Source organism: Papio anubis, chromosome 3 (genome assembly GCF_008728515.1).
Source record: "Papio anubis isolate 15944 chromosome 3, Panubis1.0, whole genome shotgun sequence".
Taxonomy (NCBI): domain Eukaryota; kingdom Metazoa; phylum Chordata; class Mammalia; order Primates; family Cercopithecidae; genus Papio; species Papio anubis.
Genome location: NC_044978.1, coordinates 103608080 through 103680168, shown reverse-complemented (window position 1 = coordinate 103680168; position 72089 = coordinate 103608080). Strand labels below are relative to the sequence as shown.

General features: G+C 33.2%; 1 long non-coding RNA gene across 1 annotated transcript; it reads left to right on the top strand.

The window, feature by feature from the left end:
- Nucleotides 1-17838: 17838 nt before the first annotated feature.
- On the top strand, nucleotides 17839-52054 carry LOC103884437. The gene is made up of 3 exons (XR_002522106.1): nucleotides 17839-18679; nucleotides 21853-22015; nucleotides 51060-52054. It is a non-coding gene; the product is annotated as an uncharacterized LOC103884437 (long non-coding RNA).
- The last annotated feature ends 20035 nt before the right edge of the window (nucleotides 52055-72089 follow it).

Here is a 72089-nt window from a genome sequence, read left to right as displayed (position 1 = left end):
AACTCCCATTTATGAAACCAAAAGATCTCATAAGACTTAATCACTACCATGAGAACAGTATGGAGAAAACCACCTTCATGATTCAATTATCTTCACCTTTCCCCATCCTTGACACATGAGGATTATTACAATTCAAGGGGCGATTTGGGTGGGGACTAATTACTATATCATAGAAAAGTCTAGGACTCCTGAGTAATGTAAGAAGATCATATCAAATTCTAAAGAAATTAAATCCGAGTAACAGTTCCTACTATACCTAATGAATAAAAAATAAATTAAGATAATAAAATACATTAGGACTGCAATAAAGTTTCTGTTTGGCTCAATTCATTAATCTAAATTATTGACATGTAACAGGAAAACACTGCAAAAACTTACTACAGACTTTCTATAATGATATTATTGAAAATGTTCCTTAAAAATGCTTTTTAAATCCAGACATTCAATTTGATTTTCTATTCATTCAATCTTTTTATGAATGAGGATGTAGCCCATATTTATTTATAGATTCATTCATTGAACGAACAATTATGTGTCAGATGTGGTACTAGGTAATGGGAGTGCAGCCATAGTGAAAAGAAAGAAAGCACTCTGACTTCATGGACCTTATTTTCATCTTATTTGATTATTTTATATATGTCAGAAATTACTTTAGTCAATTAATTTATAATATACTCAAGTAGCTCTTATAATCTCATAAATTTTAATTTACATATATTTGCCCAATATGATCATAAAAATGAAAACTGATTAAGCATTCCATTTTTAGCATATTAATTTTTTTCTGAATTAATGGGTAAGCATAACATTTTTTCCTATTTATGTAAGAAAGATGTAATAACTGAGTGTTGGTCAAGTTGTTGGATTATATAGAAAATAATTCATAGCATATGTAAATCATACCAACTAGTGCCAAGTACATAATTATCATTAAATTGTATGATAATAAAGGTCATTTCTATGTTTTATGTTTCCAGCATTTCAAATTTGTAAACTCTAGTTCTTTATAATGTTATGTAACAGCAAGACTAAAGACACAAAATAAACAACTGAAATTACCATAGAAGTATATTATGTCAGCATCATTCACTTATATTTTTGTATTAATGAATAGTTTAAAATCACAATGCTCATTCAAAAAGCTCACTAATCATTCAAATAATTTATGTCATCCCACTAAAATTGAATTAACTAATTTAAGAGTTATTGGGATAAAAAAGGGTTTACTCTTTTAAGAATATATATTTTTAAATAACTTAATTTCAAAGGAATTAATAAACAGCAAATACAACTAGAAATTTAACTGAATATTTTTAGCTGCATGTTTTCAAATAGTTTTCAACAAATAAAATAATGTTTTAGGAAAAGTGACAAAAATTCCAAAGACATAATTTTGTGGTTTAAGAAAGAGGAGCAAAAGAAATAAATTAATTAAGCCTACACACACACACACACACACATTCATAGCTAACAGAAGTTTTGCAAATCTATATACTACAGACAAGTTTTGCTAACCTTTATTGATTCTGTAAACTTTTGCACTCACACACATAAAATATTTTATTGTATAAAAATTAAGAGAGAAAACTTATAATCATGGTAGAAACTATAAAAATTGTTTAGAAAAATTCAACAGCCATTACTAATTATAAACATGTAAAGATAAATAAAAACAAAAAATTTTCTTAAATGTGATAAAAAGTATTTATGAAAAAGCAACAGAAAACCTTACTCTAATATACGGAAAACAAATATTTTTATTTTAAATCAGGAACACACAGGGATGTCTGCTATTAACATATGTTTCAACCATGTCCTTAAGAAAAAAAATATGATTTTTTTCTGACAATTTGATTTATAGAAAATTCAAAAAGTTCTAGATTAAAATGACAATAAAAAAATCTTATAAGGTAGTTGAACATAAGATAAATATACAAAACTAATGGATTTTTCCAATCATAACAATGAGCATCTCAAGACAGTTAAAAATTCACAATAGTACACTACTTCCAAAATATTCAAAAATACGTTTTATAAAAATGTATGACACTTATGAATCAGAAAATAAAATATTAGTAACAGAAATACACATAAACCTGAAACAGCTTCAAAAACAGTGCATTACATACATAAGTCGTGATACAAAGCAAGTCGCAAACATGTGGCTTATAGTATGCTTACAATTAGATAAAAGTAGAAAAGTAAGCTGGTGTGTATCTATATAGATGCTTGTACAAATACACACAAATAAGTGGAAAGATATAGCAGTATATGGCAGGATACATACAAACTTTGCCAAACTGACTACCTCATATTGTGAGAGGCAAGTGGTAATCATTAGGAAAATTATAGCTTTGCAAAATTTTAAGGGTATAATACATTACTGTTAACTATAGGGCCAAGGTATTACAGCAAATCTCTAGAATTTATGCATCTTAGATAACTGATACTTTATGCCCATTGATTAGCAATTTCTTATTTTCTTCTCTCCCTAGCCTCTGGTAACCACCATTCTACTCTCTGACTCTAAGTTTGACTATTTTATATACCTCATATAAGGAGACAAGCATGTTTTTCTGTTTTTGTTAAACCGTTCTTGCATTCCTATAAAGAAATACTTGAGATTAGGTCATTTATAAGTAAAGAGGTCTAATTGCCTTAAGGTCCTGTAGGCTGTACAGGAAGCATAGAGCTGGCATCTGCTTCTGGGGAGGAATCAGGAAGCTTTTAATCAGGATAGAAGATGAAGCAGGAACAGAGATGGGAGCCAGGCAGAGAGAGGTGCTACACACTTTTAACTAGCAAGATCTTGTGAGAATTCACTTTGGCAAGGACAGCACCAAGGAGATGGTGCTAAACCATTTATGAGAAATCCACTTCTATGATCCAGTCATCTCTCATGAGGCCCCATCTCGAATACTAGAGATTTACAATTCAATATGAGATTTGGATGGGGACAAATGCACAAATTATATCACTGTTGTAATTTGAAAAGAAAACTGGTAAGATTTACTTATTTAAGGTAAAATAATAGTTAATGAATCTTGCTGAGACTATAAACAGATATTTAACAAATCATATCTAAAGTAATATTATGATAATTTTTTAAAGGACATATCTTATCGTTAAGAAAAAGACATTGATAACTAAGGAAGACCTATGATTTCCTTTACGCTTTCCTCTATTTGAGCCCCGTGTCATGAGAGAAAAGCAAATTTTGAGAGAACGCATTTTCTGTTATCTCAAACTAATGAATGTATACATAGCTGGATAAAAGTAAATACCTGCCAAGGATGAGAAAGCAAGAGAGGGAGAATGCTTTTGCCAGTTTTGATTGTTTAAGAATTACTTGATGCTCTAAATTCTCCAAGTTAAAGTAAAAAGATAACTGCATAGATATCTTGAGATTAGACCCTACCGCTAAATTTAATTCTGACTGTAATTTTAACAAAGCACACTAATACTAATACAAGGTACAATGCATTGTGCATCTATTTCTACACACAATACTCATTTAATTGTAGAAAGAATCTTGCAAATTTGGTATAATTGTTTGCAATGACCAGTATATACAATAAGTAACACTGACAGCTTTTGGGATCAAATCAAGCACATACGTGGAAAATTACAAAGCTGGAATTTGAAGTTTTTTCCATCAATCTAATATTTGGTAATGTTTTGAAGTCCATGAAAGATTTGCTGAGACTATATAATTGCCAACACAGAACTAAGTTCTGTGTTTAGAATACAGAGAACTAATGATTTTTCTGCTGATAGCATTTATTCAAATTAACACAAAAGTTTCCTCATTACAAGGTCAAAGTTGGCATTTCTAAATGTCACAAACAAGCTTAGCAGAGGGTATTCATAATTGTTCTGAAAGATTTCATTATAGTCAGATGAGGTTCCCAAAAATGTAGATGTAAAACAATCACTGGATACCATAGAAAAAGGAAAAAAATCTTTAGAATAAATAAAAATTTTAAAATCAGGATAAAATGTTTAAAATTATATAATTTCTAACTATGTAATATTAAATACGTAATATATACAATAATGATGAATTAACAGAATAGAAATTACATAAAATTTACACGTGCATGTGTGTATATATACACATTATATATACATTATATACAATATATACATTATATATAATATGTATAAGATATACATTTTATATTTTATATATATATACATACACACACATTACCATTGTTAGGTTAGATGATTATTTCATTAATTGGAATTGTTTTCTCCAAAATTATAGATCCTACTTATTACATCATTTTTTAAAATTATTTGTGTTTAGTTTTATCTTTCAGCAATAAGAACTTATTTTCCTGCTCTGTTTAAAATGTGAGTAATTGATTTGGAATAAAAAAGTAATCTAAACAGATTCATCATACACATGTAAAAATATATTCACAAATATTGGCTCGTTGAGATATGCGTAAAATATATATATGTTGTATATATAACATACATATTATATATGTTAGATATGTGTAAAAAACATATATATATATATATTTCCAAAATAACATACGAGAATATAAAGGAATATCGAGACAGGTGGATCACGAAGTTAGGAGATCAAGACCATCCTGGCTAACACGGGGAAACTCCCATCTCTATTAAAAATACAAAAAAAATTAGCTGGGTGTGGTGGTGGGTGCCTGTAGTCCCATCTACTCAGGATGCTGAGGCAGGAGAATGGAGTGAACCCGGGAGGCGGAGCTTGCAATGAGTCGAGATCGCAAAATATCTAGAATGCATTCATCGTATTAAAATAATTCTATTCCTCATCTCTCTCTTTTTCTATGTACATACACACATACACTACATTCATGAATACTACTTGTAATCATACTACGAACTGAGGCAAAAGCATTTGGAACACCCAGAAGATTTACATAGGTCAGGTACATTTATGCTTTTAAATCATTACAGAACTAAACTAAATCATTAACTAAATCACATAAGTAAATCATTACAGAAAAAATTATCATATTTCAGATGTAATTTTTGCAGTAATGAGTAATCAATCTACAAGGTTTGCTGTAGCATTTGAGAATAAAATTTAATTATGAGCTGAATGAGAATCATACAATTTTTTTTTAAAAAAATGACTCACTAAAAATAGCATCAGTTTGATGATTTTTAAGGATTCTGCACTGGTTTTTGTCATAAGCTGTCAAATATATCTGAATGAGTGAAGAAGAATTCAGTGAAAACCTGACAAAATACAATTGCTTCAGGAAAAAAATTCCACTTTGTGAACATTTTTCATAAAATAAACAATCGCAATTTTGTGTGTGGGGTATACTTTAAATCTTCTGTCAAATTGATTAAGTGATTTAACCAAATAATTATAATCTTAAGATAAATATGAACCAAACCACTCCAAACTTACTTTTTCAATCTTACAATCTTCCAAACCCTTCTCCTCATACCATCTATAAATTCTATCTATTGATCTATCTATCTATCTATCTACCTATCTATGTATTATCTATGTACTATCTACCCATCCAAATGGATTTCCAATTGGTTTGAAGATTATTTGACATCTCAAAATTCAAGCTTAGAATGCACATGCCTTTTCTTTGCTTATATGGTAAACTTTGAATTTCCTTCATGTTCTTCAGATAATAATTATATGTTGTCATACTCACTTTTTCCTAATTATATAACATAAACTGGATTTATTTCATACTAAATTCATGGTCTATATTTAGAAGACAAGTTAACAAAAGTGAAGAAAACCTGAGTTTTCTTCCTAGACCTTAGACAATATATTATGACAAAAATTTACATTTCTTTTTAATTTTTTTCTCACTTTGTCTTTATATTTGTCCTTAGTATTATCTTACTTATCTTACTTTGCATTCCATCTAAAAGAATTAAGTCACAACTGTCATCCCTAATACTTTTCAAAAACTTCCATGTGTAATTTAGATTATCTTTGTCTTTTTTGCTTAAAAATGCTTATTGACGTTAAACTACAGTTCTGAGATTTTCTAGACTTAAGAATGATAAATGTCCAAGAAAACTTTTTCATTCATGAGCTGCAAAGATGATTGATCCTGTGTTTTAAAGGGTCTTACTGAGTTGGATATATAAAATGACTGGTCATATACTTGTAGAATTCCTGAATTCTAACATGAATAGAATATTATCATATGTGTCAAGATTAAAAAATATATATATCTTAAAAAAAGGAAATCAGGCTGTCACCTGAGTTCTCAAAGCAGCACTACAATCTTGAAGGTGAGGCAAGAACAATAATAGCTTATTTTAAAAAGAGAGGAAAACAGAAAAATCAACCCACTAAAGATTCACCAAGAAAATGAAAGAAAAGGAAGCAAAGATCGCAATATTAATGGCACATAAATTGAAATTTCTTTTCAAAATTGTGAAGAAATATAAAAAGTAACATCATTAAATAAAAAAAGCTCACTTTTGTGAGACAACAAATATCATAGCAACAAAACATGCAAAACAAAACTAAAAGAAATACCATGACAACCTGTTAAAGGTGTAGTTATGGAAAGAGTAAAATATCACTCTTTTGAAAGTGAATGAATTCCGCAGAGCAAATTTAAGTAAGAGTATTGAGAAACTGCATAATTATATACCTTCTTACCTATCTGCCTACTAATCTGTCATCTATTTTGCCACATTTATTTGGATGTCTGTGAGGAAATATCTACATACAATGTATTGGCACACACACCAAAAAACTCTAAAATGTCCAAAACATGGTTATTTTGCAGACTGTTTTCCCTGTTTCACATATAAATAGAAATGTGAAGAAAGCATAGCACAATTTGTAAATAAACACATTTCAGATAAAGTTTGTATGCTGATAGGAAAGAGATGTGATACTATAATATGTAGAAAGCAATACTATGGATACAAATCATACAAACAGGTATGAGATACAGTAGAAGCAGTTCTGAGAAGGAAGTTCATAGCAATTAATGCCTACATCAAAAGACCAAAGGTCTCAAATAAACAACCTAACATTACACATGAAGGAACAAGAAAAATAAAAATAATCTGAATTTGAAATAACTATAAGGAACAAAAAAGAACCCCACAAAGATCAGAGCAGAAATAAACACAACAGAGAAAAAAAATACAACAGATGAACAAAACAAAAAGCCTGTTTTTTTGAAAAGATAACATTGATAAACTTCTAGTTAAAAAAAAAAAAAAGAAAACTAAAATAATATCAGAGACACAAAAAGAGACATTACAATTGATACCACAAAAATAAAAAGGATAATAAGACACTACTAGGAAAAACTATCCTCTAACAAATTGGAAAACCTAGAAGAAATGGGTTAAATCGCAGACGCATGCAATTTACCAAGATTGAATCATAAAGAAGTGGAACACCTGAACAGACCAGTAGTAAGTAACTAGATCAAAGCAGTAATAAAAAGACTGATATCAAAAAAAGCCTAGAACCTTATGGCTTCACTGCTGAACTGTACTAAACATTTTAAAACAACTAATATCAATTATATCCAAGCTATTATAAGAATAGGAAGAGGAGGAAATACTTCCAAACTATTTCTATGAAGTTAGCATTACGCTGATACTAAAACCAGACAAAGACACAACAAACACAGAGAACCATAGGGCGATATCTCTGATTAACACAAAAGCAAAAATCCTCAGCACAATACTAGCAAATCAAATTCAACACACTTAAAAGATCGTTCACCATGATTAAGTGGAAATCCATCTCAGGGAAACAAAGAGAGTTCAGCATATGTAAATCAATAACTGATGCCTCACACTATCAGAATAAAGGACAAAAATCATTTTATTATTCCAACAGATGCTGAAAATAATTCAATAAAATTCAATATTCCTTCATGTAAAAGCTCTCAACAAACTGAGTACAGAAGAAACAAACTTCAACACAATAAAGGCTATATATGATCAACCCACAGCTAAAAGGTGAAAGCTTTTCTTCTAAGATCTGGAACAAGTCAAGAATGTCCACTTTTATCACTTTCATTCAACATAATACTGGAAATTCTACCTAGTTCTACCTAGAGTGATTAAACAAGAGAAAGAAATAAAGGACATCAAAACTGGAAAGAAAAAAAAATTCTCCCTATTTTCAGATGATATGAATATACATAAAATATATATATAATTATATATATTTTATGTATATAATTATATATATATTTTGGATATACACCCAGTAACAGTCCCAGAAGACTCCACCAAAAAGCTCTTAGAATAAATGAATTTAGTAAAGTTGCAGGTTAAAAAATTAACATACAAACATTAATAATATATCTATATGCCAATAACAGACTATCTGAAAGACAAATTAAGAAAGCAATTCTATTTATCATAGCTTCAAAATATAAATAAAAAATAAAGGACATCTAAACTGAAAGGAAGGAAGTCAAATTCTCCCTATTTTCAGAAGACATGAATATATATATAATATATAAAAATATGTAAATATATATATATATCCCTAAAGACTGTACCAAAAAGCTGTTAGAATAAATGAATTTAGTATAGTTGTGGTTAAAAAAATTAACACATAAACATTAGTAATATTTCTATATGCTAATAACAAACTATTTGAAAGACAAATTAGGAAAGTAATTCCATTTTGCATAGCTCCACAAAATAAATAAATAAAATGTCTTGGAAAATTTAATCAAGGAGACAAATCTCTACAATTGAAAACTATAAAACAATGATGAAAGAAATTGAAGAGGACACAAATAAATGAAAACATATCATATTCATAACTTGGAAGAATCAATATTGTCAAAATGCCCATACTATCCAAACTGATATATAGATTCAATGTAATCTCTATCAAAATACTCATGAAATCCTTTACAGAAATAGAAAAAGCATCCTTAAAATGTATAGGAAATGCAAAATATCCCAGATAACCAAAGTAATCTTGAGCAAAAAGAACAAAGCTGAAGGTATCACATTTCCTGATTTCAAAATATAGTACAAAGCTCTAGTAGGCAAAATAGGATAATACTGGCATAAAAACAGACGTATAGACAAACGGAACAAAATACAGAAGTCAGAAATAAATCCATGTTTTTACACCCAGTTGATTTTTGACAAAAACCTCAAAAACACACACTGGGGAAAAAGAAAATGTCTTCAATAAGTGGTGCTGAGATTACTGGATAACCACATGCAGAAGAAAAAAAAAAAAAAAACTATACCGTTATCTCTCAAGATATATAAAATCAACTCTAAACAAGGTAAAGATTTAAGTTTAAGACCTGAAACTATGAAACTACTAGAATAAAACACAGGATAAACACTCCATAAAATTGGACTGGGCAAATATTTGTTTGAATAAGATTTCAAAAGCATAGGCAACAAAACAAAACAAAACAAAACAAAAGCAAAGTCTTTTTAGGTTGATGAAATTGCATCAATTTGAGAAACTTCTGCACAGCAAGAGGAAAGAATCACTGAAGAGAAGAGACCACCTACGGAATAGGAGAAAGTATTTGCAAACTACACTACACTTCTGACCAGAGGTTCATATTCAGAATATATAAGGAATTCAAACAATTCAACAGCCAAAATTAAATAATCCAATTAAAAATGAGCAAAAGATCTGGTTAGACATTTTTTAAAAGACATACAGCAGATATGTGAAAAATGCTCAACATAACTAATTATCAGGGAAATGTAAATCAAAGCCATAATGAGAAATCACTTCACTGCAGTTAGAATAACTAATCAGAAAGACAAAAATTAACAAATGCTGGTGAAGATGTAGAAAAAAAGGAACTTTTACACACTGTTAATGTGAATGTAAATTAGTTCAGCCATTATGGAAAACAGGATGGTTGTTCCTCCAAAAAATAAAAATAGAACTACCATATGATCCCACAATCCTGTTACTGGGTGTATATCCAAAAGAAATGAAATCAGTATGTTGAAGAGACATCTGCACCCTCATTTTTATTTCAGCACTATTTACCATAGCCAAGATATGGAATCAATCTAAATGCCAATCTACAGGTGAATTGATAACAAACGTGGTATACATATACAATGGAATACTCTTTAGCCATAAAACGGAATGAAATCCCGTTATTAGCGGGGACATGAATGAACGTGTGGAACATTATGTTATGTTAAATAAACCAGTCACAGAAAGACAAACTGCATGATCTCACTCATACAAGGAATCTAAAACTGTTGATTTTATAGAAAAAAAGAGTAGAATAGAGACTGAGGGAATGTGGGAAGGAAACAAGGATACAGGTAGAGGTTGATCGATGGGTACAAAGTTACAGTTAGACTGAAAGAATAAGTCCTGGTATTCTGTTACACAGTAGTGTGACTGTAGCAATTAACAACGTAGCGTTTATTTTAAGATAGAAGATTTTGAATGTTTTCACTATAAAGAGATGATAAAATGTTTACAGAGATAGATAACTTATCAGTTACAAACAAAAAAGAAATGATTCATTGAAAAATATAAATTAATTAGAAATTGAATTCAAGAAGAAATATGTATCCTTATATGACTTTACTCTTTGACTTTAGGAAATTAGAAAAAAATCCACAAGAAAACAATAACTAGAAAAAAATGTAAAAAACTACTGCTATAGAAAGAAAACCCAAATTTGCAATTTTGAAAAGATACATGAAATCACTAATTATGCATACATTTTGAATAAGACAAAAACGAGACAGAAAAAATTTACAAAACAAGAAAAAATTAGAAACATAAACATAATGAAGTAATTATTACATATAACATCATGAAAAATTATTGAAAGTCTGGAGATAACAGATGCTTTCCTCAGTAAAATCTGAAATATGAGTTTGGCCAAAGAATTAGTAGAAAATGCAAGCAGTCCAATTACTAGAAGAGATTAGAGGATTATTTAAGACCTATCATTGTAAAGATTACCCAAACTAGAATGTTACATCTGAATTTCAGCACATTATAAAAAATATAATTTTAATTGTATTTAAACTGTGTTATACCAAATCAATACAAAAAATTTATTCAATCCATTTTAGTAAGCTAAAACAATGTTCATACTAAAAGTTTAGAATGATTAAAATGATATTCTTATCCGAAAAAAATATTCCACATAAAATACTAAGTAGATTAAGCAAAATCACAGGAGCCACAATAGTGGATCAAGGTCGCTTTATTTAAATTATGGAAAGCCAATTAAGTTTTAGAAAAATTATCAATACAATTCATTAAATCAACAACGTGAAGAAAATAATTGTTGTTAACAAGACATTTCTTTACATAGAAAGTGTACACTGTTTATAAATAAATGTAAGGAAAAAAAGGTTTTGCATTTTTTTCCTAATCTAGCAATAAATGCCAGGAAGTGAATTTAGATAAAATGGTACCTATACCATAGGGATCATTATAAAATAATTAAGAATAAATGAGATAAGAAGAATTTTAAATGGATAAAGAAAACTGTAAAATCTTATTAAATAAAACGAGGCAATATTAAATAGAAAGACATGCTGCCATTATAACTGGAATATACAATACCATTAAAAAATTCTCTCAAATGTGATACAATATTAACTTGAATTTAGAATCTCTATGAAAACTTTTTATTTTAGTCAAATAAATTACCTCAGGTTAATAAGGAAAAAAATAATGTTGTTCTTCACTTCTAGATTATGCCTATTACCTGCTTCTACCTGAAGAATTGCCAAAGTCACTTTAAACTCTAAAAAGAAAAGTGGACCGGGCGCGATGGCTCACACCTGTAATCCCAGCACTTTGGGAGGCTGAGGCGGGTGGATCACGAGGTCAGGAGTTCAAGACCAGCTTGGCCAAGATGGTGAAACCCCGTCTCTACTAAAAATACAAAAAAACTAGCCAGGCGTGGTGGCAGGAGCCTGTAATCCCCGCTACTCAGGAGGATGAGGCAGAGAATTGCTTGAACCTAGGAGCCGGAGGTTGCAGTGAGCCGAGATCACGCCACTGCACTCCATCCTGGGCCACAGAGTCAGACTCCATTCCCCACCCATCCAAAAAAAAAAAAAGAAGAGTGAAAAAGGGCATGTCACAATAACGAGATATGGAAGTATTACAAAGCTAGCATTCTAGAATTAGTATAGTGTTGTTATAGAAATTGATATGTAGATCAATGACAAATAATTAAAGAATAGATCTCAGCATAAGTATAGTGTTAAAATTTTAAAAGGGAAAAGTAAAAATGGAAAAAATGTCATTTAATAAATGGTGCTTGCACAAATAGCTATGCATGTGGAAGAAAGTAAAATACAATTTTTATTTTGTATCATGTGGAAAAATATTTTCCTGATGGTCTAAATATATATATGTAAACAAATAAGAGTTAACCTATTGCAAAAACATCTAGAAGAAGCTGTGTATAATTTAGGAGCAGGGGAGAAATTCTTAATCAAGTCTAGTAACTTAGTAACTTAGATGATCTCTATGTATGTATGTATGTATGTATGTATGTATATATCTATCCATCTATCTGTTTATCTTTACCTATCTATATTTCTATATCTATCATCTATCTAGCTATTATGTATCTAAAGAGAGGGATCATTTAGAAAGACAGAGAGAACCTATGTGTACACACACACATGCACACACGCACACACACATTAAAAACTATCAGAATTAAACGTATTCCAAAGCAAAAGGCCCCATAGATAACATCAATATACAGTCAATAGATTTTGGGGAAAAAAATAGCAATACACAAGATTAGTAAAGTATTTATAACATGTAGTGAGCTTTTACAAAATAATAAGAAAAAATCTAATACATATATGTAAATATTTTAGTAGCGGATTTTAAAAAAGATCAAATCCAAGTAACAAATCATGTTTAAAAACTGCCTACATTGACATTAGTCAATGAAACGTACCTCAGTTTAAAATAATTCCTTATCTTAAACTGTAAAGCAAAAAACGAAAACAAAAACCAAAAGCAGCAACAACAAAAAATCCACAGTAACAACCAACACACACACACACACACACACACACACACACCAAAAAATCTTTAGAATCTACTACTGTATTAAAAAGTGAGCAAAACCTAGTCCTACATTGCTGGTGAAAAGCAAATGAATACAGCAAATCTTCACAGACTAAAAAATCCCTATACATTTAAACCTAGTAATTCCACTCCTTGAAAATCTGTCCCCTACGCATTAAAATTAATAAAAAACAATTAGTAAGATGCATGTTTGGGAACTTTAGTGCAGTATTTGTTTTTATGATGACAACTAAACTAAACTAAATAACTGTCATGGTGGATCATATCATGGTCCTCCATACCATAAAATAGTGGCAGACATAAAAATACACTATCTTTGTACTCGTGGTTTTGCATGATTTTCTGAAATACCGTTGAGGGAAGATAAAAGAAGATACAGAAAGCAAACAAAAAATATATAGGTTTATTTGTATACATATGTCTCCAAATTACTTTAATTTGAATATGTAAGCATAATAAAAATATTAAAATATTTATAAAATATGTTGCCATTATAACTGGAATATACCACATCACAAAAAATTCTTTCAAATTTGATGCAATATTAATTTGAATTTATAATTTCTATGAAAATTTTTTATTTTAATTAAATACATTTACTCAAAGCTAATAAGGATAAAAGAATGTTTAAAAATTAACATGGACAGCTTGTGTTGGAGCCACAGTCAGATAAGGTTGGAGGGGAAAGGGAAGTAGAGGGAAAACCCAAACAAAATGACCAAAAAATGAAAATAATTGTCTTACTATAAAGTATATATAAATATATACTTTATATATAAATATAATAATATAAATATATAATTATATAAATAATTATGGTCCTCCATACCATAAAATAGTGGCAGACATAAAAATACTCTATCTTTGTACTTGTGGTTTTGCATGATTTTCAGAAATACCATTTAGGGAAGATAAAAGAAGATACAGAAAGCAAACAAAAAATACATAGGTTTATTTGTATACATATGTCTCCAAATTACTTAAATTTGAATGTGTAAGCATATAATTATATAAATAAAAATATAATTATATAAATATATACTTTATATATGTATACTTTATATACTTTATATATGTGCATAAATGTACACACATGAATGAAGTATGTAGATTATATACCCACATATATATCCATTATATACATATTATGGCTTTATTTTGAAAAATTATGGAAGTATGCCTATATATCATGAAATTATCAAAGAAACATTAAGCAAAAAAGAAAAATCTTTCTAGAAATAAAAAGCCTTTTTCTGGATTTTCAAATTTAATTAAAGCTGTTAAGAGAATACTCTTTCAGCTTCGAAAACATAGCCGTTATTTTGGTTTTATTATTTTTTATTTTATTACAAAAATGCATTTAATTAGCTAATAGAAAATCAAACTCCCAATCTCTCCTAGTTTGGACAAGGTGATTTCAACTTTTCAGCCTTCACACAGTTCTGCCTCCATAATTCCTAAAGAGCTTTAACTGCATTATTTATAAGTTGATACATAATACTGCACATATTGATGATTTGGCCAGAAAATCATTGCCTAGACTATGAAATAATTAGTTAATGCAGATCTGAAAGTTGTCCAAAAGACGTGCACAAATAAAACACATTCATTGGAAATAAAAAGCTTACTAAACACATGTATAAATTTATTTACAGTAAATAATGACTGCTTTAATGTGCCAGTAAAAATTGTCAAATGTTTAAAAAGTGTCTGGATTCAATCCAGAGCCAATAGTTACATTTTGTCACTTCTAAAGATGAATATTTGACTTGGATTATTAATTAGGTTACTGCATCTCCTTTCTTTTTACCATTATGATTGATATATTGGCTCCATTATTAATTCATTCACTGAAATTCAATTAAATATTCTGAGATGTACCTTTAAGGTTTTTTATTTAATGAGTGTAACAACTTTGGTAACCTTGAGCTATTTCATTTTTGTATAAGACAAATTCAAATTTTACATATATTATGCAGATGCAAACTGAAGGGCTTTGAGTTACTTTACAAATAGAAATACTAATGTATGACATGAGATGAATTAAAGATTATACTTAACATTTCATGGTATCATTTTTATGAAAATATCTTTGAATCTTGGATGCTATGATCTTTTTAGTGAATAGTTTTATAAATATAAGTAACAACTTTAAAATTATGTAAAAATTGTATTGCTTCCTTTAAGTTGATTAACATGCTTTCTAATTGAAAAGAGGTTCAGGTATTTTTATAAATACGGAGATTAGTCTCCTAAGATTCTTGTCAGTTATTCAACACATTCATTTCCGTTGATCCCGCCATGAATTTAAGATAGTTTTCTTTTTTTTTTTTTTTCAAAATAGAATTATATCTAGCCATATTTTTCAGCTGAAATTTATTGCTGGAATTGCTTCATATTCTTGGATATTTAATTTTAGTTTATGACTCTACATATTTTAAAATACATATAACTTTATACATGGTATGTAATCTAATATTAAAGAATATTTATGCAAATTAACCACAGATAATATTAACTGAAGTGAGAGAAGAATAGTTGGTCAGCAAAATGGAAATAACTATTTTACTACCTTGTAGGAACATTTAATGAATGAAGGAGACGGTAAAAATAAATCAAATATTTGAATTGGATTTACTTTAATTCAATGTGGACAGCAAGCTCTGGGATTGACTATAGTCCTTTCTGTATTGATTTCTAATTTATATTGTTTTAATATATCTCAAATAGGCCAACGATAGTTATATGCGTTAGACAGGTAGAATTTTAATGCTTAAAAACTCTGTGATGAGGCAAGCCTCTCTGACAAGTCATACTAATTTTCTTTCATCTGAGCTCTCTGGTTCTAAAGATAAAATCTGACAAAGAGTGTATGGAGAAGCTAGCTTTTCCCATCAGTTTTCAGGAAAGAAGAATAGTCTACATATCTCAAAAATGCCAGTATGTTCTCTCTGAGCCCAGAAGGTGAGAGAGAGAAAACATTGTGAACTAATGGGTTTGGGGCTTTCCTCATATGAGAAGTTTGGAGATGTTGGAAGGTAGAGGAAGGACATTTTAAATAACTGATTTAGACCGTTTTATTTTCAAAAGCGTCAGAAAATATTATTTGCCTACATTAAATATTGAAGTCCAGTGGAGGGTTGAAATACCTGCCTCCCTAACTCTCTCAAGTTACTTACTTCGCACTGCCATTAAGACGAGGCGATGGTTTTCAGATTTTCAGATTGGATTGTCACCTCTTTTAGCCTTTAAGAATTGATTCATTGTATTAGTCTATTCTCATGCTACTAAAAAAGATATACCCAAGACTGGGTAATTTATAAAGAAAAAGAGGTTTAATGGACTCACAGTCCCACATGGCTGGGGAGGCTTCACAATCATGGTGGAAGGTGAAGGAGGAGCAAAGTCACATCTTACATGGTGACAGGCAAGAGAGTGTGTGCAGGGGAACTGTCCTTTGTAAACCATCAGACCGCTTGAGACTTACTCACTACCACAAGAACAGCACGGGAAAAACCCTCCCAATGATTCAGCGACTTTTCACCAGGTCCCTCCCACACACATGGGGATCATAGGAACTACAATTCAATATGACATTTGGGTGTAGACACAGTCAAATCATACCATTCATGTTACTCAGAATTACAATATTCTGATTTTAAAATGAAAATGTAAATTACCACATTTATAACAAGGTCTGTACATTTCTAATACTTTAAATATTAGCTTAAATTTATTAGGACACTCCCTTCTCAACATTCAGATACTTGGAAAATAAGTTGCTATTAAAAGGTTGCTTAATGAATGAGAAATCAAGAAAAAGAAATCGGGTTGTTTTGCAAACCCTTCTGTGTGCCGAGTATAATGACTTCTTTTTATTCAAAAAATAATACATTAAATACCTTATGTTTTCAACAAATTAGAAAATTATTTCATTTATTTAAGGTTAGTTTACTGTGAGATGTTGTTTTGTCTACTTTGTTGCTATGCCTCAGTTTTTGTTTGCCAATTAATTATCATTGCTAGTTACCAAATACTCTAGGTACAAAATTTAGGTGTAACTTTGTTGAGATGATATACTAGCCTACTAGATTTATGCTTACACATACACATACACACACTTGGAAACACACATATATTATGCTTTTAATTTGGTCAACATTAGATTACCTCAAAGTTACATTGCTTATCAAAAGTTTAATCAGACATGTCAAAAAGTTCAGTTTAAAATAGTAACTGAGTCCACTGGGAAGGGATTTGAGTGAGTAAAAAAAAAAACTCCAAGAAAGAATGTACCCAATTTCAAGGCTGCCTCAAGTCCGAATACAAATAGACTTATTCATGATCCATGATCCATTCCTTGTGGACTTTCTAATTGACAATCAGAATGTCTACTGCAGAAGTAAAGTGGAAACCTAATTTCATATACTAATAATATTAATAACAGGCTGTGCACATTGGCTCATGCCTGTAATCCCAGCACTTTGGGAGGCCGAGGAGGGTGTATCACCTGAGCTCAGGAGTTCCAGCCCATCTTAACCAACATGGTGAAATCCTGTCTCTACTAAAAATGCAAAAATGACTTGAGCGTGGTGGTGTTTGCCTGTAATCCCAGCTATGTGGGAGGCAGGAGACTCACTTGAGCGCGGGAGGTAGAGGTTGCAGTGGGCAGAGATTGCACCATTGCACTCCAACCTGGCCAATAGAATGAAACTCCGTCTCAAAATAATAAGAATAATGATAATAATAATATTAATAACAACAGTTGCTATTATTTAGTATTTACTATCTAGTCTTATGAGTTTTTTATAGCATTATAAATAATTTTAACAGTAGACTTACAAAAGCAGATAATAATATTGCCATTTAAAGATCTAGGTGGTTATGTGGTTCTCAAGTTTGTTTTTCAGGTAAACATTGGGAGCAGTTTTTACATTTAAACCTGTCTGACTCCAAAGTCTGTAGAATTTTGTTTTAAACACAGCATATTTGAGAGGATTCTTAACTAAGAACATTATAAATACCAGAAAGTTTATGAAGAAAACTTAAAACTTCATGAAATAGATCACATGTATAAAGTTTCTGCAGGCAAGATACAGCTGTAATTCAGGGGCAGTATTAGTGTTGATAATGAAAGCATTTCCAGGATGGCATAGGGAGGCATTTTAGTAGTGTCCAAGGAGGAGCGGAATGGAGATATCCAGAAACTCCTAGCTGCTATCTGAGGAGATAGCATGTGGATTGTGCTGCCAGTTTACCAGGGACTTTCACCATTGTTTTGACTCAGTGCTGAGGTCAAAGTGACTCGGGTGCTGAAGGCTGTAGGATAGAAACCACACCATGACTTTCCAGTGAAGTTATTGCTGATGCTTCAGGAATTGGCAGTTTTGCTGAGAGCCAAGATAGATCTGAGTAAATAGCAAAAAACAATTGATTTCTAACACTCAAAAAGCAAATGCTTAACAGTTTACAGGCCAAAATCTCTGTGACCTGAAAAGTGATACTGTGGAAAGTGACAGCTTGAGAGAACGGAGAAGTCAACAACAGCTATAGAGGAGCAAAAGTTTCTGAGGCAGATCTGCAAGCTCCCTGGCTGACATCATCAATCATACTCATGTAAGTCTCTTACTCTCAGCTACAACTCTGGGCAGGGCAGTTGGCAGGTGGGGAGGAAAGTATTTTAGAAAGATGGAAATTAACTAAAAAGCACATTTAAAATGCAACAGAAAAATCTCAACCATAAAGAGATTGGTATATGGTTTATTGGCAAATTTAATTTTCCAGTAGGTAAATAATTTGTTAGCCATTATAGAAAAACTAAAGAGCTACATTTTCTTGGTTGATTCAAGTGTATAACTGCAATGTAACTCCATAGGTATTATTCAAATCAGAAAAAAATATTTAAAATATTACTCCTATTTGAGTCTACGCTGATATGGAAAAGTATAAGATGTGTGCTTCCTAACGAAAAGAATAAGTGAGGGGAAGAAAAGTTTATTTTTTCTTTTGCTATAGACTTTCCACTGGGTGCTTTATATATGCTTTTCATGTGTTAGAGCACTGCACTGTCCCTTCAACATTTTTTCTTTCCAATTTTGTGCTCACAAACACTTGTTAGGTTTTTGAAGAGGCCAAAACACTAAAGTTCAAATAAATTAAGAAATTTTATTACATTTGTATATTATTATCTGTAAGTAACTCTCACATACACACATGCAAAATATCTTTCATAAACATTGCTGTGTTCTCATTGTTTTATTAACTTCATTTTTAACTATTACATGTATTTGGATCAATAGAAATATTCTTGATTTTTTTAATAGTCCCACTTAATATCAGAATATAATACCAGAATGATGATCACCGTAATACTATTTATACTGCGTTGTAGTCTAGTTGTCTTTAAGAGGAATTGTGCTTTTTTTTTTTTCTTTTTTTTTTTTTTTCCTTTTTGTGGAGAGCGGGGTCTCACTATATTACCCAGGCAGGTCTCGAACTCCTGGGCTCAAGCTATCCTCCCGCCTCTGCCTCCCTGAGAGCTGGGATTACAGGCGTGAGCCACCGCGCCCGGCCGTCTAGTTGTCTTTAATAGGTTTCCAAAAATCCGATGAATGAGTTAAAAGCTATGAACACATTTTCACCTCATAGCGTTACCTCTTTTAAAAGTAACAGTTTCAAAAGATCTTTACTAACGTTGGTTATTTAGATTTTTCAAATGTGATTAACTTAGTAGGCAATGACATAGTACATGTCAGGTGTGTTTATTTTCTCTTATTAAATTATATTTTTGTTTATCTCCCTATTATAGGATTATTGAATTTTTAAGAAAATATGCTTGGACTGTTTATATGAGCAATATATTTTCTTTACATTGTATTAATTATTATACATAATATTTATTTTTGTGTATGTCTTTCCAAATACTTTCCCTATTACTTGCAATTTTAGTATTGCAAGATAAAATATTTACATAATTCAGACTGTGAATATTTTCTACATGATTATAATTTTTATCTGAGACTGTTATCTCTGTCTACACAATTAAGCACACATATTTTTATATTTAATATTTTATAGCTTATTCTTACATTATGGTCTATTCTTTAGATAAAGTTATAGTAATAGAAACACACAGACACACACACATATATATGCAGTGCATGGGAAGGCGTTTAATCACTTATTTCCAAAGTTGCTACACCTGTTCAAACACTCCATTGTGAGTTGTTACTGATAACAAATATTTTATGTTTTCTTAAGTTAAATTCCTAAATTAACAATGCATTTTTTGTGTGTTTTGTTCTGTTTATTCACGTCTTAATACTGCATTTTTATTTTGGTTAAACTTAATATTTAGTATATCAGAGAAATTTTCCAAAAATCATTCTTATTTGTTCAAACTAGATAGCTGTTCTACCTTCCTCTCAACATGAACTGTGGAAAGATTTTGGAGAATTTTAGGAATAAAATCCTCTGTGGTTTAGGTTAGAGAACACTGAATCCCAGTTAGCCATCTTCATATTATGTGGCCTTCTCATTCAAGGATATGATATATCTCTCCATTTATTCAAATATTCTTTTATATCACTTATAAACTTTTACAGCATGTTTATAGAGGTCATGTTTCTTGGTCATGTTCCTTGTTAAATTTATCCTGAGACACTTTATATTTCCTGTAGCCAACTGTTTTTTATCACTTGCTGTTGAGATTATCTCTGCTAGATGGCGTTCAGAACTGGCATTCCCCATCATTAGTCTTGTGGCCAGCCACACCATTGGATCAATTCTTACATTAACTAACTTCACTGGACTTGAGATCTCCATTTCTAAATATCGATCATTCTAGAAATTGTATTAGTTCATTGTCAGGCTGCTATAAAGATACTAGCTGAGACTGGGTAATTTAAACAAAAGAATTTTAATTAACTCACAGTTCTGCATGGCTAGAGGGGCCTCAGGAAACTTACAATCATGACAGAAGGTGAAAGAGAAGGAGGCAGCTTCTTCACAAGGTGGCAGAAGAGAGGAACAAAATCAAATCAAAACAAAACAAATCTAATGATCAGTAGACCATAAAAGAAAGATGATATAAAATACAGCCAAACTTATTTAAAAAGAAAAATGATTTTAATATTATTGTAGTTTTGAGAATCACGTTCTCAGCTGGATACTTCTCTTTGTGGAAACCAATCTAATGTGGCATTATTTTCGATCCCATCTCAATTTATGAAAATCCTGCACTTCAAGACACACCTTAAATATCTTCTCCATTAAGTCTTCTCTACTGAGCCTTCTCAAGATCTTTCACAAAACATCTTTAACTTTGCTTTGGTGATATTAATACATAGAGAATCTATACACAGTATTTTTTATTTTAGATATTTCTGATACGGTTTGGCTCTGTGTCCCCACCCAAATCTCATTTTAAATTGTATTCCCCATGTATTAAGAGAGAAACCTGGTGGAAGGTGATTGGATCATGGGAACAGTTTTCCCCATTCTGTTCTCAGAATAGCGAGTGAGTTCTCTCAAGACCTGGTTGTTTCATAAGTTTCTGCTACTTCCTCCTTCTCTCCCTCTCTCTTTCTCTCTCTCCTGCCACTTTGTGAAGAAGGCACCTTCTTGCCTTTTACCTTCCACCATGATGGTAAGTTTCCTGAGGCCTTTCCAGCCATGCAGAGCTGAGTTAATTAAAGCTCTTTGTTTAAATTATGCAGTCCTAGGAAGTATCTTTATAGCAATGTGAAAATGAACTAATACAATTTCTATATACAAATTTTCTTTTTTAGATGGCAAGATAATGGATCACTCAATAAATGAACAAACAGTTGAATGACTTTATTGTTAATAAAGAATATATTACCTTCATATAATATCACTGACCATACAGCAACTATCTTCTTGGCAGAGAATGCTACAAAGAGAGACACTTTACTACAGTAGAGGTTGTAGGTAAGTTCTATAAAACATCTTTTGAAGAAAATATTCATTATATAAATTTTCCTTTAAGGAAATATTCAAGTTGGGCTGGGCATGGTGGTTCATGCCTTTAATCTCAGCACTTTGGGAGTCCAAGGTGGGCAGATTACCTGAGGTCAGGAGTTCAAGACCAGCCTGACCAACATGGTGAAACCTTGTCTCTACTAAAAATACAAAAAAAAAGAAAAAAAAATAGCTGGATGTGGTGATGGGCACCTGTAATCCCAGCTACTCGGAAGGCTCAGGCCGGAGAATCACTTGAACCCAGGAAGTGGAGGTAACAGTGAACTGAGACAAGGTCACACCATTGCACTCTAGCCTGGGTGACAAGAGTGAGATTCCGTCTGAAAGAAAAAAAGAAAGAAAATACTCAACTTGTACTAGTTTAATAATAGCTACTACTGTTTGTATCACATATTTTTCTAAATATTTGCACATGATTATTTACTTAATGCTCATAACAAAAAAAAAGCTAGATCTTTTTTTTATTGCTCCAATTTTACAGACTTAGGGACTGAAAGACGTTTTCCATAATTTGTATAGCCACACAGCTTCTAAAAATCTAAACATGAATTAGAACACAGATATTCTAGTTCCACAATTTGTGTTTTTGAACACCAAGTTTTAATATATTGCTTCCAAATATCTTAATGCAACCACAAGATACTGTGTATTTCCCTATCTGCATAGTCTCATTTGTTATAAACTGAACTTTAAAATGTCAATTATATTGTTAACACTTCTTCAAACGTCTTCATCTGTTTTTTGCTAATAAATCTTCGACTTCTGAATCTGTGATATTAGTAGGATTTGTGTTTTTCTTCATCTCTGACTAGACTTTTTAATGTTTTTGGGAGACACTATTTCAAACAAAAATAAAAATCTCTAAATACACTACTGTATAGTATACTACAAGAAACTGCTCTGCACCCTTTTCCCCGATCCAAACAGTTTGCATTTTATTTCAAATGGTTTACTCTATCAACTCTCTGCTTTTATGTACTTTGATAGTAAATTATATATTTTGTTTATTTACACATAAATATTTCAGTGAACATTTCTTAAGAACAAAAACATCCTTTTTTTTTCATGACCAATGTAAAATTATCAAAATCAGGAAATTTATGACTGTTTATAATACTTTTTCTGATCTCCTATCTCTACTCAAATTTAATTATTTTCATTAAATATCCTTTGTGAGAAATAAATTTACAGCAACACTGATCTATGTTTTTGATCGACACTAGTCTAAGTAACAGAAAAAATATGAAACTGTACTAAGACATTGTATATTAACTCATAGCTTGTAGCAATAGCTCAAACTATTGACTAATTAGATGTAAGTGACATCCCTTTTCATATTCTTTCAAATTGTATTCTAAATTTTGTACAATTTATTCTACTAGGAACGTTGGCAAAAGTAACAAGGTATTAAAAATCAATCTGCTTATGAGCAATATTTTATTTTTGATAATAATTTTCCCCAGTAATATTTTTAGGTACTACTTACTAGGAGAAATGACATTATTTAAAAGAATTTTGAAACTATTTGTGAGTGATGCTTTATTTTTAATTTAAAGTTAATAATTCTAGCCAAATTACTTATTTTTCTTTGTCATAAGAAACCAATCTGGTAAGTACATATATAAAAATAAATCTGAAAAATATGTTTGGTTACAGAAGCAAATATATTATTTGTAATCAAAATTTGAAAAACATAATTAAACTAATTTTATGTAATTTTAATATAAATATTGCATTATATAAAATTATATATTAGATATGCTATTTATATTATAACATAATTATATAAATAAATATATATTATGATGTATTATATTACTTTATCTTGGAGGCTTCAATGAATCTGTTTGCCATAAAATAGTGTTTTCTATTTTTATCGTAATAACCTTTATATTCTACATCTTTCTATAGGCCCAAACACTGTTTGCTGAGCACAAATTTAACTTAGATGGCAAAGATCCTAGAGTTATTTCATGTATATAATTAATTGTCAGGCTAAGACCCAGGCAAAAAGGATTAAGGATTTAAAGTAGTTCAATTAGGTACATTTGTATTTGTAAATATTCATTGATATCAAATAAAATCAAGTATACTTTTAATCTGAAAGAAAATATAAATAAGTTAATGAGCATCAAAATCATTATAAAAAATAGTGTATACTTTTATAATATTTCAGTTACATTAAAAATTACCAACTAACATTGATGATAATTTTGTAATTTTATGGTCTTAATTCTTAAATTCATGTTTGGACAAATGAAAGTACAAAATACTAATACTCTGAAAGTATAACACAATGCTTTTCCAAAAGATGTTACATGAGAGATTTATAAAAGATTCTTGAAAAATATTTATTCTTGCATACAAATGACTCATAATTGGGCAGATATACTGATATATATATATATATTTGCATAAAATTTTTTAGCTTTTGAAACCTTATTTATAATATCTATAAAAAATTCAAAATACTTGAAATGGTTTCATTACAGTGACACTGGTATTCTTTAATTTAGAATCTCTTTAGTTAGTGCAACCTTTAACTTCTCATGTTTGGTAATCTTTGAAAAAAAGTTTTTACTGTACAACACAAAAATTTCAATTCAATAAAATCTTAGCATGAATTCCAACAGTGTTTGAAATGATCCAGTTCTGTACATGTTTTACAAAAGGCCAACCTCTAAAAAATTTTACTCACTTGCCTTAAAAATTACAAGATATTTGTATTTATTATAGTCCACTGTAATACAATATCAAGCACTTCTAATTTCTTATGATGTTGTGAAAATTATTTATTTAAAAAAGGAGAGGATGTTCCACATACTCTACATATCCTGTCAGAGGTGTATGGTTTTGTCACCTCTTTTCTGGAAGTGTGTTTAGCAACATAAATACAGGGATAATAACTTAATGACATTAAGTGATTTTTCACCTTACACTTTAAAAAAGCTGCCCAAGTTACATACAATAAGCGTATATAAATTGTAATGAAAATCATTAGAAATTAATTTATTAAATAAGAATAAACTTTCTCTTTTCTTACATTTCAAATGATTCAGGAAATTTTGATATTGTATAAACAAGATCACAAAAATAAGAAAGTAGAGGAGCAAAACATTTCATGATTGCTTATATAAAATGACAGATAGATAACTAATGCCAATCTGTTTTCTATAACCCAAGACCCTCAATAATATGTTTATTTTGTCAACTGTAAGCTTAAATTTAATAATACGTTGCTTAAAAATACTTAAAAACATACAAATCTACACAGAAGTATTAGCTTGGAAGCGTACTATTTTTATGATATTTGAAAAGTTATTTGGTTTTTCTATACCTCAGTTTTCTGCTCTGTGAATAGAGAAATAATTGATATCTTCAACTGTTGTTCTTAAGGTTAAATAAGAAACTTTTAGACAGATGATAGAAATAATGATGATAAAAATAGATCTTAAAAAGTGTTAGATAATGCCTTGTATATAGGAGGTGTTCAATAAATTTTAGATAAAAATAATGAAGTTAGGCCAGGCAGATGGCTCATGCCTATAATCTCAGCACTTTGGGAGGCTGAGGCCAGCAAATCACTTGAGGCCAGGAGTGCCAGATCAGCCTGGCCAACATGGTGAAACCCTGCCTCTGCTAAAAATTAGCTGGGTGTGGTACTGCACAACTGTAATCCCAGCTACTCCGCTGGCTGAGGCAGGAGAATCACTTGAACCCGGGAGGCAGAGGTTGCAGTGAGCAGAGATCCCGTCCTTCCCTACAGCGTGGGCGACAGAGCAAGAGTCTGTCAAGGAAAAAAAAAAAAAAATTATGAAGATGACTCATATTCTTTTTGATTAATAATTTAGAAGTCTTCTTTTAAGACTTCTTACACCTGTAATCCCAGAACTTTGGGAACCCGAGGCGTGTGGATCACCTGAGGTCAGGAGTTCAAGACCATTCTGGCCAACATGGTGAAATCCTGTCTCTACCAAAAATATAAAAATTAGCTGGGCGTGGCGGCACAACCCTGTAGTCCCAGCTACTCGAGAGGCTGAGGCAGTAGAATCGCTGGAACCCAGGAGGCAGAGGTTGAAGCGAGCCGAGATCATGCCATTGCACTACAGCCTGGAGACAGCGAGACAACGTATAGGGAAAAAAAAAAAAAAAAAGGACTTCTCATGTGCTCCCATAGGTAAGACAATACTATTCCAAAAAATTGTTAAATATAAACCTATTATTCTCCTAAAGAATCAAAAGATGTTCTGCTTAACCGAAAATGCATTTGGGTGTTGAATGCTGATGATATGTTTATGGTAAAGTCAAGTTATATGTTCTTTTAGTAATATTAATTTCAATGTTTTACATAATAAAAAATTATTCTAATTAATGTTACTAAATTATGTGGAATTTTGAATAAATGGTTTAGCCAATTTTTTTTTTTTTTTTTGAGATAGAATCTCTCTCTGTTGTCCAGGCTAGAGTGCATCTCAGCTCACTGCAAGCTCCGCCTCCCGGGTTCACGCCATTCTCCTGCCTCAGCCTCCCGAGTAGTTGGGACTACAGGCGCCCGCCACCTCGCCCAGCTATTTTTTTTATTTATTTATTTTTAGTAGAGACGGGGTTTCACCATGTTAGCCGGGATGGTCTCGATCTCCTGACCTCGTGATCCGCCCACCGCAGCCTCCCAAAGTGCTGGGATTACGGGCGTGATCCACCACGCCCGGCCTTGTCAATTATTTTAATTCTCTTTCAACCTGTTTGTACCCCAAACTGATTTGACAAAACGTTAGTAGTATAAAATAAAAGAAGAAAAAAACTTAAAAGTAGTAATTTAATTTATCAAATAACCAAGCATTTATAAGAGAGAAAAGAAAGAAGAATGTTAAGATTTCTTTTGCTAAAGGAATAACATCAAACCAAACTCAACAAAATTGTGCATTTCAACTTAGCCCTCATGTACCCACATTTGCATGATTATGATTTAGAATAAAAAAATAAAACTTATCTAAAAGTTTAATTTGCCCAATTTTCTTGTCAATGTTTCCTCATATGTCTCAGAAATTCTTTCTCTTAATTTTAGTGACATTATTTCCTTGTAAGTGGATTCTCACGGAAAAGCAACTTTGTTTTTTACCTGTTATTTCATAGGTTTCCAGTTCGAAGTAAGGTTTTCAAATTTGAGTAAGAAGAGTACAAATCCAAACAGACAGCATATTTGTGTGTTGCAAAATATAGCAGTTGTTTTTATAATATTTTATTGCAAATATCGTCTCTAGGATCTGTTAGCAATATATGGATTTTGAAGTACGTGTAGGAAGAGGGCTTGGTCTTGTAATTTAATTACTGCTTAGATGCAGTGGTTTCTTTCTTTCTTTTTTTAACTTTTATTTTAAATTCAGGGGTACAGGCGCAGGCTTATTACATAGATAAATGTGTGTCATGGGGTTGGTTGTACAGATTATTTTATCATCCTATTAAGCCCAGTACCCATTAGTTATTTTTCCTGATCCTCTCCTTTCTCCCACCCTCTACTGTCTGGTAGACCCCAGTGTGTGTTGTTCCCTTCTAGGTGTCCACGTGTTGTCATCATTTAGCTCTAACTTATAAGTGAGAACATGCAGTATTTATTTTTCCGTCTCTGCATTAGTTTGCTAAGAATAATGGCCTCTATCACCACCCATGTCTCTGCAAAGGATACAATCTATTTTTGTTTGTTTGTTTGTTTGTTTGTTTATTTTTTAAGGCTGCATAGTATTCCATGGTGTATATGTACCACATTATTTTTTCATCTTGTCTATTATTGATGGACATTTAGGTTGATTCCATGTCCTTGATATTGGAAGTAGTGCTGCAATGAACATACTCAGTCACGTATTTTTTAAAATACTATTATTTGTGTTTCTTTAACTAGAGACCCAGTAATGAGATTGCTGGATCAAATGGTACTTCTGTCTTTAGGTCTTTGAGAAATTGCCACACTGTCTTCCACAATGGTTGAATTAATTTACACTCTCAGCAACAGTGTGTAAATGTCCTTTTCTCCACAACCTCACAAGAATCTGATATTTTTTGATTTTTTAATTATAGCCATTCTGACTGGTGTGAGATGGTATCTCATTGTGGTTTTGATTTGGATTTCTCTAATGATTAGTGATGTTGAGCTTTTTTATATGATTATTGGCTGCATGTACGTCTTCTTTTGAGAAATGTCTGTTTATGTCTTTTGCTTGTTTCTTGACAGGATTATTTTTTTCTTATACATTTATTTAAGTTCCTTGTAGACTCTGGATGTTAAATCTCTATCAGATACACAGTTTGCAAAAATTTTCTCCCATTCTGTAGATTATCTGCTTACTCTCTTGATAGTTTACTTTGCTCTTTGGTTTAATCAGATTTCATTGGTCAATTTTTGCTTTTGTTACAATTGCTTCTGGCATTTTTATCTTAAACTCTTTGCCCGTGCCTATGACCTTACTGCTTAGATTATCTTCCAGTATTGTTATAGTTTTGGGTTTTACAATTAAGTATTTAATTCATCTTGAGTTAATTTTTGTATATGGTTTATGGAAGGGATCTAGTTTTTGTTTCTGCACATGGCTAGCCAGTTATCTCAGCATGATTTATTGAATAGAGATTTCTTTCTCCATTGCTTGCTTTTGTTAGGTTTGTTGAAGATCAGATGGTTATAGATGTGTGGCCTTATTTCTAGGCTCTCTATTATTTTCCATTGGTTCTACTTGTCTGTTTTTGTACCAGTGTCATTCTGTTTTAGTAACGGTAGCCCCATAGCATAGTCTGAATCAGGTAGTGTGATGCCTCCAGCTTTGTTCTTTTTGCTTAGGATTGCCTTGGCTGTTTGGGCTGTATGAATTTTAAAACTGTTTATTCTAGTTCTGTGAAGAATCTCAATGGTAGTTTAATGGGAATAGCATTGAGCCTATAAATTGCTTTGGGCAGTCTGGCCATTTTCACAATATTGATTCTTCCTATCCATGAGCATAAAATGTTTTACTATTTTTTGGTATGTGTAATCTCTGATTTCTTTCAGCAGTGATTTGTAATTCTCATAGTAGAAATCTTTCACCTCCCTGGTTAACTGTTTTCTTAGGTATTTTATTCTTTTTGTGAGAATTGTGAATGGGGTTGCCTTCCTGATTTGGTCCTTGTTTTGGCTGTTGCTGGTGTATAGGAATTCTAGTAATTTTTGCACATTGATTTTGTATCCTACAGGTTTGCTGAAGTTTATCAGCTGGAGGGACTCTTGGGCCAAGACTATGGGGTTTTCTATAGAATGATGTCATCTACAAATAGAGATAGTTTGACTTCCTCTCTTCCTCTTTGGATGTCCTTTATTTCTTTCTTTTGGCTGACTGTCCTGGCCAGGACTTCCAGTACCATTCTGAATAGGAGTGGTGAGAGAGGGCATCTGGTCTTGTGCTGGTTTTCAAAGGGAATGTTTCTGGCTTTTTCCCATTCAATATGATGTTGGCTATGAGTTTGTCACTCATGACTCATTATTTTCAGGTATGTTCTTTCACTATCTTGTTTACTGAGAGTTTTTAACATGAATTGATGTTGAATTTTAACAAAAGCCTTTTCAGATGCAGTGATTTCAAGCAAGGATGGCATCATTCTCCTGAAGGTTATATAGAAAAACAATGGAAACCTATTTTTTATATTTTAATTACACAGGTATGCGAATAAAATGTCAGGATCAGGGTTTGGAAAAATAATCCTTTTACAACAAAAGGGATATTTCTAGATAAAGAATTGTCTCTCTTAAAATGACAAATGCTCTCCTATTGAGAAACACCAATACACAATAGACTTTTTAAGTTTAACAATATTGAATCAAGCAAATGACAGTGGCTAGAAGAAAACATAAAACATCTCCACGGAGATGTTATACATGAAAAACCGTCATACTATTAGAAACAATGGGAAAAAATTGGAAGTTCTCTGTGAACATAGATATAATATGTTGTGGAACTGCTTGGAAAGTAAAACAAAAGAAAATAGAAGGCCCATGACTTGTTCTATAATGCAATTTTTTCCCTACAGAGCAGGGATATCAAGTGACCCTGTAGACTGTAAAACTTTACAAACGATGATTCCTTAATAATGTGCATTAGAGAAAAGAATGCTGATATTTAGAATAGAAAAACTTTATTATTTGAAAGGTTATCTGAAGTAATGTAGTTTACATTTAGAAGTCTTACAGAAAAAAAAATGGATTTTTGACACTTTTTTGGATGATGATCAAGTCTATTTAAGGCCTTGCTGCATCCCTCAGACTCATAGAATTTTACTGTTGAAATTTCCCAGAAAGAAAACAACCTCTTAGTTCTCTTACACCTAAAGCAAGAAGAAATGTATTAGCTTTAACAGTTATAGTAGAGAATACAAGTAGAGTGAGAACATAGATGTAATTAATCAAGGGCTTTTAGGTGGGTTATCTCGGAGTTTCCTACGTTTTCCTTATCTGTCACTACTGCATAGTCACTTATGGATTCAGATTTGTGCAGTCTTGCAGAGAACAAACTGATAAGGATCTTGAACCAATCTCTTGTTGGAAAACATGATGATCTATTTACCGACTTGGTGAATTTTTTTTTTTTTTAATCGGGACACTTTTGAAGTTTTGTAAAACTTGAAACTGACATTCTGACATTCAAGTAAACCAGTGTCTCTCAGCCACCAAGATAGTTTAACACTGTAATGGGGTTGCTTTTCTAATCAGTGAATAACATATCAGGACTGACTAGGTTTGCTCATAACTTACACCTTAGAAAATATTAGAAAAGGATAACATTCCTTTTAATCTTGGAGAGTAAGAAGAAATAGAAGTTGGGTTTGTTTGCATCAAAATAAAGTCAGGGAATGTTAAACTAGTTAGGAAGTTTCAGAGATAAAAGACGATAGATAACATTTATCTTCCATTTATTTTACAAGACAATCCATTTGTCTATGAAGCTTCATCTCTGTAAAAGGTATGCTACCTAGTGATAATGTTTAAGAAGGGTGACATGTGAAATTCCCTTTTAAGGACAAGTTGAGAAATAAAGAACATTTTGATTACTCCTACTTCAATATTAAGGGAGAAATGTATTTTTATAAACCAATATAGTTGATTTTATGGGCAAAACTTATTTCTAATAAAGGAACATTAGCTTTTAATTTATAGTGCTGACTTAAATTTTGCACTTAAAATGATTTAGTTGATTTTTCATTCTTAACTTATAAGGACAGCATATTATTTTTATAACATGATACATCATTCATTTTAATGACTGAATAAAGAAATTTAATGACCTTTCTAATGGAGAAGTCACTCTGTTTTTCTGATGCCATAATGGTGGCAAGTGGGATTTAGTGTGTTAAAGACAAGCATATGATTCCAATAATTAATCTTTCCACCATTTCGTCCCTAATTTTGGATTAAACTATCATATATTGGAACAGAATTTCAAACAGTTTTTCTAACTCTGCTTACCTTTGCACAGCACAAAACACACAACTGAATGCTGTGTAGGAATTTAAGTGCTTTTGCAGGTTGAAACCTCATGCTAAAGATACAGATGAGGGAAAGAATGCATCAAAAAATTAAAAACAAAAATAAAAAATGTTTTCTTTTCTATTGCTTCCTAGAAATCATATGTGTACATTTTCTTCATATTTTGAGGTGAATTTTAACAAGTAAAAATTTTTTTTCCTTGTTCATAATCTTTGTCTCAACCATAATTGTTTATTGAAAAGACATACGTCTATAGTAAGTTCTGGTTAAGTGAGAGGGCCTTACAAAGAATGTTCTTTGTAGCCCACGGATTACATCTACAGCAACAAAATTTTACTCTGAAATTTCAAAAAACCGCTGAGGTACAAATACAACAAAAGTCAAATTTACAAGAGCACTAAAAATCAAAGCTGTACACTTGGTGATATATAAGATGCTATTTTGCTCAGGAAATGGCAATCCATACCTGTTTCCAGTATTTCTCAATGGATTTTACATTTCAGGTCTCAACATTAATCACTAATCTTCCCTTGAAAATTCTAAACTTATTGAGAGAAAAAAGTATAGAACAAGTATTGATAAAAGTAATAGCTTTAGAATTGATAAATGAGGACTGGAGGATTTGGCTTACATGTAATTATGATCACAATATACTACTTAATAACTCTGTCAATATTAGAATGATTCCTTCCACATTCATGCTTGCCCCTTGCAAGGAGTAGAGTCTGCCACTTTTAATTTTCATTGTGGTCGAAGAGCACACATCATTGCCTGATTTCTATGGCAACACAAATAGGATGCAAGAAGTGCCCACTATAAACAACTAGCTAGAAAGACATTTGTTATGGTTATAAGGGAGACCCTAATTGTAAAAAATTGACAATGCCATATTGGGTCATAGAGTAAAATACAGTAATTTGTATAAAATATTTATTGCATTTTAATTATGGACCAGCCTCCGTGTTATGTGCTAGAGAAGCAGCAATAAACCAGACAAATACCTACACTCATCCAGTTTATTTTCTAATGATGCAATGATTATCAAATAAGAGAAATAGAAAATCTGACCATAGCAACTGGCTAACAGAAAAACTTGAGATTTCATATGGATACATGATCTCACCAAGTAGAAGTTGAAATTTTTGCTGAAATAAAAGCTCTTTTTGAGAAAATAATCTTTGAGTTAAAGTACTTAAGAAAGATTTTAAGCACTGTTGATATTTGAGACTATCAACTACAAAGACTCTGAAGAGGGAGCAAGTATGCTTCTAGAAATTAGGAGGAGGCAACTGTCCATGGAATAATGTGAAAGAATAGAATAGCAGAAAATGAGGTCAGATAAACAATGGAAACTAAAGTATGCAGGAGTTAGAGGATAACAATAACTTTAATTTGTTTTTCTCAGTAAGAAAGAAAGCAACTAAAGAGTTGTGAGCATGAGAGCAATATGATCTAGCTTACATTTTAATAAAAGCAGTATAACTGCTTTTATGACAATAGACTAAGGAAGACTAAGGGTGGAATCAGGAAGACAATTAGAAGCCAATTGAAAAGTTATGACCGATATATTGATGACTTTGAACAGAATAGTAGCAATAGAGATAATGAAAAGTTAATATATTCTGCTTTTGAGTCCAACAGAACTAATTGAAATATATTTGTTACTGAAAGAAAAAAGAAAGCTTTATATACATATATATATATATATATATATATATATATATATAAAAGAATATGTATGCATATATTTAAACTGAGGAAGTTGCCATAGAGCAGGATGCAGGAAGAGCAGACATAATTGGAGCTTACTGGAGGATAAAATAACTTTATCAGACACTGTTGTATGTTTTACATACACTGTTGTATGTTTTTAAGTATATCAGAAAATTAAGTTTTGGAAGCATACTAGACACTCATTGAAAAATGTCAAGTAGTCAGTTGACTATGTAAGTCTAGAGTCCAAGACAGATGCCTGGCCTAGAAATATAAGTTTAGGGATTATCAGTACATACATGCTTATAAGTTATCAACGGACATAATTTAAGGAATAACTTAAGCAATTTATGGAATTTCTACAGATGTAAAGGTTGAGAGATCAAGAGCAGAATTCTCGGACCCTCTATTGTTAATAGAATTTACAGATGAAAACCACCCTGCAAAGAAGACTGAGAAAAAGCAACCAGAAAAAAAAAAAAAAAAAAAAAAAAAAAAGTGGTGCAAATGCAGTCTTGGAAACCAAGCATAGAAAGCATTTTGTAAGAGAGTATTATGTTATGTTCAGTGCAGCTGATATTTTAAGCAGGATTTGAACTTCCCTACTAGATTTTGCAAATGAAGATATTTGTTATGTGCAGTTTGGGAGAGCGGTGATGGTTACAAAAACAAAAGCCTGATTTAGGTAAGTTAAAAGTAAACAAGAACAAGGTAAATCTCTAAGTCTGGTGCATACTCAATACAACGGAGACTTCCCCTTACAATTTCCACTGCCACATTAACTAATAAAATGTTAGTAAAAATTAAATAAATAATAAAGGAAGGATACTACTGAGATAGAAGAGGTAATCAAATGTACAGAGACTTAACTAGAAGCAGATATACTTAGTGAATTTGAACACAGGTAAATAGAAAATATACAGACTAAATGTTATATTTCTCCAGAGAGAAGAAAAAGTATGAAATAGTAGCAAGTAGCAAAAAAGAAAAGCGAGGCACAATGAAATATCTGTCATGTGTATAATTGGCATTCCATATGGAAAGAAGACAGGGTAGAAATAATTTATGAAGAGATAGAGCTAATAGTTTTCAAAAACTTTTAAAAGATATTAGCTTGCAGATTCAAATTCTGTAATCTCTAAACAGGAGGGATACTAAGGAAAGAAAATAAAGGATGAGAGAGGGAGAGAGAGAGAGAGAAAGGAAGGAAGAAAGGAAGAAAAGAAGGAAGGAAGGAAGGAGGAAGGAAGGAAGGAAGGAAGGAAGGAAGGAAGGAAGGAAGGAAGGAAGGAAGGAAAGAGAGAGAGAGAGAAAGAAAGAAAGAAAGAAAGAAAGAAAGAAAGAAAGAAAGAAAGAAAGAAAGAAAGAAAGAAAGAAAGAAGAAAGAAAGAAAGAGAAAGAGGGAGGGAAGGAGGGAGGAAGGAAGGAAGGAAGACAGGGAAGAAAAAGAAGAAACAGAAAGGAAAGAAGGAAGGAAGGAAGGAAGGAAATAATAAAATAGTCAAATCCAAAACTAAATACAAAGAGAAAACTCTTAAAAAAACAGTCAAGGAAATTTTTGAATAAAGTAAGACACACATAAAGAACATATACTCTGTTATTTCATTTACATAAAGTTCAATGATAGATTAAATTGTGGCTTTTGAATTCAATAATGTCCACCGTTTGAGTAATAGAGCAATAGGACAGATCTCAACAGGAGTTTCTAGAATACATGTTCTGGGTTGCATTTCTGGTTGTAGTTGGTGATTATATACTTTATGAAGATTGATTTAGCTCCAAATTTATGTTTTATGTACTTATACATACTTATGTTTTGCTTCAACAAATTTTGTAAGACATGTTTATCAGTAGGCAGGGGATAGCAAGTAGTGATATTAAGTTTCTCACTCTTTTCCTTATAACTCTCCTATCTTGTATTTTGCTGCCCTGGGAGGACCTGATAATCTCAATATACACATTTGGGATAGTACTTCAAGTGCTGCACGTAAGATCAGATTAAAAAAAAAAAAAATTGGAGTTTCTACCAGTTTATCTGGTAGATGCAGCATGTAGGACTAGATGTGTTTGGCATTCCAAACAGGATGAAAAATTTGTGGACATATCAAGCAATAGATAATACCTTTTAGAATTCAAGCAGGGAGAGTAGCCCATGGATCATCCATCTTGTAAAAGGCACAGTGACAACTGTAGTGATGGTAAGGAATGATCTAAACTTGTATATACAATAACAACTTTTGACAAATAAAAACATAGATGTAGTAGGCAGAATTCTAAGATGTCCTGTTGATATTCCTGTCTGCCGGTATACATGCTTTGTATAACCACCTCCACTTGAGTATCAGTAGGCACTGTGAATTTGAAGGGATATTCACTCCTCTCTTGATTAGGTTGCATTATTTGATCAAAGTAATATGATCATCATCTTTATAATTGTGATATAGAAGCCTCAGTCATATCACAGCAAGAAGGTATTCTCTTTCTGGCCTTGAAAATATAAGCCCCCATGTTACGAAAAAACCTATGAATGGAGTCATGTAGCAAAGAATGAGGAAAGTCCTTGAACAACAGCTGGCAAGAAAATGTAGCCTTCAATACTACAACCATAAGAAACAGAATTTTCCATACGTTTACTGAGCTTAGGAGAAGACCTCAAAATTCAGATGAAATTACAGCCTCAGCCAACATCTTGCTTTCAGACTGGCAAGAACCTGGGAACAGAGTTAAATAACCAAACTTTGGACCCACAAACACTGTGAGGTAATAAATCTTTATTTTATGCCATTGAGCTTGTGGTAATTTGTTATTCACCAGAATAATATAAGTGAAGTGCGTGAAATTATTAATTTAAATGTGTTCTTGCATAAGTTCTCATGTAAATAAAATATTAACATCAGATATGCTGTGAAAGATGAAGTTTTACGAAAAATCTCAGTTCATCAATTTGGCTTATTACTCACATTTGAAAGTTTTTTTTTTTCTTTTGCAACTTAACTTCACCATACCATAGTGGTGTAAAAAAAAAAAAAAAAAAAAAAAACAAAACCAAAAAAAAAAAACTCTTTATGGACATATTACCATATACAGTATTAATAATGGACATCTTACTATATGCAGCTATTTATAATAGTCAACAACTTATATGAGATGTACATGCATAAAATCTTTTTGCAATAGACAAAATTCATTCAGTGAGTTGTAGTCTTACAAAATAAGCTTTGGTGAGTTTGAATTAAATGAAATAAATGGCAGTTGCAGAGAACACAAAATGATAAAAATATCAAATAGAAACACCACTAGAATCCATGAAGAAGCAGAAGACTTGCATTAGAAAAGGGCCACGAGAGTAAGTAAAGAACAGAATAGGAAGATAAAATATGGATAAAGTGCTAAGTAATGAAAGCATTAGGTCATGAGTAGATCAATTTACTACAGTTACTATTGAGGCATCAGATCTACTTTTGTATAACTAGAGCCTCTATAATACCTTGAACATTGTTCAAAATTCAAGTTCTCAAAAATTATATTTAAAGTTTCTTAAACATTTCTCATGCAGTCATTCAATAAATCCTTGGTATCTGTCATGTGTATAATTGGCATTCCATATAGAAAGAAGACAGGATAGAAATAATATATGAAGAATATAGGAAGAAATAATAAATGAATATATGAAGAGATAGAGCTAATAGCTTTCAAAAACTTTTAAATGATATTAGCTTGCAGATTCAAGTTCTGTAATCTCTAAACAGGAGGGATACCAAGGAAAGAAAATAAAGGATGATAAAGGATGAGAGAGAGAGAGAGAGAGAGAGAGAGAGAGAAAGAAAGAAAGAAAGAAAGAAAGAAAGAAAGAAAGAAAGAAAGAAAGAAAGAAAGAAAGAAAGAAAGAAAGAGAAGGAGGGAGGGAATGGAATTTGCTACTTGTAATCAGATATAATGTAACTATAACAAACAAAAAATAGGACTGCAAGGGAAAAGGACAAAGCATGTGGTCAAACAATTAATACAAGAAGAAACACAATAAATACTAATTACAAAAATTTAATCTTCCTTGTTATAAATACAAATTTAACCAAGCATGCAAGTGTTTAAAATTTTTCAAATTAGCAAAGATATAAAATAATATAACATTATATTTGAGTAGGTATATGATTAGGTGGGCATTTTCATAGTACTTTGGATAATAAATTAACAGGTTAATAATTCCACATTTTTCAAAAATTAGCCGGGCATGGTGGTGCATGCCTGTAGTCCCATCCACTCAGGAGGCAGAGGCAGCAGAATTGTTTGAACCTGGGAGGCAGAGGTTGGCAGTGAGCTGAGATCGTGCCCCATTGCACTCCAACCTGGGCAACAGAGCGAGACTCCGTTTCAAAAAAAAAAAAAATTCCACACTTTGAGCTATAAATTGTGCATTCATAAATAGACACAATGTTTACACAGCGAAAATCTTCACAGTCAAAATCTTACATAGTCAAAATCTTCACAGGTGGTTACACAAAGCATGTATACCGGCAGACAAGAATATCAACAGGACATCTTAGAATTCTGTCTACTACATCAATGTTTTTATTTGTCAAAAGTTGTTATTGTATGTGGAGGTCGGGTATTAATACGGGTAAGTAAAGTACCAGGTATAAGAGTATACTGCGACAGTGATAATTGCATTTATATAACCTGTCTAAATGATTTAAGATCAATTATAATAATATTTAGGAAATACTATCAATAAATACAGCCAAGTAAAGGACTGACAAATTTTTGTTATCTGTAAAGGCAACAAAAACACTGAAAACACTTGTTAGAATCAATCAACTTTTTCAGATATCTGGGAATTAACCAAAGGTTTACAGCAATTCAAGGATTATTTATTCAAGAAAAATTCCTGAATGTTACTTTTCATAGAAAATCACAAATTATATAAAAAAATTTATGTCTAATACACAGAAAAAAGGAGTAAATAGAAACTGTCTCTGAAGGAGACCTGATGTTGAACTTACTAGACAAGGATTTAAATCAGTTGCCTTGATTATGTCCAAAGAAGAAAAATGAATTTTGTCTAAAAATCTAAGGGAACCTATGAGAATGGTGCTTTACCAATAAGAAAATACCATGAGATATAGACATTATAGAAAAAGAACCAGAATGAAATTCTACGGTTTAAATCTACAATAGGGTCAAGATGTCTGAATAGGAACAGCTCTGGTCTGCCGCTCCCAGCAAGACCAACGCACAAGGTGGGTGATTTCTGCATTTTCAACTGAGGGAGTCTCGCTCTGTTGCCCAACTGGAGTGCATTTTCAAGGTGGGACTGATTAGACAGTGGATGCAGCCCACAGAGGGCAAGTAGAAGCAGGGTTGGGCGTTGCCTCACCGGGTAAGTGCAAGGGTTCAGGGAACTCTCCTCCCTGGCCAAAGGAAGCCCTGAGGGACCATGCCATGAGAGATGGTGCTCTCCGGCCCAGATACTATACCTTAGCAATGATCTTTGCAACCCGCAGACCAGGAGATTCCCTCAGGTGCCTACACCACCAGGGCCCTGGGTTTCAAGCACAAAATGGGGCAGCTGTTTGGGCAGATACTGTGCTAGCTGCAAGAGTTTTTTTGTTTTGTTTTGTTGTTTGTTTGTTTGTTTGCTTTTTTGTTTTCAGACCCCAGTGGCACCTGGAATGCCAGGGATACAGAACCATACATTCCCCTGGAAAGGGGGCTAAATCCAGGGAGTCGAGTGGTCTTGCTCAGCAGATCCCAACCCAGGGAGACAGTAAGCTAAGATCCACTGGCTTGAAATTGTGGCTGCCAGCACAGCAGTCTGAAGTTGATCTGAGACACTCGAGCTTGGTAGGGGGAGGGGCATCCACCATTACTGGGGCTTGAGTAGGTGGTTTTCCCCTCACAGTGTGAAAAAAGCCTCTGGGAAGTTCAAACTGGGCAGAGCCCACCACAGCTCAGCAAAGCCACTGCAGTCAGACTTCCTCTCTAAATTCCTCCTCTCTAGGCAGGGAATCTCGGAAAGAAAGGCAACTGCCCCACTCAGGGGCTTTTAGATAAAACTCCCATCTCCCAGGGACAGAGCACCTGGGGAAAGGGGTGGCTGTGGGTGCAGCTTCAGCAGACTTAAACATTCCTGCCTGCTGGCTCTAAAAAGAGCAGCAGATCTCCCAGCAGCGGATCTCCCAGCTCCAGCTCTGCTAAGGAACAGACTGCCTCCTCAAGTGGGTCTCTGGCCCCTGTGCCTCCTGACAGGGAGACACCTCCCAGCAGGGGTCGACAGATACCTTGTACAGGAGAACTCCAGCTGGCATCTGGCAAGTGCCCCTCTGGGATGAAGCATCCAGAGGAAGGAGCAGGCAGCAATCTTTACTGTTCTGCAGGCTCCACTGGTGATAACCAGGCAAACAGGGTCTGGAGTTGACCTCCAGAAAACTCCAGCAGACCTGTAGAAGATGGGCCTGACTGTTAGAAGGAAAACTAACAAACAGAAAGAAAAAGGATCAACATAAACAAAGAGGACAATCACCTGAAAACTCCATCCAAAGATCCTCAACATCAAAAACCAAAGGTAGATAAATCCATGAATATGAGGAAAAACCAGCACAAAAAGGCTGAACATTCCAAAACCCAGAATGCCTCTTCTCCTCCAAAGAATTACAGCTCTATCCCCAGCAAAGGAACAAAACTGGATGGAAAACGAGTTTGACAAATTGACAGAAGCAGGCTTCAGAAAGTGGGTAATAACAAACTCCTCCCAGCTAAAGGAGCATGTTCTAACACAATGTAAGAAAGCTAAGAAGATTGAAATAAGGTTACAGGAACTGCTAACTATATGAAGAAACTGCATCAACTAACAGGCAAAATATAACGAGCTAACATCATAACTACAGTATCAAATTCACACATAATATTAACCTTCATTGGAAACAAGCTCAATGCCCCAATTAAAAGACACAGACTGGAAAATTGGATAAAGAGTCAAGACCAATTGATGTGCTGTGTTCAGGAGAACTGAATCTCATGTGCAGTGACATACATAGGCTCAAAATAAGGAATGGAGGAAGATTTACAAAGCGAATAGAAAGAAAAAAAAAAAAACAGCAGAGGCTGCAACTATAGTCTCTGATAAAACAGACTTTAAACAAACAAATATCAAAAAAAATAATAATAAACAACAACAACAAAGAAGGGCATTACGTAATGGTAAAAGGATCAATGCAACTAGAAGAGCAAGATATCTAAATATATATGCACCCAATACAGGAGCAGCCATATTCATAAAGCAAGTTCTTAGAGACCTACAAAGAGAGTTAGACTCCCGCACAATAATAGTGGAAGACTTTAATATCCCACTGTCAATATTAGACAGAACAATGAAACAGAAAATTAACAAAGACATTCAGGACTTGAAATGAGCTTAAGACCAAACAGACCTGATAGACATCTACAGAACTCTCCACCCCAAATCAACAGAATATACATTGTTCTCAGCACCAAATCACACTTATTCTAAAATTGACCACATAATTTCAAGTAAAACTTCCTCAGCAAATGTGAATGAAGGGAAATCATAACAAACAGTCTCTTAGACCTCAGTACAATAAAATTAGAGCTCAGAATTAAGAAACTCACTCAAAATCACACATCTACATGGAAACTGAACAACCTGCTCCTGAATGACAACTGGGTAACCAATAAAATTAAGGCAGAAATAAATAAGTTCTTTGAAATCAATGAGAACAAAAACACAATGTACCAGTATCTCTGGGAAGCAGCTAAAGCAATGTTTAGAGGGAAATTTATAGCACTGCATGCCCACAGGAAAAGTGGGAAAGATCTAAAATTGACACACTAATATCACAATTAAAAGAACTAGGGAAGCAAGAGCAAACAAATTCAAAAGCTAGCAGAAGACAAGAAAAAACAATGATCAGAGAAGAACTGAAGGAGCTAGAGACATGAAAAACCTTTCAAACAAAAAAACAAAAACAAACAAAAAAAAACAATGGATCCAGGAGCTGGTATTTTAAGAAGATTAACAAAATAGATAGATGGCTAGCCATATTAACAAAGAAAAAAAGAGAGAAGAATCAAATACATAATAAAACATAATAAAGGGGATATCAACACTGATCCCACAGAAATACAGACTACCATCAGAGAATACTATAAACACCTCTACACAAATAAACTAGAAAATCTAGAAGAAATGGATAAATTCCTGGACACGTACACCCTCCCAAGACTAAACCAGGAAGAAGTCAAGTCCTTGAATAGACCAATAACAAGTTCTGAAATTGAGGTAGTAATAAATAGTCTACCAACCAAAAAAAAAAAAAAAAAAAAAAGCCCAGGAGCAGACGGATTCATAGTCAAATTCTACCAGGGGTACAAAGAGGACCTGCTACCATTCCTTCTGAAACTATTCCCAACAATAGAAAAAGAGGGAATCCTCCTTAACTCATTTGATGAGGCCAGCATCATCTTGATAGCAAAACCTGGCAGAGACACAACATAAAAAAAAATTCAGGCCAATACCCCTGATAAATATTGATGTGAAAATTCTCAATAAAATAATGGTAAACCAAATCCAGCAGCACACAAAAAGCTTATCAAACTCAATCAAATCAACTTCCTCCCTGGGATGCAAGGCTGGTTCAACATATGCAAATCTGTAAACGTAATCAATCACATAAACAGAACCAATGTCAAAAACCACATGATTATCTCAATAGATGCAGAAAAGGCCTTCAATAAAATTCAACACCCCTTCATGCTAAAAACACTAAATAAACTAGGTATTGATAGAACATATCTCAAAATAATAAGAGCTGTTTGTGACAGACTCACAGCCAATATCATACTGAATGGGTAAAACCTGGAAGTGTTCCCTTTGAAAACTGGCACAAGACAGGGATGCCCTCTCTCATTACTCATATTAAACATATGTTGGAAGTTCTGGCCAGGGCAATCACGCAGGAGAAAGAAATAAAGGGTATTCAATTAGGAAAAGAGGAAGTCAAATTGTCCCTGTTTGCAGATGACATGATTGTATGTTTAGAAAACTCCATCATCTCAGTCCCAAAACTCCTTAAGCTGATAAGCAACTTCAACAAAGTCTCAGGATCCAAAATCAATGTGCAAAAACCACAAGCTTTCCTATACACCAATAATAGACAAACAGAGAACCAAGTCATGAGTAAACTCCCATTCACAATTGCTAGAAAGAGAATAAAATACCTAAGAATTCAACTTACAAGGGATGTGAAGGACCTACTCAAGGAGAACTACAAACCACCCACTGCTCAAGGAAATAAGAGAGGACACAAACAAATGGAAGAACATTCCATGCTCATGGATAGGAAGAATTAATATTGTGAAAATGGCCATACTGTCCAAAGTCATTTATAGATTTAATGCTATTCTCGTCGAGCTACCACTGACTTTCTTCACAGAACTAGAAAAAACTATTTTAAATTTCCTACGGAACTATAAAAGAGCCCATATATCTAAGACAATCCAAAGCAAAAAGAACAAACCTGGAGGCATCATGCTACCTGATTTCAAACTATACTATAAGGCTACAATAACCAAAACAGCATGGTACTTGTACCAAAATAGATACATAAACCAATGCAACTGAACAGAGGCCTCAGAAATAACACCACACATCTACAACCATCTGATCTTTGACAAACCTGTCAAAAACAAGCAGTGAGGAAAGAATTCCCTATTTAATAAACGGTGTTGGGAAAACTGGCTAGCTACATGCAGAAAACTGAAACTGGACCTCTTCCTTAAAATGTATACAGAAATTAACTCAAGATGGATTAAAAATTTAAATGTAAGACCTAAAACCATAAAAACCCTGGAAGAAAACCTAGGCAATATCATTCAGAACACAGAGATGAGCAAAGACTTCGCAATTAAAACACCAAAACAATGGTAACAAAAGCCAAAATTGACAAATGGGACATAATGAAACTAAAGAGCTTCTCCACAGTGAATGAAACTATCATCAGAGTGAACCTGCAACCTACAGAATAGGAGAACATTTTTGCAATCTATCTATCTGACAAAGGGCTAGTATCCAGAATCTACAAGGAACTTAAACAAATTTACAAGAATAAAACAAACAACTCTATCAAAAAGTGGGCAAAGGATATAAACAGCCACTTTTCAAAAGAAGACATTTATGCAGTCAAGAAACATATGAAAAACAGCTCATCAATACTGGTCGTTAGAGAAATGCAAATCAAAACCACAATGAGATACCATGTCATGCCATTTAGAATGACAATCATTAAAAAATCAGGAAATAACAGATGCTGGAGAGGATGTGGATAAATATGAACGCTTTTACACTGTTGGAAATGTAAATTAGTTCAACCATTGTGGAAGAGAGTGTGGCAATTCCTCAAGGATCTAGAACTAGAAATACCCTTTGACCCAGTCATCCCATGACTGCGCATATACTCAAAGGATTATAAATCATTCTAGTAGAAATACACATGCACATGTGTGTTTACTGCAGCAATATTCACAATAGCAAAGACTTGGAACCAATGGAAACACCCACCAAATGATAGACTCAATAAAGAAAATGTGGCATATATACCCCATCAAATACTACCCAGTCATAAAAAAGAATGAGTTCATGTCTTTTGCAGGGACCTGGATGAAGCTGGAAACCATGATTCTCTGAAAACTAACACAGGAACAGAAAACCAAATACTGCATGTTCTCACTCATAATTGGGAGCTGAACAATGAGAACACATGGCCACAGGGAGGGGAACATCACACACCAGGGCCTGTCAGAATGTGGGGGGCAAAGGGAGGGATAGCATTAAGAGAAATACCTAATGTGGATGATGGGTTTATGAGTGCAGCAAATCACCATGGCACATGTATACCTGTGTAACAAACCTTCATGTTCTACACATGTTTCCCAGAACTTAAAGTATAATAAAAAATGAAAATGAAAAAAAATAAATTTACAGTGACTAAAATGTAAAATAAATAATTTACTAGTGGTCTCAACAGCAGATATGAGCAAGCAGAAGAATAAGCAAATGTAAGGAAAGGTCAATGGAGATTATCTAGTCCAAAGAGAAAAAAAAAGGAACAAAACCAAAATGAATAAAGCCACCAGAAACCTGTGAAAAACATCAAGTGTATCTATTTGTGCCTAATGGGTGTTACAGAAAGAGGGACAAAAGAATGGGACAGAAAAAATAAATTTAAAAAAATCATTAAAAATGTCCAAAATTTGGTGAAAAATATTATTCTACATATATAAAAAGCTCAATGTACTAGTGGTTGGAAAAACCCACAGAGACTCACACCTAGACACATTATAATTAAACTCTCCAATGATAGGACACAGCAAGAATATTGAAAGCATGAAAAGAGACATGACACAGTACACTCAAAGAATTCTCCATAAAATTAAGCTGATTTCTCACCAAAAGTTATAGAAGCTAGAGAAATGTGGGTGATATATTCAAAATGTGGAGATAAAGAAGAAACTCGGTAAGCCAAGAATTCTACATCCAGTAAAATAATTCTTTAAAAATTGGAGAGAACTTTAGATATTCTGATAAACAATAACTGAGCAAATTAGCAGTTATTAAACCTAGTACAAAAGGATTCTACAGAATATTTCCCAATGTCTTGAATAAATACACTTATAAATGCAACTATATATTTAGATACAAAGGATAGCTAAATAACTGTTATCTGTAATTTTTTTTATACTTCTGATTTAAAAGACAACTGTGTGAATAATCATCAGAAATGTGTGTTTCTGAGAAGACAGTGCATAAATATGTAATATATATTAAAATAAAATAACAAAGAGGAACAGGAATTGAGTTTTACTGGAATAAAGTTGTTTTGGGGCTGTTGAAATTTAGTTGCTATTAATTTGAAAAAGATTTTAATAATATAAATAATCTCTGAGAACAAAATGCAGAAACAAATTGAATAACAAATGACAGTGGTAAAACAGTATGTTAGAAAATATTTATTTAAGCCAACCAAAGACAGTAATGGATGATAGAGAAAAAATATATAAAACATTCAAAGTAAATGAAATTGCAGATTTAAGTTTTACCTTAGTCTGGTAAATATTAATATATAAAACAATGCAATTAAAAAGCAGAAATTGGAGACCAAGGTGGGTGAATCACTTGAGGCCAGGAGTTCAAGACCAGCCAGTCCAACCTAGCAAAACTCTGTCTCTACTAAAAAAAAAAAAAAATAGCAGGTCATAGTGGCCTGTAGTCCCAGCTACTCCAGGGATTGAGGCATAAGAATCACTTGAACCTGAGACATGGAGGTTGCAGTGACCCTGAGATTGCACCCCTGCACTCCAGTCTGGGTGACAGAGCAAGACTGTATCAAAAAAAGGGAAAAAAAAAAAAAAAAAAAAAAGGAAGGGAGGGATTGGCATATCACCCAACAACAGAATAGATACTTCTCACAAGCCCATATGGAACACTTTGGAATGCAATGTTAGGCTGTAAAACAAATCTCAATACAGTTTAAAGTATTTAAGTTATACAAATCGTGTTCTCTGAACACAGTGGTTTGAAAATGTGAATTAATAACCAAATAAATATTGGGAAACTAACGCAACGTGAACATTAAACAACAGATTCATAAATAACCAATGCCACAAGGAAAGAAAGCTATCTGGAAATTTCAGATAATAAGAAAAATTTTTAAATACTTGGAGATGAATGAAAACAAAAGCCCAATTTATCAAAATTTATAAGATTCAGTTAAACCAGGACCTACAGAATAATTTATAGTTGTAAGCTTTTATATTAAGAAAAGGAATTATCTGAAATGGATAACCTATCTTTCACATTAAGGAACTAAAAAATTAAAAGAGCAAATTAAATCCATTAAGGCAAAAGAAAAATCTTAGAGCAAAACTTTACATTAATTCGAGAACAGAAATAAAAATGAAAAATAGCAACTAAAACAAACATTTTTGAGAATAAACCAACATATTAATATAATTGACAGCCAGTAAAAAAGAGAAAATACATAATTTCTTAAATTCAAGAATAAAAGACATTACAGAAATAAAATATTACTGACCATACAGAAATTAAAAATAATTCTTAGGCAATACTTTTGTCATTAGTTTTCATTTTTTATTATTAACATTAGGGAACAAACTTTGTATGGACAATTCTACATAAACCAATCAGATAACTTAGATGAAGTGGACAAATTATTACAAAAACACAAACTATCAAAACTGAAGAAAAAAACAGAATAGATAGAAAATATGAGAAGAACCATAGAAAGTGCAAAGATTGAGTTAATAATTAAAATGCTTCCCTAAAAATCCCAAGACTAGATAGCTTCTCTGGTGAATTCTACAAAACATTTAATAATATGTAATACCAATGCTTATCAAACTCTTTCAAAAATAATGAGAAGTAACTCATCCCAACCACAATATTATCCTGTTACTAAAATCTGATAAAGATTATACAAATATATATATATATCTCCCATTATTACTTGTAAATAGAAACCCTCAAATCCTCAAACTTGCAAACTAATTATAACAACATATTAAAGAGTTACTTAGCATGACTCAAAAGATCCATTCCTCAATTTCCAGATTGGCTCAACATATTAAAAAAAAAATCAATGAAGTATATCATATTAATAGATTAAATGACAGAAACCGTATTATGATTTCGATAGGTGAGGAAAAAGCATTTGACAAAATCTACCAATTTATGATTTTAAAAAAACATGCATCACATTTAGTGTATGAGAGAGAATCCTTAACCTGTTACAGGTCATCTGCAAAACAAAATCCATACTTAACATCTTAATTAATGATACCCTGACTGTTCCTACGGGAAAGAAAGTGAGAAAGAGGTCAGGGATCAAAATTTATGCATTACATTTTCTATACCATTACTTTCAATAGTGAAAATTAGGAGCAACCTGAATATCACTGAAGTTATAAAATGTTAAGTTAGTGCATATCCACATGGAGAAATAGTAAAACAGATTTTAATCATATTTTGGTGAAAAGATTTTTATTGTTTACAATATGATACTAAATTGAAAACAATTTATATATGATTCAACAATATTATATTCACATTTGCATAAAGAACAAGTATGCGCACATGTGCATGATAAAAAGGGAATACATTACAATGTTAAAGGAATGATGATAATTTTATTTTTACCCATCTAGTCATAGAATCATTCATTAATGTTATTCAGGCATTGTACTCAACAACGGCCATTCTGAAGTGAACAAAATCTTTTCTTTGTTTTCAGGAATTAAGTCATAAATTAGTTATTAAAGTTTTCTGTATGTGTAAGTTTCTATAATAAATATCTGATAATTTTATAATCTGTAACAAAATTAAACTTTTAATAATAATTCTTGCAATACTAGAAGCCCTTCTGTTTTGTTGTGATGTTTAGCAAATATTACTTGCCCAGTGGCATTGCCAAAACACTGGGAGAATATGCATTCTCTTGGGCATTTTTGGATTTGGGATGGCTTGAGAGCTACTGGTCACTGATACAGATGAAGGACTAAGATTGGTTTGTGGAAGTTAGTGTTTTAGCTTTGCAGCTTTGATAACCATCATGAGCAGGATAAGAAAAAGTAAAAAGAAGGTCTGGAACAAGAATAAATCCCTAATTGTGTGGGGAATAATCATATATTAAGAAAGTGAAGAGAATGACAGAGATAGCTTTGAAATCCTACCCACACATCCCCCAAAACATATCTCCCTACTTAAACTGTCACACATATACTTCTATTATATAATGGAGATTTGGTATGAACTATCTCTCATTAGATTTCTTATTCTCTGTACATCAACAAATGTTTATGATATACCCTCTATCTGCAAGGCACTGGCTGCAGGGTCATATTCAAGGAGCTTATTTTTTTGGGAGGGAAGAACATAGAAAATACATATATGGAGATAAATATGGATATATACACAGAATGTATTTATACAAGATATACATATATGAATGATAAATGAAATATGTCATGTGAAAACAATATTTTCAAAAGAATACATGTTAAGATAAGTAAGGAGCAGAGCAATGTTCTGTAAGTTCAAATACATCTCAAGCGAGTGAGTGAGGATGGGGACAGGAAAATCCAGTCAAGAGTAACAGTAAATATAGATGCAAAGGCAGGAAATGTTCCTAACGTTTTAGAAAATAGTGAGTCTGGATAAGTCATAGTTCACATGAAGTATTCCAGCGGGAGAAAAATTTGAAAGGATAGATGAGTTCTACGTTGTGAAGAACTTCTGGATTTTATTAAGGATTGATACACACACTCTTTATACTCTCAGTAGTACTATTATAACAGTGTTTTTCTAACCAGAAGAATGTGAAACTCTAGTGTTGGCTAAAACTATTTTTATGAGTATTTTAATATGTACAATTACAGCATTTGATGCTCAAAGCTTTTATGTTACATTATATAAAATTAGATATATTCGTTAAATAAGAATAACAATATACAAATATTCTAATTAACAGCATTCATTTAATATAAAGAATGATGTTGGGAAATCGCTGATGCTAACATAGCTGGTAATAAGTCTTTTACCACAGCTGCTTCTTATTTCTGGAGGCTGTTATGGCTCTATGACTGGTTACACCTCAATTCTACCATTTTCCTCCACCTGAACTATCACTAAACATTTGTTCCTACATAATTATGTACAAGATATTATTTTTCCTTCACTGTGACTGAATGCATCACACATGTATAATGTTTAACTCAATTCTTTCATCGTTAGCTCAGGATAATTAAAGTAGCATGACCTAATGCTAAGACAACTGGCTACACAAAAACAAATACGGTCATTGAGATTTGTTTTTTCTGTATTGTCTACAAGGCAATAGTACAGGTAATCTTAACCAGGCTTAAATTAACATTCTCTTCCATTTTATTGCAATAATTAAAACATAACACTAAAAATTTCTGTAAACCTGGCAGATTTTCAACAATATGACTGCGGATCCCAATTTGAACAACTAAGGCTTTATACTTATGCATTTTTTATACTTACGTAGTTTTATTTGTTTATTGTATTCTCTTAGCTTTCACTTGTTGCTAACTTGATTTTTAAAAAATAAATTTTATTGTATATATTTGAGATTTGCAACATGATGCTATGGGATACATGTAGAGAGTAAAATTTTTTCTATAGTCAAGTAAATTAACGTATTTATTATCTCACATAGTTACTTTTTTGTGACAAGAAGAGCTAAAATATACTTATTTAATGCAAAACCCAAAATACTAGCTCACTTTAATAAGTTATTTTGGACAATAAAATTGCCGAGAACATAGTGTAATATGTTCCTGAGAGTAAAAGACTCTAATTATGTTCTAATTTTTATAAATTAAGAAAAAATGTAAAAAGATATGTTGATACATTTATGTATTTTGTAATTGAAACGTTAAGAAAATATCAAAGTAGAGACACCCTGTATATAAAAAATGTAAGGAACTAAGAGTTTCAAGCAATGAAAATACATATTTTTTTCTTTGCTAGATTCACTCTATTTCTGAAAAACCAGGTGAATATCTTCTTTTTAATCTAACAACCAAATGTTAACTGGTATAATCCCCTCTGCTCTTTTTATCTCCCTATAACAAACCTCAGAGAATTAATTCCCTTTTTACTAATTCCACCCCATACCTGAGTCTCCTCTCCCCTATAAGACAGATTTACATAGAGCCTCATCAACTTCCCCTCTTTTCTTCCCTTAAGTTCCTAAAATAGAATGTTAGCGATCACTGTGAAGAATTATGAAGAAATATAAAGGTAACAACAGAATCTACCATTCTAGAAACTGTTGGAGATTTCCATCATTCTGATGAACTCAGTAGCCCTGGTATCACTCAGTAATGAACATCACCTGTCCTGTTTGCCTGTACCCTTAGTCTTATTTATCAGGGAGAGACTTGGCAACACTCTTCGGTGATTCAATTTCTGACCACATGAAGAGGTTATCACACCCAGCTCTTCCTGGGTGAAAGCTTTATTAGGGGCCTGAATAGACTTTAGTGTGGGCCTGTAAGACATCACTCATCTCTGATGTGTAATGGTCTTGGAAAGACGCCTCAGCCGATACCTGGGGCACCTTCTAACACTGTACCACACTACACATTTTACAATGTTAAACCAGGCTAAAATTAATGTTAAGTGTAATTTGGTGGACTTAGGATCTAATTTATAGATGATAATACAAATAAGCACTTCCAAGCCTTATTTTTCAAATGATTACTCTCCTGTGTTAGTTACTTAATACATATTCTGTGGGAATAAAAGCAGTGTTTTTAATATATATTCTGTAATGTCTCTTAAATAGTGGAAAAAATGTAAATTTTAAGTAATAACAATAACAAGCATAGTTAATATTTACAAGTTTGAAAATGAAATAAAATTACCCTGATGAATGTATTTCCAATTGTCTCTTTTACAACAATCTGTGAATCTCTGCAATTCAACAGACTGAATAAAATAAGCAATATGATGTTGCTCTCTATACAACACACTTTCTCTATTGGATCTTCAATTTTATGTTCCATGTGAATGGCGTTAATAGGGGTTTTCAAACATTTTTGACAACTACAATTGGTCCTTAAACTCTTCTCATCAAAGTGTCACTAATACTCAAATTTGCATATAAATTCCTGTTCTCCATCATATACCATGTGAATGAAGAAAATAACTGTTTGCTTTTCCAGTTGGGCAAAAAGCACTTCAGGCAAACTGGATGTGTTATGTTGATAGGAAGATATAGAAGACAGCTGCTGGAGATGATGATCACTGTAAAAGCACCTCTGGGAAAGATTTGAAGATGTGTTTTCAAGGGTGACTATTCCCCATAGCTGAGACACCACCAGCCGTGGTAAGATCCACACATTGCAGCAAGCAGATTTTCTAAATTACCTTTTTATTGCATGCCTCTCCCATTAGCACAGCCACCTCTTTGTCGTTCACACCGATGTAACGATCACTTGTGAGGCATTTAAACCCTGGGCTTGGCTGGCTGGTTGCCTCTTACTCTGTGGCAAGATTATTGATTGCAAATGCTTATTAAGCAAGCATGAGGCAATAAGCCATAAGAGCTGTTGATAATTCAAGAGGCAAAGCAAGTAATTATAGAGGGATCAGGAGGATTATTACATACGTGGCCTTGGTAAATATGACTGATTGCCAGTGCAGTGCTGTGATGACTGTTTGAATTTAAATGCATTATCATTGATTTTTTGTTTGTTTTTATTGCATTTTAAATTGACAGATTTTTAATGCAAATAGTTCATTCTACCCACTTGCCAGATCCTGTTACTGTAACTTGATGACTTATAGGCATGTGCAGTAGTTAGGTTTTCTACTACTCAGTACAAAGCAAAGCTACTATCATACCCCTCTAAATATGCTTTTTCTTTCATTACTTTCTAAGTGTAACACATATGGTGCATTAGAATTTCAGAGCATTTTGTTTTTGATCTATTGGCACTATGTTGCAACTTATAAAGGTGCCAGCTAAAATCATTAAGTAACATTAAGGTCCCTTAAACTCAGATATAATAATGCCTTCTTGTATTATTCTTTGGTAAGTTAAATCTGTTAAAGAGACAAAAGTTAAATCTATTAAGGAGACAAAATTTTCTAAGGGGAAAATATAATAAAATGTGAAGGAAAACTGGGTAATATCAACAGTGAAATTTCAACTAATTAATGTGAAAATATGCAATAATTTATTACTTTAAATGGTCAATATTGTGATTCCTTGAGACATTTTAGACTGGAGAAAAAGAAATATTGATTTTCTAAAACAGTAGTCAAAGACACTGAATAAAGAAGGATATATATGTGTTTTATTAGTGTTCATTTAGAGCACAATTTTAATTCATTTAAAATATGCACTAGAGATTGGACTTATATTCAGAATCATGGAGATTGCTAGTTCTAAAAACAGAGATTCAAACTTCCAACTGCTCCATGGAGCAGATGAAGAAACAGATGCCAGAAAATGTAAGAATCTTGGCTAAGGACATCTATCACATATAAGTTAAAACTGAAATAATAATAGTTACTATTATTATTACTATTCTTACTATGGCCAAGATTTATTGACTAAATGTCATAAATAAGCTTTATATTATTCCAGACTAAAATAACTCTATAAAGTAAGTATTTTTATAATCTATTTATACATAGAATAAAGTTGAGACCCAATCAGTCATTTGCCTGAGGACACATTACTCATAAAAGGCAGATCTAATACAATTAATAGCTAGGTACAAACTTATCACCTTTAATCTCAGCACTGTTGGTCTATGGTTATAGAATTGTCATTTTTTTAACAATACACTTGTTTATCCATTCATTCAAGAAATATTGAGTGATTACTATATAACACTATTCTAGGTTCTGTGGATAGAGTGGTAAAAAAATGTGGATGAGATCTTTTTTCTTTTTTTTCTATTTAACCTACTTAAATAGTCCCATAATACAATAAATAGAGTATAAAATGATAGAGTGATAATGCTATGAAGTTATAATACTATAGAGCAAGCAAATAAAAAAATAACAGTAGTAAATTATACAGAAAAGTGAGAGGAAGCAATTTGGTGAAAAAAATCAAAAGCTCCAAGTTCAGTGCATATTAAATTTGAGATTCATATAATACATTCAAGAGAATATATAAATTTGGTGGTTGGTTATATTGATCTAGAAATACATTATCCAATATGGCAACCACTAACCACATGTGGCTATTTAAATTTAAATAAATTTAAATTAAAAAATACTAAAAATTTAGTTTTTCATTTACACTAGCTGCATTTCAATGCTTAATAGGCACACAGGGCTACTGGGTCTCATATTGAACAGTGCAAAGATAGAACAGTCCACCATTGCAAAAGTGTCAATCAGTGAACACTGCTTGAGTATTCGGAGAAAAGGTCACATTTGGATACAAGAATTTGGTGCTCAAAAGTTGACTCAATTATAAGTGTTTCACTTGAGCAAGTGATTAGTGGTACCAATTTCTGAAATGAGTAAATTAGAAAAAGGAATACATTCGTATGTAGATTGGTGACTGAAAGTTTCCTATCTAAGTGGTATAAAATTAGGATCAAATACCTTATAGTGGAAAGTATGTCGAAATTTGTAGTTAATAATATTAATACAAAATTCTGAAGGTTATTTATTCTTCTTTACAAGAGAAACAAAATTGCTTCAGCTCTGAAGTAGTGCAGATATAAACATACAAATACACAAACACACACATACATATGCCTATTATACCTATCTATATTTCATATGTGTATATTTATATCTAATGATTTTGAAAGCCTATTGTGGATTTTTTTCAATGACATCATCTCTGATTCATATAATTCTATTCCTGGGTATGCAAAATAACCTGGATATTAAAGATATAAATAAGCTTAAGCAACTTAATTCTATTCTGAGGGTATTGGTAGAATCAACTGATCCCTCTTTTACACATTTACCAGAACCTAAATTTCTCCTGATAATTGTGATTACATAAAAGTTGAGTTTTAGCACCTTAATTATCTTGATAACTCCATTTTAGAATACAGTGTACTGCATAAGCAAAATCCACATGTATCATATATGCAGATTCATTCTTTGATTTTATGCATATTTCAAGATGTGTCTCACTTCTTCCTCCCAAATCACACATCTCTGCTATTAGCAAGCGCCAGTGTGAGATTCCAAGACTTTAGCATGCTTTATATATGCTTCCATATTTCTTCTAAACTGTACTATTAAAAATATAAAAAGCAAATGAATGGAAAATAATCTCCTACTTCTACCATAAAATAAGCTTTAGCTGTCTTTGTTCTGTTACCTTTTACTTATTTCTATTTTTTTCTTACTTAATTTTATTTCAAATAGTGCATCTATTACTATTATTTTAATAATGAAAATTACCTGAAATAGGGATGACTTGTTTTCTAAAAGATTTTTTTTTTCTGAAGATGACAGCTATCCCTTTTGTGTACATGTGTTTATGTAACCAATAAATCTCTAAAGACAGTGCAAATAATACATGGCAAGGAAGCAAAGGTTATCTAAACAAATGAAGACAAATTAGAAAAGGACATGACAAATTTATACAGAATATGAAAGAAGCATGAGCAAATTCTATTTGTAAATCAAATATTTGGTAATTTTGTTTTATTAATATGATTTTTCTGACTGATAAATGTATTTTAATATAGAGATTTTCTTACCCAGAATTCTTTTCATTATTTGTAAATACTGATACATTTTAATTCATTGTTGAGAATTATATAGTAAGCCCCATTTTTATGCAGGATATCTAAGAAGTCCAATTCAGTTTAAAGATAGATGGATATAATTTATAATTCCTCTATTATATGTTCTTTAGGCATATAAAATGCAAGTCACTCTGCAAGTCAACACTGAATACAGGTATTTGTGTTTGAAGTACATCAGCAATGCTAATTAATAAATTCTATAATTACTCCTCCTAAAATTAGAAGACACAAAGCAAATCTAACCTTAATTGTTCTCAGATGTAATCCTGAAAAATCACTTTGATCTAAACAATCCAAGACGGTTTTCAAGGTCATTTGATATATGCCGAATAATTTTTATTTAAGTGATAAAACAGTTATGAATGTTCTTAAGTCTTTTGTACCTTTGAAAACAATCAGGTTGCTAGTGCATACTCCACTTCACCTTTGGTTTAAGATCTGCGAGACACTCATATCTTTCCTTGGTGAGTTCTGGGTATGTTGCCACACTTTTCAATTAAGCACTGAAGGATTCAGGTTTTTCTAGAAAATTTTATGATCAAGTAATTTTCTCTTTTCTGTTATGAGTAAATCAGCCTGTTACGAACACATCAACCAAAAATTACATAGATCGTTTATACAAACTTGTGAGAGGTGTATTAATTTAAGCCAAAAATTTCAGATTTTAATAAAATATCTCTGCCTATGCAGAGGTATGCCTAATAGACATTGTGGTAAAATGCTGTGTTTGGAGGTTAATGTCGAGGATTCATCATTGACATTATATCAATGGTGTTGATTTAATAAATGGGATACCAGAATAAATTTAAATTTTTAGTTGAGATGAATATTTGAACGTTTTTATTACTAATGTTTTGTCAGTTATTTTTTAAAATTTGAAAAATTTGCACAAGAACAATAGTTTTCCAATACAAGTGTGTGCTAAATTATTTCAACAGTCATTATACTGCATGTTTTTGCTAGTAAATTGTTTTTTGTATTATTTTGCTGTTGATAAAAGAGCAAGGCATTGTTTGGCTCAACTTATCATCTAAAGGATACTGTTGAAAGTGATGCTGGTTATAAGTTATTATGCTCACAGTTTTCAGTAATAAACCTGTAAGACAAGGAATGCTGTCCTCTTCACTTCCTAGATCTGAAGATTTGGAGATGATGATGATGAAGATGATGGTGAAAGTTGATTGAAGCACAAATTGAAGAGTTATGCGATGCTTTAAGAATGCATATTTTTCTCTTTCCAAAGCAGGCCAAGATTTTTACTTACACTCAAGTTTTTGTTATATTTTTTGCATATACTCATTTCTTTACATAAAGAATTGAGGAAAAATATAGCCTTTATTTTGGATCTAGAAATGCAGCAATAAAATAATGTAATTAATATTCAAAATTGCAAAATTATTTCTGAAAATTTATCTGCATCTTTGCTTTTGCTGCATGCATGCCAATTTCTGCATCTTCCAATAGAAGAGTGACAATAACAGATGGCAACCAAAAACTATTTTACTCACAAAGCACAATTATTCAACTATTTCTTTACAGAGTTCCTGGAAAACCAATTCTTTGGGTAAATCTCAAAAGTTCCCCTTTTTTAACTACTAAAAAATGTTCATACTGTTTAGCATTAAAGAGTTGTATAGATTGTAAATATTTTCTCCTACTCTGTGGGTTTTCTGTTTACCCATATCAATATACAATTGATATGTATACATATTATATGAATATATTCAGCCATAGAAAGGAATGAATTAATGGCATTCACAGCAACCTGGTTGAAACTGGAGACTATTATTCTAAATGAAGTAACTGAGGAATGGAACACCTACCATTATATGTTCTCACTCATAAGTGGGAGCTAAGCTATGAGGATGCAAAGGTGTAAGAATAGTACAATGGACTTTGGAGACTCCAGGAGAAAAAGTGGGAAGGGAGTGAGGGATAAAAGGCTACTAACTGTGTTCAATGTATACTATTTGGATGATGCGTGCACCAAAAATCTCACAAATTACCACTAAAGAAATTACTCATGTAACCAAATAACACCTGTTTCCCAAAAAGCTGTGGAAATTAAAAAACAAAAAACAAACAAATAAAAAAATACAAAACATAAAATCATTAATTAATTTTTAACAAGGACTTGGTTGTTGGTAAATCTAACATATCACACCATAAAGACATTCACTGTTTCAAGCATCCTTTTACATGTTTATTAGCTGCTGCTCCATCATCTTTGAATAACTTATATTTGACAAGGAACTTCAAAATTAGTTGACAAAAAATCACTATTTTTTGCTTACAGCAGGCAATTCTGTTATATTGTACCACGTTATAATTTTATTCTGAATATTTAAAGTATATTTGTAAAAAGTGGAAATACTTACCGGTGGAAAGTATCTTAGTTACAGGCAGTTGAATCCACATGTGTCTGCGGCAATCTCACTGCTTGCCTCCTCAGAAGAAAGAATTTGACTGAGGTGCATAAGGCAGAAAAGAGACTGAGGCAAGTTTCAAAGCAGGAGTGGAAGCTTACTAAAAGGATTTAGAGCAGGAAAGAAAGGGAAATACATTTGGAAGAGACCCAAATCGGCATCGAGAAGGTAAAGTGTGATGTTTAACCTTGATCCGAGGACTTTATAGGCTGACCCACCTCTGGCATCTTGTGTCCTTTCCCAAGATTCTTCCCTGAGGGTAGGCTGCCCACATGTGTAATGTCCTAATGCTGGGGAAGTGAGCACACACAGTGTGTTCAGAAAGTTGTACTCATGCCCATCTGAGGCTTTCTCCCCTTTACTGGTGGAGTGTCCCTGGAAAGTCATATTCAGTCATTTTGTCTCTTAACGCACATATCCGGGAAGTGGCCTCTTCTGATGTCTGCTTTCAATTAACACTTTAGCATGACAGGTGCGGATCATCAGCAAATGGCCTTTCCCTGGCACTGGCATTCCTTGTGGGTGAGGGAAAGCCTTCTCCTGCCACACTCATGCTCGTTTAACTACAAGTAACAGTATGGTTCTTAAATAATTTTTGATCACGATCATGTGTATTTCATTGCTATTGACACTTGCATAAACATTTTATTCACTAATTTTTCTTTCTATATTTCTTCAATCATATTCAGCATGGTTTTGTTGTTATACCCAGACATATTATGGCAAGCAAGTAAAATAGAAATGATGACTCAACATGCTTTCAGACTTCAAGTAGAATTTTAATGGTTTCTGTGTGTCTAGACATTTGATGAAGAAAGTAAAAAAAAAAAAAAAAAAAAAAATCTGGTAACATGTTTCTAAGAGAAACTTCCTCAGGGGCCATAGCTTTAGTGAATCTCAAAAATTTTCCTTTTTCAACTACTGAAAATGATTGGCACGTTATTTAACTCTTTTTTATTTGAATTTTAAGCTTGCAAAATCTCAAAATAATTTAATTATTTTTAAAAAATTATTTTAAATGTATTTTAGTTTACCATTTATTATAGGCTGGCGGGTTATTTTAGGTTTGAATGTTTATTATATAGGTAAACACGTATTACAGGGATTTGTTGTACATATTACTTCATCACCCAGGTATTAAGCCCAGTACCCAAAAGTTAGTTATCTTTTCTGCTCCCCTCCCTGCTCCCACCTTCCCGCTTCAAGTAGATCCAATGCCTATCGTTTCCTTCTTTGTGTTCATAAAGTTCTTATCTTTCATCACCCACTTACAAGTGAGAACATGCAGTATTTGATTTTCTGTTCCTGTGTTAGTTTGCTAAGGATAATAGCCTCAAGCTCCATCCATGTTCCCACAGAAGATATAATCTCATTATTTATATGACTGCATAGCATTCCATGGGACATATGTATCACATTTTCTCTGTTCCATCTGTCATTGATGGGCAGTTAGGTTGATTCCATGTCTTTGCTATTGTGAATAGTGTTGCAACTAACATTTGCATGTGTGTGTTTTTATGGTAGAATGATTTATAGTCCACTGGGTATATACCCAATAATGGATGGCTGGGTCGAATGGTAATTCTGTTTTTAGCTCTTTGTGAAATTGTAAACTGCATTCCATAATGGTTGAACTAATTTACACTCCCACCAACAGACTACAAGTGTTCCCTTTTCTCTACAACCTCACCAGCATCTGTTTTTTTGTTTTGTTTTGTTTTGTTTACTTTTCAATAGTCAAATTACTTTTAATGGAAAAAAAAAAACTGCAATAACCGCAATTACTTTTGCACCAACCATTTTAACTTATTTGAGATAGTATCTCGTGGTTTTGATTTGTATTGTTCTAATAATCAGTGATATTAAACCTTTTTTCATATATTTGATTGCTTGATATTGAACCTTTTATCATATATTTGTTGGCTGCATGTATGCCTTCTTTTGAGAAGTGTCTATTCATGTTCCTTGACCACTTTTTAATGGGATTGTTTTTCTCTTATAAATTTGTTTAAATTCCTTATAGATGCTGGATATTAGACCTTTGTCAGATGCATAGTTTTCAAATATTTTCTCACATTCAGTCAGTTGTTGGTTTACTCTGTTGATAGTTTCTTTTGCTGTAAAGAAGCTCTTTAGTTTAATTAGATCCCACTTGTCAATTTTTACTTTTGTTGAAATTGCTTTTGACGTCTTTGTCATAAAGTCTTTGTCCATTCCTGGATACAAGATAGTATTGCCTAGGTTGTTTTCTAGGTATTTTATAGTTTTGAGATTTATGTTTAAGCCCTTAATCTATCTTGAGTTGATATGTTTACATGGTGTAAGGAAGGCATCCAGCTTCAATATTTTGCATATGCCTAACCACTTACCCCAGCACCATTTATTGAATAGTGAATCCTTTCCCCATTGCTTGTTTTTCTCAGCTTGTCAAATATCAGATGGTCATAGATGCACAGTCTTTTTTTCTGGGCTCTATTCTATTCAATTGATCTACGTGCCTGTTGTGGTACAAATACCTTGCTGTTTTGGTAGCTGTACCCCTGTAGCATAGTTTCAAGTTGGATATCGTGACGCTTTCAGTTTTGTTCTTTTTGCTTAGGATTTCCTTGGCTATTAGGCTCTGCTTTTGGTTTCATGTAAATTTTAGAATAGATTTTTCTAGTTCTCTGAAAAATGTCATTGATAGTTTGATAGGAATATCATTAAATTTGTAAATTGCTTTGGATATTATGGTCATTTTAGTGGTACTGATATTTTTCTATACGTAAGCATGGGATGTTTTTCCATGTTTTTGTGTGTCATCTCTGATTTCCTTGGGCAGTATTTTGTAATTCTCATTGCAGAAATTTTTCACTTCCCTGGTTGTATTCCTAGGGATTCCTAGGGATTTTATTCTTTTTTTGAAAATTGTGAATGGAATTACCTTTCTGATTTCACTCTTTGCTTGGTTGTTGCTGATTTATAGAAATACTAGTAATTTTTGCACATTGATTTGGTACCCTACAATTTTGCTGAAGTTATTTATCAGCTACAGGAGTTTTTGGGTGGAGACTGTGGGGTTTTAAAGAATTACGCCATCTGCAAACAGATAGTTTGACTTCTTCTCTTCCTATTTGGATGCCCTTTATTTCATTCTCTTGTTGGATTTCTCTGGCTATGATTTCCAATACTGTGTTGAATAAGAGTGGTGAGACAGGGATCCTTGTCTTCTTCCAGTTTTCAAAGGGAATGCTTCCATCTTTTGCTCTTTGTCTATACTGTTAGCTGTTGGTTTGTAATAGACGGCTCTTGTTATTTTGATGTTTAAATTAGTGATAATAAAATGTACTTTGAAAAACTCATATTTTCTTCACATTAATCTTCATATTAATCTTCATCATTATTTTTATATATGCATAATTGATAATATAGGTTGTATTAATATGGGACGAGGGCAAGGAAGTGCTGGGAAGAGAAAGGCATTGTCCCTGGCTAAAGCTCCACCCCCAGGCCACTGCCCAGGGATCTAGGGGAGGACAAGCATTTCTGTTTTTGTGGCCAAATGCTGCATTTCCCAAGACCACTCTGGCTTGCCATCTCCACATCCTGTGCCTTTAAAAACCCTGAGACACTATTGGGCAGGCACACAAGTGGCTGGACTTCGAGAGTAGCACACTAGCTGAAAAAGACACAAGAAATTGGAAGTTGAGAGGAATGCACCAGCATAAGAGCATACTGACAGTTATCAACAGATGCCAGCAGGCCATCGAACAGTGGAACGATGTGGTTTGGCCAGGGTGGTCAGAGGAGAGCCTGGTTGCTGAACAGCCCAACTTCAGAAGGAAAAACCACCTTTTCACTCCATCTCCCTTCTGGCTCCTCCATCTGCTGAGAGCTACTTCCACTCAATAAAACCTTACACTCATACTCCAAGCCCACGTGTGATCCAATTCTTCTGGTACACCAAGGCAAGAAACCATGGGATACAGAAAGCCCTTTGTCCTTGTGATAAGGCAGGGGGTCTAATTAAGCTGATTAACACAAGCTGCCTATGGACAACTAAAAGTGAAAGAGAACACTGTAACACATGCCCACTGGGGCTTGATCTGTAAACATTCACCCCTAGACACTGCTGTGGGGTTGGAGCCCCACAACCTGCCTATCTGCATGTTTCCCCTAGAGGTTTGAACAGCAGGACACTGAAGTAGCGAGCCACCCCCCCCCATCCATCATACGCCCTGCAAGAGTGATAAAGAAACTTTTTCTATTTCAACTGGGGGATCATCTGGGATCATGGAAGGTGAGTGCAAATGTGAAACTATTGAGTCTGCCTCTCTTGCAACACCCTGCCACCTCTTTCTCTTTTTTGTGGGTAAGAGGCACTGTTTCCTTTAATGGGGTTTTAAACTGCCCTAACTGGGCCAATAAAACCCCCAAACTTCATCTCTTTTCTCTCTCTCACAGTTTGAAACAACTCTTATCTCTTCCTTTATAATGTTACGAGCTTCGCAACTGGCTGTGGCAATGTTACTAAATAAAATAGCATTTGGCTCAGCCACCAAAGATGCAAATCAGACCAACTCTTCCTAGAGGTGCCATCTATGCCCCCATCTCGACAGCCACAGGCACTTACAGCTCAGGGCACCTCCTGTTACCCGTTTTCCTTGTAGCTTGTGTGCCTTGGTGTGCCCGCAGCTTGCAAATGCTGCACCTAAAACCCATGGTTGGGGATAGGGTGGGAGAAAGCCACGATGGTAGCCATAACCCCACAGGACAAACAGATGGGTGCTTCTCGCCCCCCATGCCAACAGAACATTTCTCCCCAGCCAAGGAATTCAACCCAGTCTGAACCAGGGAAAATATATAAGGATTAGAAGGACCCACTTGCATTGAGCAAGGGTTTCTTTCCCCAGGATCTCTCCTTTTTGCCCCTTAGACTGTTTCTCTCTCTCTCTCTCTCTCTCTCAATCTCTCTCTCTCTTTCTCTCTCTCTCTCTGTGTGTGTGTGTGTGTGTGTGTGTCTCTTTTTTCTTTTTCTAAGTGAAAGGCTCCCACACCCAGCACTGTATCTGATAGGAATTTAACAGAGGAATGGCCCCTGCTGGTTGATAACTGCAAATTCAGCGGGGCTTATTTGAGATGCTCTAAACAGATATAAACAGCTACTAAAATAGTTTTTCAGTCTCAAATTGATTCCAAGCTTCTTGAGGCCCTAGAAAGAAAAACCAGGTCTGAGGGATCCAAAGCCAGGCAACAGGAACAATGTAAATGGGCAGGACCAAGTCCTGCTGACTAAACCCCATCCCATAGAGAGAAGCCATGCCATTGTGGCATAATCAGGCTCATAGAACTCAAAGGTTTCTGACAGCAGACAGAAAGGGAGGCATAGGTGCGGGCGGTTAATTCCTATTCTCCGGGTTTTTCCTGCTTCATGGGTACATACCACATTGGTACCTATGCCTGACACCCGCTAAGGTTGCCGGGGCTCAGGGATAAGAGGTGGAAGGTGAAGGGGGGATGCTCACTTTCTCTCTCCATCACACCCTGAGTTTTTACTGAAAGAAAAAAGGAAAATGAGGGACATCTCTATTTCTTATCTTGCAGAATTGGCAACCAGTTCGCTTCACCACTCCCAGCTTATACTCCTCTGGTGTGTATCCTAAACCCTTGGGACTGCTTTGACCTCAGAATCTGGAGGGAAAATGTCTCATGGCCCTTTGCATAAAGGTTTTGGCCAAATTATGATTTACAGCAAGGACTGGCCTGGCCTCAGGAAGAAATCATTCATTCTGATATCATCCAGTATCATCCAGCAGTTGACACGCTTCTGTAGACTTGAGGACAGATGATCTGAGTCCCCCTATGTGCAGGTTTTCTACACGTTGCAAGGCAATGCAGACCTTTGCCAACAGTGTATGATTTATCCAGCTCTCCTGTTTGCCATCTCAGGGAAGTCTGTAAGAGATAAGCCTGAGGAATTAAATATAAAAGTACCAGAGGCACCCTGGCAGAAAAGCCAGCTCCTTCCAGGCCTGCTCCTCTAGGTCCACCCCAACCTCCCTATCCAGCTTCAGCCTCTCACTTGCCCCCTTCTAAAAACCCCACTGTAAACAAGCCCCATTCTCACTCTTGCCCCTCCAACAAATGCCCATTGCATTTGTGCCCAGTAAGGTTCAGGTCTTTGTCTCCCTACAGGACTTAAGGTAAATTAAGGGGGATCTTGACAAGTTTTCAGATTACCCTTATAGATATATAGAGGCTTTCCGGAATTTCACCCAAATATTTGAACTCTCCTGGAGAGATGTTGTGTTACTTTTGAATCAGATCCTGACAACACTGAGAAGCAGGCTGTTCTGAAAGTAGAAGAAAGATTTGGGGATGAGCTTTGCATCACCTATAGCATCACGGAAGGCTGTGAAAATTATCCAATTGGAAGAGAAGCAGTACCAGTGAATGACCCTAAATGGGATCCCAGTGATGAGATGGGAGACAGGAAGAGGACACACTTTCAGGTGTGCATAATGGTGGGCTTCTGCAGGACTAAGACCAAGCCTCTCAGTTATACTAAGTTGTAAATGATTGATCAGGGATTTGATGAAAATCAACTGCCTTCCTGGAGAGGCTAAGAGAGGCCTTGGTAAAGCGCACCTCTCTATCTCCTGACTCAGTCGAGGGACAGCTAATCCTAAAGAATAAAGTATTCAGGCAGCCCCTAATATTAGAAGGAACTTGCAGAAATGGGCCTTGGGACCAGATAGTATATTAGAGGGCCTCCTGAAAATGGTCACCTTGGTCTTTTACAGTAGAGAAATGGAGACTCAAGAAAGAGGCAAAAGTTTTAATGGCCACCAGGCAAGCCTACAAACCCCAGAATTCCCAGGGTACACCTGTTAACTGCTGAAGATAAGGCAAGAATAGTTATCTCCCTTCTAAAAGTGTATCGGCTCCTTTACAAGATTTAATTTCTCTCACCAGGGTGAAACAGCTTGGGGAACAATATTGTTGTTAGTATATGTCACTTCTTATCGCTGTCATCTTTGGTACAAAATTCTTTCCTTGTATAATACACGTGTTTAACCTGTGCATAGTTAACTTTATGAAAGTTTTTGTTTGTTTGTTTGTTTTTTTGTTTGTTTGTTTTCTCTCATGCCTAGAAGCCATCAAACTCCAAATGATCAGGCAACTGGAGGCTTGGACAAAGACTTCCTTCTGCTGGGAACCTTTACATAGGCACCTGGGAAGAATTTGACTGCTGTTTTCCCCTACACAACACTCTCTGTGTGGAGGAACCAGTTAAGACTGGTCATTATCCATATTCTAATGGCAGTTAGATATACCTATTCAGAGGGGGCATATAATACAGGAGGGATCAGGGAAGTACTGGGAAGGGAAAGGTGTGGTCCCTGGCTAGGACTCCACCCCCAGGCCTCTGCCCATGGACCTACGTGAGGACAGACCTTTCTGTTTTTGTACCCAATTGCTGCAATTCTCAAGACCACGCTGGCCTGCCACAAGACACTAGTGGGCATGCACACAAGCGGCTGGATGTCAAGAGGAGCGTGTTGGTGGAAGAAGACACAAGCAATTGGATGTTGAGAGGAATGCACTAGCGTAAGAGCACATCGACAGGCACTAGCAGACACCAGCAGGTCATCAACCGGCAGAACGATGTGGAGTTAGGTCAGGGCGGTCGGAGGAGAGGCTGGCCACTGAACAACCCAATTTCAGAGGGGAAAACCACTTTTTCACTCCATCTCCCTTTTGGTTCCCCCATCCACTGAGAGCTACTTCCACTCAACAAAACCTTGCACTCATTCACCAAGCCCACGTATGATCCAATTCTTCTGGTACACCAAGGCAAGAAACCCTGGGATACAGAAAGTCCTCTGTTCTTGTGATAAGGCAGCGGATCTGATTGAGCTGACTAACACAAACTGCCCATGGACAGCTAAACTAAAAGAGCACCCTGTAACACATGCCCACTGGGATTTCAGCTGTAATCATCACCCCTAGACACTGCCATGGGGTCAGAGCCCACAGTGTGCCCATCTGCATGATCCCCCTAGAGGTTTGAGCAGTAGGGCACCAAAGAAGCAAGCCACACCCCCATCACATGACCTGTGAGGGGGATAAGGGAGTTCTTCATGTTTCAGTATTAGAGATTTTAAAATTATGAATGTGTGGAAAATAAACATTGTTATAAACTGTACAGTTCATACATAGAATTTTCCATGAAATAGCTATAGCTACATGGAAATACATAACTTGAAGAATTGTTTCTGATTTATTTTGAAGTCATGAATGCTGACATACCACACAACTATACAAAAATAGTTATACTAAATTATAATTGCTATTCTTTCTTGATATTCATAGTTAAAAATTAAATAATCTTATAAACATAGATATTTTTATTTTAGACATATGTAAATAGTATACTGTTTAATAATAGTTTTACAATATTTTTCCCTTTTTTAAAAAAATTGAAATTTCTATATTAGTTTGGTTATAAAATCAAGATTTTTCACATTTAATGTTTTCTATACTCAATTTTCTATGCATATAGGCATTTATGTGTATATGTCAACTAATTACAGAAGTTGAATATATAAAGAATATGAGAAGGTTTTTCAAATTGTTATATATAATGTGAATAAGTATTTTAAGATGAATACTCAGATGTTTAGTATAAATCCAAATGAAAATTTTCTTCATAGTATTGAGATTACACTGATTAAATAGGATTTACTGTATATGACCCCATGATTATTTTCCCCACACGACATTATCACAAATGAGATTGATATACACATTTGTCTATTTATAATTCCAAAGGACAAAAATTAATCAGATACCGATTAGTTGGAGTCTTGCTCTGTTGCCCAGGCTGGAGAGCAGTGGCATGATCTCGGCTCACTGCAACTTCTGCTTCTGGGTTCAAAGGATTCTCCTGCCTCAGCCTCCCGGGTAGCTGAGATTACAGGCACACACCACCACATCCAGCTAACGTTTACATTTTTAGTAGAGACGAGGTTTCACCAGCTTGGCCAGGCTGGTCTCAGACTCCTGACTTCAAGTGATCTTCACATCTTGGTCTCCCAAAGTTCTGGGATTGCAGGCACGTACCGCCGTGCTGGCCTATTCATATCTCTTTATGGTCTTGCTCCTTTTTTTTGATTTTATGATTTGCCTGGATCTCTAACACTGAGGTTATCATTAGCCACAGCTAGTGTTTGCTACATCTTTTCAAAAAGTAATTTAGAAAAGTCTAGTGGTGTATGTATATATCTTGATGTTTAGGTGAGTTGGACCTAGTCAAAAATTAATGATATTTATAGGTATAATATCTTAGACCAACTGTAACATATGGATGTCACTCCTGTTATTGTGACCAAGATTCCACCTGCTACCATAAAAACTGGGTCCTTTTATTGGTTTGAACCTAAATCACTGTAGTGATAATCTGTCCAGTATTCAGTTCCATTATCATCAACTTCCTTCTTGGCTATTTTACAAGGACACAAAACAAGATTTTAAATCATTTAATATCTATATACATATATGACTCTAATCCAGTTTAATTTCTACCGTTACCACCTCTTGTTCAGTTAAACATTTGGAGATAAGAGTTGCATCTGATTAAGTCCACTATATATATATGGACCCAAATAATCTTTTATTTATTCATACAAGCTGCAAAATAGAAAACACAGTGCTCTTAAAAAAAAAAAAAAAAAGTCTGTATCAATCTGTTTTCACATTGCTGGAAAGAAGTACCTGCGGCTGGGCAATATTTTGAAGAAAAGACATTTAAGTGGCTCATGGTTGTGCACGCTGTACAGGAAGCACAATGCTGGCATCTGCTTGGTCTCTCTGGAGTTCTCAGAAGGAAACTGTCAAAATTGAGCCTTTTTTTCCGGCACAGGGTATAGTTATATATGATCCTGTGAACTAAAACATTCCTGACTAAGCACATGAAACTCAGAGTATTAATTAATCTTACCTGAGTCACCAGGATGGTCCACTACAGGGTTGTGCCATAGACTACAAGACTTTGAGAGAAGAAATGATGTGCTGTTGCTGTAACCAAGAGCATGGTACACAGGTTAGTCTATAGGAGAAACATCACTTCCTACCTAACAGTGCTTCCATGCAAGCTTCTTATTTCTGTGGGGAAAGTTTACTACTTCTTCAAGTTTGAGATTTAGGCTCTAGATAAATTTCTGAATACAACCTTCTGGTACTTCTTCATTTGGCATTTCAACATCGCTGTGGATTTACAGTCCTATTTTGTAATAAAAATAAATAAAATATTATAGAGCTTTATTGACCGTCAGGCTTCTCATTTTATTACTGTCAGTGCCAATAATCCCTTTACTCTGATATTTTATTTCTGTGCTACCTTTTCAGGAATCGCCTGTTAACAAATAAGACTTTATAAGACATTAAGGGACACAGTGTTGATTTTGGAAACGTTAAAGAGGTAAGTGGAAAATGGAACATTACAGAGACCATAAAAATTATTGTATTTATCATATTCCCTTAGACTCACACTAACTTACTAGATTTTAAAGATATAGGGATCTGATTCTTATAACCTATAACATTTAGGATTTAAGATCTACTAAGACAATAGAAAATCTACAACAAGAACATGGATAGGCATTTGCAAACTAATGCACTTCCTTTTACCACACCTCTGAAAATTTTGTGTATATTTCAATTCAAAGAAATAAAAATATTTCCAGAGATTCTTTGATGTTCTCCTTCCTTATACTTGGAGAAATGTGCTTGCTAAAACTAAAAATATCTGGAAATTTATTGGTTCCATGGAATTTTATATTTTATTTTGGGTAGCGTAACTTAATATTCTTTTCCTTACATTATTAAAGAAAAGCAATTTATTGCATGCTATACTCAGGGAAAATCTATTTTAGGAATCCAAGCACTGTTTGTCTATTGTCTTCATATTTAGTCTACCTCAATAACTGGCACATAAAACCAATATACTTCATTATAACATACATGATCTTGTTCCCACTTGACCAAAATCTAGTCATCTCCTTTTTTGTACTTCTTCTTGCAGAAATTGATCTCAACTGATTTCAACTTCATCATCAGGAGCAAAATACAAGCTATAGATACAATTTCCGCCCTTGGAGATAAAAGACTATCTGGAGTATTTATAATAGCATACATGTTTACAAAAAGTTAACTAATTTTTTTTAACTGTTATTTATGCATTCTGGACTCCAAAACAAGTAGGCTGAAGTTCTGTCTTAGTGGCACAAATTTTCTGCTTACTAAAAATACTTCTTTCCAAGGACTTCAAACAAACTAAAACAAATCAAAACCCACTATTACCCCTCCAGAAAATGAATCCAAGTCCCATACTCAGCAGTTTTAGATTAACTTCAACATTGTACATAGTCACCATTATATAAACCACTGCTTCCTTCTATTTAGGGAATGAAGGTAGAATACTTATTTCATAATTAAATGTGTAGTATTTGAAAATCTACAATCAAGTAATATATTTCTACCTCCTAATGGTAGGTCTCTCTGGTCAAACTACAGAGTTACCTAAACAAGCCTTAGACTTTTCTAGCCACAGTTTTGCCAAAAGATGATGCATGTGTGACATGTAATTAATATGTACATAACAAGGAGTTGATAAGTTCTCATTAAATCCTACAACAAAATAATAAGAGGATATTGTTCTAAATGGCATGCTAAGGCATAACCAAGACACATGCAACTACTTTGACAAAAGAGACGCCGTTCTGAGGACTGAACCACTTTTCCTGAAATGTACCTTTTGCTCTATTACTTCTTATCAGAAATAATTGACCTCATACCTTCTTACTAATGCATGATTCACCTCATTCCTCAAAGCATCTTACTTTTTCCTGGTTCACATATTTTGCCCTTTGCAACTCCAATCCCCTAAGGACCATGTTTCACTTCTGCTTTCTTGGTATTTTTCTTCACATGAATGTACACATGCATCTTTGAACTATTTGCTTGGCCAAATATTATCATATAGCTCTTATGAATTATATTTCTAGGTGTAGCTTTTATTCTAAGTAATAAGATATCCCAAGTATCAATTCTTTTGGGTAAGAGTGCTACCAGCAAATGCCTTATTTCTTTCAAAAGTGCCAGATTTGTATTTAGCTTAAAACTAAACAAAATAAGCTGCTTTGCTTTATTTTTACAAATTTAACTATTACTATTTCAATTTTTTAGCTGTTAAATATTAAATAATACACATTTGTGGTGGCATTTACCTGTTGTCCCAGCTACTCAGGAGGCTGAAGTGAGAGGATCCTTTCAACCCAGGAGTTCAAAGCTGCATTGAGCTATGATTGCACCACTGCATTCTAGCCTAGTGACAAAGACCCCATCGCTAAAACACACACACACACACACACACACACACACACACACACTTACCTTCTTAATACAGCAGAGTACCACTAAACCACATGCATTCTGTGATAAGCAATTACAATAGTTTGGATACAGTGTGAGTTTGTCTTCACCAAAACTCTTGTTGAAATTTGATCCCCAATGTGGCAGTGTTGAGAGGTGAGACCAATGGGAGGTGTTTGAATTACGGGGGCAGATCTCTCTTGAATGGCTTGGTGCCCTTCTTGCAGTAACAAGTCAGGAGTTATTCTGGTGGCATGGGTTCAATTCTCAGGGAAATGGACTGGTTCTCATAGACGGTTGTTACGAAGCCAGGACACCCTTCAGGTTTTGACTTTTGCAAATATCTGCTTCCCCTTTGACCTTCTTTAACATATTTTGACCCAGCACATGGCCCTCACAAGAAGTCAAGCAGATGCCCACATCATGCTTTTACATCCACATCCCAGCCTGCAGAACCATGAACCAAATAAAACTCTTTTCTTTATAAGTTACCTAGTTTCAGGTATCCTATTACAGCAACACAAAATTCACTAAAATGGCAATTGTTGACAAAAGTCTAGTTTCAAATAATAATACATGTTTGATTTAATTTGGCTAGATAGTTCTTCAGATGTGTAAGAGAAGATCTTATAATTTACTATCTATATAAATTAAATTATGAGGATTAATGTTCAAAAATCATTAATTATGTATTTATTTTGCCATAATAAATTAAATCAAAGATAGTGGGAAATAATTTTAAATAATTATAATTTGTGCCTTTAAACAAAAAATGAATTTATCAGAAAGATACCATTTGTTAATAATTCAGTTTTATTTTATCAAAATTTTATTTATCAAAATTGCTCAATATTTTTTAGAAATGCTAATCACCAGTCTGTTGCCAAAGCTGTTTTTATCTGTTTTAATTCATGGGGTTATATTTGTAGAACTCATATTTATGTGATGGGTTTTGAATTTTAAATATGCTATAGAAATGCATGATTTGGCAGCCATTTTTATTTTTATAAACATATTTGTCTCTTATTTAATTTAATTTTTAGCTTTTCTGAGATTTTTCCTGTTGCTAAATATACTAATGGTTTCTACAAAATAATAAAATATATGAATTGTCCGTTTTGCATCTCTAATTAAGATCCGGAAAGTTAGCAGTTTATGGTGCTCCGAGATGACATATAAATATGAACCTCTGTTTTGACACTTTATGCAACAGTGAAATGTGTATTATATGTTTATTTTATTTCATGCACTCAAAATGCCTGGTTCTAGTAGATGTTCCACTGATAGAGCATCTGTGAGGGTCCAATTGTAATTTAACACGTGAATATTTGTCAAAATCTATTGTTACTCTAGACTTTTTAAATTTAGAAGATAATACAAATTCCCATTTAAAGAAATCATGTTTAACTCATTCTCTCATAAGAGGCTGCAGTTAGTGGGGAAAAAAAAAAAAAAAAGATGAAGAACTAACCAGAAAGAAAACTTTTCTATGCAGTCATATTATTTCTGACACAGAGAAATAGCTGCAAATATAGGAAACTCATTAGATTGTCTTTGCCAGCCATCTGTCTTAATAGAATATGTTTAACCTTATTTTACAGATACACAGACATTATTACATGAATAAGTAGTGAGATTAAGTACATGGGATTACAGGACCAAATTTCCATTAACAAGAAAAATTTTATTTTTTGTCTATTTGATGGAAGCATAATGATACAGATGTATTCAGTGGAAAATGATGTGTCCAGTTCTAAGCCAGTAAATTTCCAGTCTACCCTAAATACTAAAAATAAAATATTTGATTACATGACATACACCATTCAATCCTCATTATGAAAATGCCACATAACAGGCAGCACATGATTAAAAAATGTTTCATAATGTTATTTTTTGTTATTTCTCTTTGATTCATTTTCTATCACCTTAAATTCAATTTCACATCACATCCACTCCACCGAAACCTACCATTCATTCATTCTTCTATTTAGTACTTTAATATTTTCCAAGACTGGCAGACATGATTCAATATCAGCTTTTGTATTCTTTTTTAGTTACCTTCTAGATGAATACCACTTGAAAGTACTGTTTCATTTCTGGTACCTACAATTCATATTGAGCTTACATACTTTGGTGATGAGGTGACATTTCTATTTCTTAAAAAATTCTACAATAAAACTTTAGTACACTATTTTATATACAGCCTGTGCTCAATATATAGATGTTAAATGAAATAACACTAGAATTAGAAAGACAAAAGAGAATTCAAGTATTCATTGAGACCTGAGCATTACTGGAAATGAACTTTTGAAACTTCTTAGCAATTAATTCAAAAAGTTTAACAAATCTAGGTCGGGAGATTTAAAAACATTCTGAATTATGTTATCGTTTCAGTATTATTGTATGGATTACTCTAATTTTATTTGTCTTGTATTCTATTTTTTCATTTTCTTCTTTTTGGATAATTAAGAGTGGCTATTACCTTATATTGAATGTACATATTTTTTCTTACATTCTGTATTTCATGTATCAATCCATCTTTAAATTTATAAGTTAAATTTATAAGTTAAATAAATTTAAATTTATAAGTTAAATAAGACAAAAAAATAACTAT